We start from the raw sequence: 72,089 nt of genomic DNA, 5'->3' as shown, positions 1-72,089 counted from the left end.
TCATAATGGATTCCTATTTGGTTACATACCTAGGCTTTTGAAGCAGGTTACAGCGTTCCTGGAAAGGTTCACAGCTCAACAAGAAATTCTTTATCTGTTAGTCCTGACATTTCTGTCCTACGTTTGTATTTGCAATTCAGATTCTTGACTGTTGACAAAGAGCTTTTTGGCTTAAAGAAACATGACTTTGTCTTTAAAGAGGCATGCATAAAACTGAGCATTAAACAGTGACTTACTCAGGAGAGTCTCATGAGCAGGGGTCACTAGGCTGAGATTATTACAAGATGAAAGGTACAAAAGAACTTTTAGTGTTTACACAAATGCAGTTCCTTGTCTTTTAAGAGTAAATCTATAGGCTTAGTTGTGGCCAGGGAACAGAGGCCAGGACCCCAAACCCTAGCTGTGCTTTAACCAGCTCAAACTAGACTCTGATACCCTGCAAGCCAAGCACCATAAACCCCACCAGACACAGAACCCCCTTTAATAATGAGACATAATGGTAAGAAAGAAGTTGCTAAAGCTTACAGCAGTACACTTGCGTGCTACACATACTGCCTAGGGCATCTATATTGCAATACTAATATCTGCTAATGCTTGGACATTGCACACTTAAACCCAGATTATGTTGAAATCATTTTGGAGTGAGTAATAATGATGGCTACTATAATAGCTAGCAAGACAATCCCTGAAGTTGCAAATGAAAAATGCTGTGTTCATGTATCTTCTGCTCTGAGAAACAGGACTGCCAGCAGTCTGGCGATCAGAAGAACCCCTCCAGAATCCCTGACTAGAGCTCTGCTTCTGGCGGTATCTCACCACTGCCAGGTTCTCACCACTCTCTACACTGTTCCTAAAGCTCTGCACAGAAGCAATAAAGCTTTCAATCAGCCTTCGCACAGACCATACCATTATAAGCATTTTATGCCCTTATTACTGTATATACAGTGTGACATAAAGGGGTGGGTGATGTGACAATATCTTGGAGAAGTGTATTGTGACTTATACCACAGCGCTGTTGAATTCTCGATTCTGTTTGGCTGACAGACCTTTTATTTTTCAGTAATTATATTTCAGTAGATGACCAGTTAAAGTAGTTCCAGTCAGGTCTTGGCAGGTCAGCGCCCCTGGAGCCGAGAGGGTTAAGAGCCTTGCTCAAGGGCCCAACAGTGGCAGCTCGGCAGTGCTGGGGCTTGAACCCCCGACATTCCGAGCTGTAACCCAGAGCCTTAACCACCAAGCCACCACTGCCCCAGAATAGAATAGAGGTGTTATGGTTTGACATATTCTCCTCATTCAACAGACCATACCAAGACATGACATCAGTATGACATCAGTCTATTTACACCAAATATGGGTGAAATATGATGTGATGATAATATTAAACAGAACTTTTGTTTTTGTATTTGTTGTTTTTGACCTGACCTTAAAAATCACAGTATACTACAGCACTTTTGAAATCCTGATTCTGATTGGTCAGATGGTGTTGATTGATTTTCTATAACAGCACCTCCTGACACTAGTTCCAGCTGTAATGAAAATGACTGGTTTATTTTAATATAATATATAATAGATATAAACGACAGAATTTACACTGCAAGCGTGCAAATACAACATATAATGACGATAAACTTTAATTAAACTAAATCTTTTAAGCAACTCGCAACAATTTCCCCAACCCCTTGCACACCGTGTAGCATAAACATCCGTTTGTGCTCGTGCATCACTGTCGTGCTTCCGTGCCACACAAGCTCCACTTTTTAAAGTTTGCAGGTTACAGTCTTCTTCGTGGCATTTAATATAAAATGCTCTCATGCCTTAGAGGATTTGTGTCACACACTTATTTCTGCTGTCACTTGATGATTATGCCTCGGTCTGATGGGGACTGAGGTCATGTTGGGCATAAAAGGTAACATTGACATAAACAGTAAAGTGAAGAAAGTCATTGTCGTTGACTGGGTATCTGCTAAAGCTAGCGGCATCGCATTACGTGTGCTTGACGTTGTGTGCAATCGACTAGGAAGAGGCTTTTACTTCCGGTTAATAAAAAACCACTAGTGCTCCATTTGAGACGATATTACCCCTGTAAAATCATACACTAGACGGTAGAGCATATAGTGCGTAGTGTAAGTGTGTGGTACGTAATTTGGGACACAACTTTGTTCTGTACTCTCCGATGTGTGCTTTCGCAACAGGAGTAACGCAGTGAGTAAACGTACCTTGTGCTGTGCACAGACCAACTAATCAATAATGAGATTCACTGACAAAAATTTTATTACTTGTTGCAGCTCTAGTTTACATCAACCATGAGCACGGGGAAAAAATGTGATCTGTTATTTTGAGCGTGGAATGATTGTTTGAGCTCCTGGAATTTTCACACACAACAGTCTCTAGAGTTTACACAGAATGGTGCAATAAAGAAAAAAACATCCAGTGAGCTGCAGTTCTGTGGATGGAAACACGTTAATGATGCGAAAGAATTTGGCACCAATGACTTGAATCCATGGACCCAACCTGCCTCGTGTCAACTGTCCAGGCTGGTGGAGGTAGTATAATGGTGTGAGGAATGTTCTCTTGGCATACTTTGGGCCTGTTCATACCAATCAACCATCACTTGAATGCCACAGCATATGTGAGTATTATAGTTGAACATGTGCATCCCTTCATGGCCACAATTTACCATCTTCTAATGTCTACTTCCAGCATGATAATGCACCATGTCACAAAGCAAAAGTCATCTCAAATTGATGAACATGGCAATGAGTTCAGTGTTCTTCAGTGGCCTTCCCAGTTACCAGATCTGAATCCAACCTTTGGGATGTGGTAGAACTCTGCAGGAACTGTGTGATGTAATCATGTCAACATGGACCAGAATCTCAAAGGAATGTTTCCAACATCTTGTGGAATCCATGCCATGAAGAATTGAGGCTGTTTTGAGAGCAAAGGGAGGCCCTCCTAATAAACTACTCAGTTAGTTTATATTTAATAAATATTTGTAAATACAAGGTAATAGATAGAAATGTGCTTTAGTCTCTACTTTTAAGTGTGGGATAACCATACAATCATACCTCATGAGTAACTCTGGCACTGGAACAAGACAAAAGTAAAGGATTTGGTGGCCTAGTCTGACTTTATCAAGATATCTTTGTGTCTGAAAAGTGCTGAAGCTGACTGCCTTTATAAGAGGGAGAAATCCCCTGAATGGCAATTCTGTTAAAATAGCAGCTATCTGTAGAGTGACAAAGGAATGAGTGGGCTTCCTGAGAGTGGGTTTCTTTCAGCATAAACAACAAAGTAAGATGAGAGAGGAGATGTAATGAGTTTAAAGAATGAGACAATGATCTGGACAGGTGAGTGGGAAAGGTGGTGTGTAGGACACTTGCACAAACAACAGAAAGAAGGAGTCAACACAAAAACAACACGATAGTTGCACAGCAAGAGACAATGGTGGGGGGGGGGGGGTAAAACTGGTAAAGTTCAAGGGGTGGCAAGGGAAGCTGAGCTGGAATGTGGTGTGGGGGATGGAAATTGTGGCCTAGCTAAACTGTTTTAATAAACAATGAACAAATAAACTGCAAAGCATGCCACAGGGCAAATGGGAGTGGAGGAGGAACTCTAAACAGATTCAGACAACAGGAGGGGGAGGAACTAAGAGGCCTGTTTACATTCAGGGCTCACACAGCTTTTCTAAAGTGAAAAACACTTTTTAAGGACTTAAGACTTTTTTTTATTATCTTGGTGGGGACAAATGTATCTACAAGGATACAAGGATGGATTTGAAGGTGTGATAAATGTAGGGGTTTACTACATTAATGAAATTAAATAAATAAATAAGTTAGGTTTCATTGTGAAAATTACTACAAAATGTCAAATTTTATGTCTCATTTGATAGTGTATCAACTTTATGAATAGGGACTGTTTCAAAGAGGATCAAATGCATGCTTGTCCATATATGTAAAAAAAAAAAAACAAAAACAAAAACACACACACACAAGAAAAACCCGATTTCCATAGGGTGTACTTATTTTTTCACATGACTGTATATAACCTCGATCAAGTAATTTACTTCCTAAAATAAAATGTTGGAATAAATGCATTTTAACAGCAGCTAGGTACATATGCACTGTGAGGTAAATATGCAGGTGGCCAAAATATTCCTTGCTGAAAAAGCCTCAATAAAAGCCCTCAAAGAATTTGTAACGGCTTTATAAGGAAACTGTAATGGTAAATGGCACTTTTACAGCACCTTTTTTTAACCTTAGCGGTTCATTCACACACACACACACACACACAAGGCACTAGCCCAATGACACTTCAGCACGTGGAGGCATGTGGGCTGGCCGAACCGCCAAACCTAAGATTAGTGGACAACCCACTCTACCACGTGAGCCCCAATGGTCCTCTACTGGTAATTTGTTGCCTTCTATTGGTGGCATGTTATGTCTAGTGGATGCCATTAAAGACCTACATCCTCAATATGACCTACAACATATTTAATAATTATACTACTGCTATTGCAGTTTGACAATAAATATATTGAATTGTATGTACTTCATACGTCCTACTACGTATTGGAAACCATTTGGTAATGGTTTTAATGGTTATTTGTAGCAGATGGTTTGTAATGATATTTGTAGTGGAAACCATTAGAATTTCTGTGATGGTTTCTACTGTTTTTTCACATCTTTATCACATCTTCAAATCCATAAAATTCAAATCCAAAAAATTTGAATCAGGTGTTCAAGATCAGGTGTCAGTGATTAGAACCTGCTTAGGGAGTGCAGGGGGAACTTGTCTTATTTATACCCCTCTCATATCTAGTGTCTGGTGTTCCCTTTGATATTGATGTGTGTGGTGTCATCATGCTAAGATCTAAAGAGTTCTGTAAGGCTTTCAGAAAAAAGGCTGTGGATGCCTATGAGTCTGACAAGGGATTTAAAAAGATCTCCAAATTATTTGAAATACATGGCGCAGATTTCAAATGACTGCCAATTTGTTCAGGACTGGCCGTCCCAGCAATTTCAACCCCAGCGACTGGAGAGCTTGCATTCATTGATTCAAAAAATGAATTCTGCATCATATCAAGGAGTGCTTGAAGATAATGTGAGACTGTCTGTCCGAAAGTTGAAGTTGTACCAAAAGTGGACCTTTCAACAGGATAATGATCCAAAGGATGGCTCATAAAGAAGAAATGGAGGGTTATGGAATGGCCTAGTCAAAGCCTGGATTTGAATCCCATTGAAATGTTGTGGGGGATTTGAAACTGGCAGTACATGCAAGAAAACTCTCAAACATCTTGCAACTGACAGAATATTACATGGAGGAGTGGTCAAAAATTCCAGCAAGCCTGGTGGACAATTATGCAAAATGCCTATAAGAAGTTATTTCTGCTAAAGAGGGGAATACTAAGTTCTGAGGCCAAGCGTGTACTTATTCTTCTGTGGAAAAAAGTATCACATCTATTGATATTTCTGTTGAATAAATAATTGAAAAAGCTAATTTCCCTTGTGGTTTTGTTCAAGTATATCGACTTTATTAATAGGCACTGTTTCAAAGATGATCAAATGTTTGCTTGTCCAAATATGTCAAAAAAAGCCAACAGTTTCCATAGGGTGTACTTATTTTTTCAAATGATTGTAAGTACTATTTGGACAGGATTATATTTCTGGACATATAGTAGGTCTGTTAAGTAATATTTCTAGACAACGTCTGTAGTTATGATCGTTTCTCATAAGGATAAGTGGTCTGTGTATAAATCTGACATCTTCACGTTTTTCTCACACTAAAAATTCCATGCGTACTACATACACCACAATTTATTACAACCCGAATGTTTTGACCCATATGACCCATTTGACCCAAGCGCTTGGTGTAGGTCTTGTAGCCATAAGTTGTGCTTAATCATTAGCAGGTCACATGACCAAAAAGTAACTTACATATATGTAAGTTACTGTATATGTGGACATTCTCGCCTCTCTGATAAACCCTTTAAACTGTGTCTATATTTTATTGTTTCAGGTTTAGAACTCATTCTGGACTTGGCTGGGGATAACAGAAAATATCACTTCCTAGAATGTCTTTGCACTGAAGAAAAGGCACAAAACCTTTTCCTCACAGGATATAATAGACAAGACTATATGATGAGGAAAAATATTATTACACACAGGTACATTTACAGAGCTAAATGATCAAGACACCATAGCTCTGAACTGTAATCCATTATTAAAATCTTTTAGCTCTGCTCCCCATGTCATTGTGCAATAATTATGTCACCAGTTAGAAAGGAAACTACCATAATTACTTTACTTAAGTGGTTTTCTCAATGCAAAGGCTAGACAATTACACAGGAACCATTTACTCAGGTCTTCCTCCAGCTCTCTCTTAGTAAACAGAAAGTGATGAGAGTTTGAGGCCCGAGGCAACCAGTCTTTCATCCTTCATCAACAGGTAGTAGAACTGTGCGCTTCCATATTACTTCTAATGTATGTAAGATACTTAATTCTCAATTTCCATTCTGTTATGTCAACAAGAACACCCGGGTTTTATAAACATCATAAGCTTGGCGGCAGTAAGAAGTCTTGTAGAAACCTGTACAGTTGCTCATTGGACAATATTTGATTAAAAGAAATATAACATGGCAAATACAATACAAAGGTTAAGCATGAATAAATTCTGTGTCTAGTTTCAACACTCTGCTGTAGTGGTAATGTTGCGGCCTTCTGTGGGTTACGTACCATAAAGTAGGATTTTTTCCTGGATTAACTGGAACTGGGAGGTCACTGGGCCTCTCTTAGAGAAGACTCCACTGGGACAACTCTGGCATTTCCTGTACAAAATGTCCTACACAGCTACTGGAATACAGGCCCAAACTTTATCTAGACATATTAGGGTCTTGAATGTTCTTCACTCACACACATTCACATAAACATTCCTTAGTTCTAAGTCGATGCCTGTTTTTTCTCTGCTTGAAAAAAAGTATCAACCCTCTACAGTCGACATTTATCCAGTATAAGCATTTGGCTTTAGAGCCATTTTAACATAATACTGATTTCAGGAAATAACTGCAGTGTAGTTTAGTAATGACAGAAGATAAAAAAAAATTAAGCATAGTTTTCAGAGAAACAGGACATCCTTTATCAGCTGTGCAAACAAAATGCTTCTGGTGTCATGATGAAGGACATTTGCCTGGTAGTTTCTCTGGAAATTGTGCATACTACACTTGCACACATTTTCACTACATTCAATATCCATCCATTTTCTGTACCGCTTATCCTACACAGTGTCGCGGGAAGGCTGAAAGCCTATCTCAGGGGACTCTGGGCACAAAGCGGGGCAACCCATCAATGGGCACACACACTCACACTCCCACACACTATGGACAATTTGGAAAGGCTAATCACCATACAACACATGTCTTTGGACTGGGGGAGGAAACCAGAGTACCCAGAGGAAACCCCTAAAGCACGGGGAGAACATGCAAACTCCAAGGAGGTGGGAATCAAACCCCCAACAATGGAGGCGTGAGGCAAAAGTGCAAACCACTAAGCCACCGTGCCCCCCAGACATTCAATATGTATATGTTTAATGACCAATGAAATCATTTTGTGATCATACTGCTTGCCAAGTCATTTTATTATTCCTTAATTAGGCAAAAAAAGAAGCCCAAACCAAATAAAGTTAATCATGGTCCTGCAACAGTCTTACATTGGCTTGCATATCATATCAAACAATCACATCACAGGAAACTGCCAGCCAAGCGAGTGTGGTAAACAACTCAGCAGCAGTACACAGAGAGGGGATTGCAGCATCGATAGAAAACATGTTTGATTTTTGTTCTTCATTCATGTTCTTGGAATTATTTAAGACGTAATTTAAGAAAAGGAATGACTGAAAGGCCTCGAAATAGTGCAAGATGTCACAAGGTGCAAACTAGTTACATTAAATTATATTGCTACTGTAGCATATAAATGAACAGCCATGTACTAGCTAAGGTAAATCCTAATATTGTTGTGTAGTCCTGCCTAGTTATCATACACTGTCCTGCACATATATTGTCCTGTTTCATTGTATAATTTGCACTCATGTATTTACAATTAGTGTACTATGCTGCTGTATTATGTGTTGTCCTGAAGAAACGACATTATGTATGCAACATGGAATGGAAGACTAGCAATATGTCTCAAAGCAATATTATTTAAAACAAAATGATTATTATACTGAGATCAAATTATGTTGGATTTACTGTCCTATAATACAGGGTTAGCTTGAGACCAGTTAGTTGACTAATCATTCCCTAACTGCGGCATTTGGGTGGTGCTCATCACTCATCACTTCATATTCTCCTCTTCACGGTTTTTATTCACTCTTCAAATGTGTGTGTACTCTTGCTTTTACAAGGCATCTAGCAAGTGCTTGTAGTCATTTCCTAACTTTAATTATGTTTAAATCATTATTACGCAACTATGTCATGAGTGATACCGCTCAAGACCAATGGCACACCCATAAGGAAAATCCGCATGGGAAAAATATAATCCTTTGAATCAAAGTTTACTCATCCAAATGGTTCAAGCAAAGAACACAATAAGGAGTGCAGCCTCTTGAAAACATGTAATTAAAGTTTCATTAATTATTATACTTATAATAATGTGGAACAATGATTTACAGGCAGTTTATAATTACATTGGCACTCACTCAAGGAAAATTCAAGAGGGGCTAAAACCAGGCAAGTGCTTCCAAGTTTCAGCAAGCTTGATATCTCTGTAAATCATCTCAACACTTCTGCAGTTTGACAACAATCCTCGTGTTCAGGGATATCCAATTGAGCTAAGTGTTTCAAGATAAGGTTTTCAAGAACACCTGCAGATTTGGGAGGTTTAACTCTAAAGGAAATGGCGGTCCATATCTGGTCTTCACTGTATAAGTCTTCTTGGAGCTATACTCCATAATTCTTCTACTGAGCAATACTTGTGTAACACTTAAATTTTTAACCTATGCTTACAAACAGTAATTCATTTAATAGTTTTCTATAATATTCCTCACAGTGGTAAACTGAGGTCTGAAAAACAACAGGCTTGGAGCCAAATCAATTTCAGGGTACTTGAGTTGAGACACTCTGACGTCAGGTTGTGCAAGGTCAGTGGATGCTCGATGACCCAGCATTTGAATGCTCAAGGATGTTTGTTGATACTGTTATTCTTTATCCAGCTTAGCTCCAGTATGTGGTGCTTAAATTCAATTGGTTTTGAGCAGCAATTGACCTAGCAACAGAGCCACTCGCACCTCTTTCAACATGTTCTAGGTAGAAAGGACTGAAAAAAAAAAAAGTGTTGATTCTGTCAAAAAAGATTCACTCTGCTGAATCATTTACTTTTAAGAGTAGCCAATGCTTCTACAAGACATTGGTAAACATGGGCCACGGTGGCCAAACTGAGGCTGCGGTTCAAAGCAGTCGAGAGGAAATTTGAGCACAGCATGGTGCCTCCTGACAATGGGCTAAGAGGCGGATATCACTAGCATGATTGTTAACAACCCCACAAATACACACTGCTCTGTTTGGCGTGGGCGGGTGGAATTTATTAACCTATTATCACAGTGTAACCTACACTCGCATCCTGCTATTCAACACCTGCGACCAACAGCAAATTGGTCAAAAAAGCTCTAAAATGAGCAGGCTTGCTGGTTTAAATGAAAGAGGGAATAACTTCATAAGCATTAAGACTCTGATGACAATTTTCAAACACAAAAATGTTCTACTTCTTATTACCATGAAACATCAACTAAGAGAAATACAGTAATTCTCAATTAAGGACTATGATGCACTGTCCAGTTTTCTGAATGCTTTAAACCCTGGCATGACTGGACAGAAGAATCACAGTGTTAAGCCAGATGAACACAAGCCATCTGTGGAGGTCATTGTGGCCCAGCATACAACGCACGCCATTCTCTGAGGATCACGCCTCTGTTCATGCAGCTCTGCAGAACTGCACAAACATTTTTCCTCTGTACTGAAGTGTTTCCAGCTCCACAGAGAAGAGTGTAGGAGCACAACCATCACAGTAACCATCAGATGTGAGATTGTAGCAATGAACAGTGAAGGAAACTGTGGGAGTAGATTGAAATACTAGAAGACTGCAACAACACCCACTCATGTGTGCTGGTACTCCATGCAGTCATATTTCCACATCTAAGAGGAGGATGTTGAAGGACGCAAAAAAGAACCAATTTCAGAATCGCAGTTTTATGGATTCTTGGGGTTCACGACACCATCTAGATAACAACAAACTGTTAGAAAGTATCACATGAAAGAATCCCTTCCTGAGAGCAACACACATAACGCAGTGCCTGAACTTCACCAAGCCTCATTGGAGCTATAATCTTGTGTTGTGGTCAGATGAAACTAAAATAAAGTTTTGTCCATGAACACCATTGGCATGTTTGGTAAGAACTGGGAACTGCATACGTGGAAGAGCATGTGACAACTATCAATGCTTTGCGGTTCTTGTGAAGAACGAATTATGAATTCTGATAAGTATCAGGATATTTCAGCCCAAACGTAGTGTACTCCAAACACATCCAAATCAACATAAGTGTTTGTGGAACAATCAGTGTTTTGCATTAACTATCTCAGTCTCTGGATTCAAAACTATTTAGAACCTGTAGTACTGAATTTAAGAGGGAAAGCCACATGTGCAAAGCTAAGAATTTGAGGGAATTTAAAATGTTCTGCATGGAGGAGGGCCCAAAGAGAATCAGGCTGTGTACGAAATCGTGTACTGTTCCAGTACCTACTCCTTTAGATTCAGTACCTACTTCTCGGCCATTGATATAGTATGTACCGATCAGTATATGAGTCTAGCATGAATACAATCCAGACATACTACATCCGCCATGTTGGCATTGTCACGTGACCTACAGCTTCAAAAGAGCCGACCTGCTGCCTTCTGCCATTTCGACAGCTCTTCTGTGCCAGTCCCGTTGCCTTATGGGATAGCGCAGTGTTCATTGCTTCCATGCTGCAGAATCTTAGTGGAAGCAGTAGGTCACCTGGGTATTTCACACCTACTGTTTTATGAATACTAAGAGTTTGGACATACTTCTTATTTGGGGTACTGCTGTAGAGTAATGTAGTAGGGATATTCGGATGCAGCCTCATTTGATCAGCCTCGTTTTCATTTGTGCACAGGGAGGGTTCACCACATGCAGGGGTGCCAATAATAAATCAGAAATAAAAGCATTGCTTAAGGAAACCTTTTAGGTTTGAATAAATCTTGTGATGAAATGAAAATATACAGTACCCTCAATATGTTTAAACTCAAAATGTCACGTGATGCATGTGTAAATCATGTTATATATTCCTTTTTTTCATTGATATGAAGGGTGTCTAAATCTCCAGAATTGACTGCATTGTGATTTCACTGAGAAATAAGAATCGAGATTAAATGTTATTGTTGTGTATATGTATGTATATATGTATATATATGTGTGTGTGTATGTGTGTATATATATATATATATATATATATATATATATATATATATATATATATATATATATATATATATATATGTAGCTGCCATTTGAATATGAAGGTTTGAACAGCCTCATATCACACAACAATAACATTTAATCGGGACTCTCATTTCTCACAGTGCTAATAGTAGGTTCTTGGTGTTCTTGTTTGCTGACTTATCTGAGCTCATGAAAATAGCAGACTTTGATTTCAGTCTGACTCACATTTTGGTCACTTTAGCTACCGGATCAAATGTTGGATCACAGCCTAGTGCATGATTAATACGTAATCTTCCTGAGTTTCTTCTAATGATGCATTAGCTGAAAATGCCTTCATTGGTACTACAATTTAACCTATAGTGACATCTTTATAAAAGTATATTAAGGAGATTAGAAAAAAACAGTTGAAGAAAAGGATTGGATCTGCAGATGTGTGATGTTTGGTTAGTTGGGCAGGTTGAGGTATTGGAGTTAATTAGATGATGAGTTTAGTAAAAACAAATAATTTTTTTTAGGTAAGTAAACAATTAAATGATGTATAGCATAGTGGAAATGACAACAGATTCCTTGTTACAGTATGGCAAAAAGTCGTCTTTTAGTTATGAAGACAGTTTACTAGCATTGTTTCTCCCTAATTACACGGTTGTGACACGTAATAATTTCTAGTTCCCAGACTACCACACTGAAGTATTCCAAGCAGTTTGGTTAAATTATTGGGAGGGACAGATTGACATATGGTGGGCTATATTCTTGTTCTCCACTTTGATGACATCATTGGGATGACGGGGTGTGTTAGCCAGATGGGTCTAACAGTTGTGTGTTAAACCAACTTTGCCATGCTTACCAGAATAAAGGAACTGAACTGAAGCAATCTTGCAGAGTGACTCAGGATCTTGTGTTTCCCACAGTGCTTATGATGATTAGGGCTGGGCATTATAACAATATAACATCAATTATGTCAAAATATACTTTTTGGAGATATAGCAGATATCCATTATTTTGCTAGCTGATGTTAAAATGCTGTACTGACTCTTTACAATTGTAGACTGTTAAAAAATTTTGTACAGATTTTTTTTTTAATCTCTCTCTTCAGTTTAGCTTCCCCTGTTCACATAATCCCCCCCTCCCCCCCCAACATGACTATTGGCTGTTTGCTGGCAGTTATTTAGCAAACCTCTGTATCATGGTACATTATTGTGTATGATAGAACTGTTTTCAAGTATCATGATATTTTGCCAAATCGTCCACCTCAATGATGATGCAATCACAATACAGTCAATTCTGGAGACTTATATATATATAAGTATATATATAAGTATATATATAATATATATATATATGAAATGCAGTTAGCATCTGACCAAACATACAAATAGCATTATGTCTATATATATAAGGGTGTCTAAGTCTCCAGAATTATATTATATATATATATCATATAATTCTGGAGACTTAGACAACCATATATATATACATAATGCTATTTGCATGTTTGGTCAGATGCTAACTGCATTTCATTTATCTCTGTACTTGTACTCTGCACAATGACAATAAAGTTGAAACTAATCTAATCTAATCTAATCTACGTTAGTCACTCAAGCATTAACCCTCACTGCCTAAGACTTGACTGACAAAATTCACACCTGAAAGAAACAGCTATATAATAAACAGATATGGGCTGGTCTGGCTAGAAATACAGACAGATAGTTTCAGTTACACTTTCAATGCTGATTACTCCATCATCTTTAACAGACTCTAAAGTTTTTACATTGTATCATCACTGATTAACTTTTGGAAATAAACAACCTTGAAACAGACTCACATAGCAAACTGTTGAGCTGCGAAGAAAACATGGAGCTCTTGCCAAACTCCCAGTTACTTGCACACATCCATTCTTCACCAGATGCAGGAAAAGCCTTGTTATATCCAGCAGTATTGTGTTAAAGTAGGATGATTCCAGTCAATACATTCATATGATACTGAAGACAGCTGACAGCATTTCTAATCAAATAAGAACCTAGGCCATTTCTATGGTTGAGGCTGGAGGAAAACAACTGCAGAGTAAGAAATTTGATTGAGCATTGCAATAAGCAAATCTGAATGTCCAGCACCAGTAGAACTAAATTTAGCTCTGGCAGGATTTTTAAGAGTGGAATGAACTGAGACGTGTCAGTAAACCGAAAGGGAATGTTCCCATTCAGAGCCTTTATGTAACTACACTAGCCAAAGTGAGGGTATATATGCTAAGAGTCTAGCTTTAGTGCAGGATATTTAAAATGTACTGTACTATGTCCTGAATCAAAACATCCAACAAATGCCACACTTAAGAGTTTACCGGATAAGTAAGTGTTCTTCACTTGGGAAGTTGTAGGGTTCAAAATAAAAATCTTTCCCCTGACCAACAACCAAAGAATTATACATTTCCTAGGAATGTAGATCAGCTAGGTGTGCTATGTTACAAGCAGAAAAATGTTAAAGAAAAAGCATCGACAGTCCAACCTGAAAAATCTAATCGGTGTCAACTTTTTTATGAGGGGGAAAAGCAGCAATGTGTCAATTCACAGAGAGGAAATGTAATGGAAAAACTATGATGCTAGCTTTGAACTGTTGAGTTTGTACATAGCTCAGAATCTACTCAGAGCATACAGTATCGCCAGAGCGCTTTTTACATCCTGCTTATAGAGCGTTTAGTCTCGTTTCAGTGATCCTAGACCTCAAGGTGACTGTCAGAAGTGCTGTAAAAAAAAAAACAGACTGTGACTGTTCAAGTTTCCACCGGATAGCATGGAGCAGCTATACATGAATGGGCTTGATAGACTAAAGCAAATTCAAGCTCTCGTGTCTGTTTTCCAGCATGTTTCCACGGAGATTAACCTCGTGGAAAACAGAGTGGGAGTCTTTTGAGTCTTGGCTCATGGGACATCTGTAGGAACCGTGCCTGTTAGAATGCTGTTGTCATCATAAAATGCACACTGGCACTAGATCCATTCACTTTAGCTGTACTGCTGTATAGGTTGTTAATGTGGTGTTGGTAATTTAGTAAGAGAAATGCTAATAGGTTGTACATATGCACGTCCATTTGCCCTAGAATCAACATACAATACCATACTATTTACCAATCAAAGTTAATCTGTTAAAAAAAATAGTATTAAACAATGAATGTTGCTTTCGTGTCATTTCAATGTGAATCTAAAAACCAATCAGTTCCCAATCTCCTGTTCTTTCCCATCTAAAGAATGTTAATGAGGGGAATTCTATAAACAGGAGGAAAGTGCGTCTGTTTAATCTGCCAAGATTCAAATCTTGCAGTTAAAGAATATGAATATTAGCTGGAAAATGTTAGCTAACATGAGCTGACCTGACAGGTTAATTTCTTTCAGTGTTTTGTTCATTTTGTTTAGATGTGTATATATATATATATATATATATATACACACATCTATGTCTATGTCACATCTATGTCTATATATATATATATATATGAAACGGAAAATTGCCGCATGCTGTATGCATGTATAAAAAAAAAATAAAAAAAAAGAAGAAGGGGCCCTTGGGTGGAGTTTGTTTCCACGCAGCTGAAGCAGAAGCATAATTTGTACTCAAATACCTGCTAGTTTTGGTGTATGACAGTGTTGTAAATCAGAATCCTGTTTGTTCATGTGTTATTCAAATATGTGTACATTTCTATAAATGAAGAAAGTCCAGTGTTTCTTCCTTGGACTTCACCTGCATTTATAGATTTTTTATTTTTATTTGCATAGCACTTTTAACACTAGACGCTGTCACAAAGCAGCTTTACCGAAATCCAGATGTAGGTTTATATTTAGATCCCTAAATGAGCAAGGCAGAGTTAACACTGGCAAAATAAAAAAAATAAAAACCTCCTTGAGATGACATAAGGAAGAAATCTTGAGAGGAACCAGACTCAAAAGGGAGTTCATCCTCTTCTGGCTGACAACGGATAGTGTGACTATAAATTATTTTTCTTTCAGCATAAAAACAGCGCAAAGAATCATGGGAGGACAGTAGCCACTGGCTGCTCCCTTTGAAAATGACCATTTTGACGTACCCACAGACGTAAATACTTTTCTACACTTTTCACACCTAAATGGCCAGTCCCCGTCAAAGTCCTCTGTATAGGACTCATCGCTTCAGAATAGACCACGGTGAGGATTTCTGTGAGGAGCCAGATAGCACTAAAACCTTGGCATGACATGTGTCTCAACACTGCATGCAGCTTATTTTCTCATTTGGAAAACATAAATCTCCACACTATGGTCATGTAATAAGCCAATTCAGCTCAAGTTATCCTTCACACAACTTCCTGAGATTAACTGACACTTTCTGGGGGTGTCTTTAGCTAGGTAACACAGAACTAATTACAGCTTATTTTTTTAAAAACTGTAATTAAAAAACAAAAAACAAAAAGCAAGATGAAAACAGCATGTTCACATCTTTCTAATTAATGACTGTAAACTGTGCAAATCGTGTGCGCTTATTCTTCAACACTAACGCACTAGCTGATACGTGCCAACCTGACAGGATTTCAGAGAGAATTTTTAATATTTATTTCATATTTATAATGTTCATAACCACCACTTCCATCAAGTCCAGCTACTACTAATTTACATGAGTTAATTTGACAGGATTTCTCAAAAGGTATTAAGTTCTATTCCTAAATGGTCATAATCTTCAGCGTTACTGCTAGATACTAGATATGTAGGTCCATATATGAGCCTATAGACATGCTATAACTTCTGCATTTTGTTTGTTGATATTGTTGCTAGATCTGGAAACACTTTAGACCACTTTGATAACTTTATTTTGATACTTTATTTTCCAGTTCACATCACGACGTGAGAGAGCAGGGTCAGGTGACTCACCACCAGTGACACGAGTGTTGTACTTGCACTTGCCTATGATCCCAATGATCAATCACTAATCACCATTGTTTGCAATGACTAATGACTAGTCACCATTGTTTCACAATGACCAATCACTGATCACCATTGTTTCGCAATGACCAATCACTGATCACCATTGTTTGTCCCACCCAATGCACTTCTTTTTTCTTTGTTTTAAACAAAACAAAATCTTATTTGCTATATTTACTTAAGTAATAAAAGTGAGTTGTTCTATGTCTATTTCCTGACTAACACTGCTTCTTTTGTCTACATTCCTGACAGTATCTTATAAATAAGTAGATAGTTAGTTTGTGGTGCCTTGACCAAAAACACCTTCTTTCTATAAGAAATAACTTATACTTGATTATTTTCTATTCTAATAACACACTCTACTCTGTCTTCAGAAAATCCTTCTTCGTTATCCCGTTTTGATATGCAAATATTCACAACAATTCAGTGAATATGCTAATTAGCCTGTTTCTAACTGGTGACTCCTAGTGACTTTTTGAGCAGGCATGAGCTATTTCCCTTGAGAAGAGTTGGCACTACTGCAGACTGATTTTTAGTACCACAGATTCTACATGTTTCTCCTTCATAGACCCAATTAAGAAATGTCTGGACACTTCTAGATCTGGATCTGGATCTATGTCTGGATCTTCTATACGCAACAGTGACAAAAGCATTTCATTTTGACCTTAAATATAAAACACAATTTGAGTGCAAGCGTACGAATATCGGTCCAGTGTTCCAATTTCTTACTGAAATCTATGTGACGCTGTTGGCTTACACATGACTTACATGATAGCAACCTACAAAAGTCAATAACTGGACTGAAATTAATGACAGGAGACGTGAAAGATAAAAGAGGGCAATGTTCAAGATCTAACCTACAAAGCATAAACACAAGAGAGCACCCTGAAAATGAATATTAATGTCTTTTTACCCTTGAACATGCAAACAGGAAAACTTCAGGATGACCATACAAGACAAGGTGCTGTTCCAGTTTTGACACGCTTATAGGCGCGTGCACACGCGCACACACACACACACAACCACATGGACTTCTTCTCTCTTTTTAAACCACTCAAGTTAAGAAACAAGAATGTGATTTATATGGCAATAAGTAATTCCTGTAGCTCCAGCCTCTAGTGCAGTATTTCCCCAGCCCAGTCCTCAGGCACACACAGTCAGGCCAGGTTTTGTTTTGTCTTATCCCAGATCAGCTATCTAAAAGTGTGCAAGAATATCAAAGTGTGCTATATTTGCTGGAACAACAGATCAAATGCAACAAGATATGTGCTATGCAAACTACTCCATTTGTCTCATACTCCAAACACATTCAAGTAACATGACCATGAATAACTAGACACCGTATCCACACACCTCTAAACCTCTACTGCACATTTACATGTCTGGCCAAGCTGTTCTGATGCAAAATCCGTGCAAGAAAAAACCTTTTTTCTCTCTCTCTTCCTACTAACACGCGCACTCTTGCGCAGACGTCCTGCGCAGCGCAAAGGAAGACATGCTGAAGAAGAAAAACTAACTGCGCAGGATCTTGCAACCAAGTAACGCAATGTTGAAAAACTACATGCTCAACACGGTATTAGGTGTACATGGCACGGCGGGGTGCGGGTGTGGATTAAGGACTACAGAAGGATTACGGCGTACCAGTCTGTGGATGCGCGGCCGTTCAGGATGTCCTCTTTAGCGGTCAGCAGCGACAAGCTGAACGTGTCCAAGTTGATCGCTTGCATCCTGAAGCTGTGCGGCTCTTGTTTTTCTTGTTTGTGAATTTCAACAAAGCCTAACTATCCAGTCTAGCCTACAGATCCACAGGCATTCGTGGACTAACGTTAGTTCCTGGCGAAATGTTCAGGGAAGTGTCAGGGAGTCGAGCTGGACTGCATCAATTCTAATGCGTAAAGGGGGCGGGGACGTTTGGAAAGGCCAGTTGAAGCCCCGCCCACCAGCCCGCGGCACCTTTTGACATATGAAGCAACTCTGAGGTCGCGTCCCAAACCACGTAATAGCCTCAAACCAAGGGATTACAGAAACAGGCAACTTGCATAAGGTTGAAGTTTTTTTTTCTCTTCTCTTTTTTTTAATGGCAGTAAGAACACGATATACACGAGAAAGGTGAACAGAGAGAAAGAATAATAATAATAAAAAAAAGTTTTTAAAGTATATAAAGTCGTACACAGACACTAATGTTAGTCCCAATTGATCCCCAAGTCTTTGTACACTGAAGTTCTCATTGCTTTTAAGATTGTGCAGTAGACTTGAAATAACTTTTAAGGTCACATTTGAAGGGCAAACTGAGAGCTCTGCACTTTGGAAATGTGCATTTATGAATATGGTACTTTATGAAGAAAATGAAGAAAAAGGTAGCATTTAGGAAGAAAAAGGTAGCATTTCTTTTTTAAGGTACCCCCTAATATATAAGCTATAGCTAGCTAGTAAAAGGTAAACAGCAAGAACTTTTCAAAAAGTAGTTTCATTCACAAACTAGCAGACTACTACAGAGTATATCAACATAATGGATGTATATAACCTAGTAGGCATACTAACATTATGGTATAAATACCATATCATACTATTTAGTATAGTAGCATGTTGTTTTGGACATAGCCTGCATATATTTGTTATGCCTGCAACTTTTACATGGCAACCAGATTGACTCTTTCCATGCAAACCACACTTTTAAAGAGGCCATATCGTGAAAATGGTCTTTTTCCTCTAGTTTGGTGGGTATTAGACTATAAAAAGTTGCCCTGTTGCTGACAAAAACTGTGGTTTCTTCATTTCTGCAGTGACAGTTATCCTGTTTTTTGTTTGTTTGTTTGTTTTGTTTTGTTTTGTTTTTTGTTGTTTTTTAAAAGATGTTCAAACTTAGTTTTTCTTTGTCTTACAATAAATGCATTTGCATTTATCACTGTAGCTGGACCATGCATGCAGTTAATAAGCAATGCAAGTTAGCCACATCAATTAAAGAGTATGTGCGATTGTAGTCACTTATTGTTAGCTAGGAAACTCAACACTACCACAACATGAATGAAAATAGCCTTGAGAAGTGTATAATTCCTGCTAGGCTACTGATGATAAACTGTAGTATAAACTGACCAGTTTGAATATTTTACTCCTCATTTTCTTCATATTCAGCATTACATTCAGGTTAAACATTGGGCTGAGAAGCAGCAGCTGCATTTGATAGCTTACATGTGTCAATTAGTTAATATTTATGAGTATCAGGGATCTTATTAGTATTCTAAATATTAATAATTTTAGCAAAAAAAAAACAAAACAAAAAAACAGTATATGTGTAGAAGAGGCAAAAGGCACTACAGTTTATTGATAATATGCAGACATCCAAATACAAACCCAACAAATATGTCTAAATGATCATCATCATGTTAATGACGCCTGATCTACCCTGCTCATTCAATGAATCATAGAGTCTTCAAATACATTTTGAGACATGAGATTTACTTATAAATATTATGCAGTCACGTCAGACAAGAGCTGAAATTTCAGGTTCAAAGTACAAAAGAACAACAGGAGTCCATCAGTTCCTCCCAAATGCAAAGCAAGTGTGTAAATACTATGGTCTGCTGCTCTATTAGTGTATATAATAGTAAAATGTGAATGAAGTCACAAATTATTATTTAGTTATTCATTTTAAAGCATACTTTACTGGCTACAGTGACACTAAAAGAAGAAGTACGTAGTTAAGACAGTTAATAATGTATGTCTGGACCTGCACCTGGATCCTGGGAGTTTGAAGGGTTAAGGGGTAAAATATTTTTTTTTCAATGTAGTCGTTCACAAGAGGTCATTGATCAAATGTGACAAGTAGAGATGTGTAGGGAAATGTACGCTTAGCAAGTTTTGGTGACTTTGGAAAGTCACCAAAGTGATGTAATCCTGTTATTTCCCCCAGTGTTTTCTATTTTTTGTGAGGGCATAGTGGTAGGGTTTAATTAAAAAAATAATTTTAAAAAATCTGGTTTAGACAATGCCCACTTAACTTTTAAATTAGAATACAGGTATTACAATTTAATACTCTACTATGATTAGAGCACTAAACTGATACAGATAGTATCATTACATTACACACCTAATATACACAGTACAAATACAAAACTGCTTTACTTGCAAAATAGTCATTCAGTATGCAGAGATTAGCAAGTTATTGATAAAAATGACCTCATACATTTATGTAGACAGTACAATTGTCAGCACTACACCACTTAGTCAGCATTAAATAATCTTTATTTTCAGATGGCAGTATTACAAATTAGTATCTTGCTGCTTGTTTCTAGCACTGCATGAGAACCAGCACAATGATTCATGTTTTTCACCTCTAACATGACATCGTTGTGCAGTATTGTGCCTAGATTCCTGAAATACAAAGTTGCCCACCTAAAGAGCGTTGCAGTGGAACATGAAAAGTGTGGGCATACACTGGAGCTCTGTCTTCCATCCAAACTGCTGGCACATCGTATAAATGAGAGATGAGCTCACGATGTCAGAGCTCCAACACTATCCCCATAACTTCCTGTCATTAGCTTTGTGCAACGATTTCTGTAAACAGTTTGGTTCAGAAATGTTGTTATGCTTAGCTTCACTGCCTCCTTGGCATTTCCTCTTTAAAGAGTAGAAGTTTCGTTTGGGATAATTGGAATGTTTGTTTTCTTTGACGGCAACGTTTTACGCCGCTGCAAAGAATGTTTGATCACCATGTTACATTTTCCACTATGATTAGTGGAAAAGAGTGATTTAATTCTGAAGTGTTCACAGTATGCTAACTATATCCCATATTCCATTGATCCATCCATCCATTTTCTGTACTGCTTATCCTACACAGGGTCACTGGGAGCCTGGAGCCTATCCCAGAGAACTTAGGGCATAAGTTTCGGAACACTTTGCACTGTGACATCGACACTGTATAGATATATATATAGAATACCATTACAAACCATTACAAACCAATACCAAGCAATCAGGAACCAATATACTGTATACTGTGTGTAATTGCTTTTATTATCACAGATTTGTTTTCACATTAAAACATATATTTTTTAATCTCTTAGCAATTATCTCGAATAATATGTTAACTATCGACTGAGCTAGTGCTGAGCTAATACCACTATAATATCTTAAGACTTTCAAAGGGAAGATGTGATTACAAAAATCCACAAAATAAGAAATTCAGTTTGTCTTTAATGTTTTTAACTCTAAGCTATAAACATCCACTGACAACCATGTTTCTTTGTGTTCAGACCTGACAGATGGTCAAAGTTCAACGCCACAGAGATATGCACACCAGGCCAGAGGTCAGTGTCTGTTATTCGCCTCGCTTTGGCGATAATGTGTTTTTCTTTAGCTTCTCTGGTCCTCCTTATCCACTTGAAATGCCTGGCTTCTCAAACCTCCTAAACTTCTTCAGCCGAAACGCTTGTCGACTATGGTAGGAATGCTTAACTCGTCTCCGTGGAGCCCTGAGCATAACGTTAATGCCACTATTATCAAGTACAAATAACTGTGAATCTGCAGACCTTGTGGGATGATTTCCTTTCCAAGGGCATGGAACAGAGCTAAGATTATTTGATGTGATTGTATTATACTGCATTACTTTCCATCAGGTTTCTTTTCCATAAATAATGGTTCTATAGCACACTATGTGGATCCAAGTATTCTGTCTTGTTTTAGTCTCATATATCAGTGTATCAGTCATTTTAATAATATCCTTATATATATATATATATATATATATATATATATATATATATATATATATATATATATATATATATATATATATATATATATATATATACACAGCACAGGTTCCTTCACAGAGTATACAAGAAAGTTATGATTATCAGAACAGAGCACTGACTTAAAAACATATTCATAATTTATTACAGAAACAGTAATATTAATTTGGCCATGTGGTTCTCACACTTTTGGCATGCTTTTGTTTAATCACACCCATGTCACCGAGGCATGCTCATGCATGCAGTATTGCTTTCTCTTCCAACAACTTACTTCATCACACTAGAGGCCAGGAAGGGAATAGCAATAAAAGTGTTATTTTTCTTGATGGGTGGGAGAGCGAGACTGCTGATGCTCTGCAGAGTGTATCTCCTGTCTTGACAAGCTGTGTAATGACATAAAATAAAATAAAATTGACCACGAGATTTGACTGTGCTGTGATTTGAGAAAGGGTTAGGTTTACGTGACTGCACAAGGAGTTGGTTGAGTTTAATAGCTTGTTGAGTGTAGAGTATATGAGAAAGTGTCTTGGTTTTCTAATATTTATATGTCAAGTCAAGAGACTTTATTGTCATTTCAACCATATACAGCTGGTACAATACACAGTGAAACGAAACAACGTTCCTCCAGGACCATGGTGCTACATAAAACACCACACTAACCACATGAAACGACATAGTACTAAATAAGGTCTGCACATTTTTCCGTAAAGTGTACGTGCAAACGTGTGCTACAAACACAGGACAGTACAATACTACTAAAACAGGACAATAGGCACAGTATGTGACAATGTAGCACCGACCAGAACACAGTTTTAGTGTTGAAGTGTCCGATATAACAGGTAGTGCAAAAGATAGGAGCCAAAGAGTAACAATATGATTTAAAAATTGTGTAAATGTATGTCTAATTCAAGTACAATCTCAGTAATATTACAGTAGCCTTGTAGAGAAGGCAGTGCTCTCTTAGTACAACTAGGTTTGAATGTTTATTAATAAAAGAGGCTCAAAATACAAGTTTTTAAACTGTTGGGACATACTATATTACTAATATGCAGTGTTAAATTCACACCCGCTATACTGAATGCATGTTTGTAACAGACACAACTAATACTTTTGAACGTTTTGGATTTACATTTACAGTAACTCACCAAATATAACTTTCTCTCTCAACTAAAACACATTAATATTATTCTGTTTATTTAACAGACATGACAATTCTGGTCAGGAGGCTAAACCTTGGTCTAAAAGAGACTAAGAATACAAATGTTGTTTTGTAAAAGACTCAGTCTGATTGTATCAGCTATAAGCTAATGTTTAATATTAGCCATATTATTGAAACAGTGATGGCTCATCCTGTTATTAGATGTTCTGGCTAAAATCTAATATCTCTTATCAGTATTTCAACAATGAAACTCTTAGGGGTGAGTAATGCATAATATCACAAGGTTTCATTGATAGTATGATAAACCATTTGTATTTTTCTTATGACCATTAGTGGTGCTGTTGTGCTCAATTCCACTAAAGTCCAAAATAATCCACCTTTTGCTAAATGTGAAATGTTCATACTGTAAATAATCATGAAATATAACACATGAGCTCATTATTAGCTTTTGAGTAATGTGCACGCTAAATATAGCTAAAGATAGTTGAGCTCATTATTTGGTCAGTAAGTTGGAGGTGAGTTCCTGTCCCTCCTCTTGCTGTAAGGTATGCCATATTTGTCAGGAATTTGTAAGGCTTGCAGTAAAGCCAGTCAGTAATGTGTTTGGACTCGGGATGGCATATTTATGGGATAACAATTTGGGAGAATTATAGCTCTAGTTGGGAGAGCTTCATTCTTGTGTATAGCCCTGAACACATAAAAAAACCAAGAAGCTGTTAAATTCCTCAAGCGAGTGAGTCCTCCTACAGCCAGCTGAGTAATAACAGTCAGCTTCTGAGACTTTTAATATGAAACAGCGTGAAGGAATTATAGATTTACTGGCTGCTTTTTCAGTCAGAATCCTTGTTTACACAAATCAGCCTAAATAAAACAGGAAATCCTGGTTCTTCAATCCCCTCAAGACTATAATGCCTTGAGCCAGTGTGGCATACATTTTAGCAACCATTGCTGAAATTATTTTGGATGTTTAACTCAGCAAAGGTTCAGTCTTCCACAGACTGCTCTGAAGCTCCAAAATGGTTGCTTTAACTAGGTGAGAACCATGAGCTCAAAGTGTAGGAATGCAAAATCATGGTCAGGTTAACACTTATATTCCAGTGGAGGAATAATGGAAGATGTCCAAATTTGTGGTTTTGAGGTTTTAGAGAAAGAAATAGTAAAAATTTTTTGATGACACTAATGATGAGTAAGACAACGACGTGAAATTTTAGAATGCAATAAGTGTGCTGTAAAAACTTGAAACCTAGAGTGTGTCTCAAGCAGCTCTCTAGTTCAGTAGTCGGCACTGATCAGGGAGTCGGCCATTTTAAGGGCTGTCTCAATCGCAAAATCCTTCCAGTGCACTGTAATGTTCGCTCCCTAACAAATCCATCAATGCACCGCAAAAACCAGGGACCATCGATGCTCACTACGTTTCTTTACTGGAAATGACATCATGTTATCTGAAGCCTTTCAACTCGAATAAAATGGCAGACGAACTCTCAGCCAACTTCCATCTACAAATGTAGGCAGCTTGTTATTATTGTCATAGCTCTCGAATGATTACTTACATGAGCAATTTTTAATCTTATTTGACATTCTATTTATGGTTTTTGAGTCAAATGACTTTTAAGTGTTTAATGAATTTTAAAAAAATCCACTAGCTAGTCTATGATCCTACTTGACATACCATGATAGAAATGTGAGTGATTAAGCTAACAAATTTGTATGAGAAATAAAACATTTATTTTTACGGTTTTATGTTTGGTGATATTTTACAACGCGAGTACATAATCATGTTGAAATTGAGTTATCAGTGTCCCAATATGTAGTGAGCCAGGGTCCTTACCAGTGCCCGAACTCATGTACACAATATACTGATTAACAACCTAGGGAGCTAGGGATCTGATCAAGACACACCCCTATACAACATAATGAGTGAGTTAATCAGTTGATTTAAAGAAATGACATATTCACAGATGTTTGAACTCAGAGCGAAAAATGCCACTCAAATCTTTTCTTGCTAATGTTTCCCATATCAATACCGATCCAGTTTCCAACATGAATATAACCTTTATGTTAATCTTTATTGGGAAAACTGTCTTTCAATGAGTGTGCGTTCTTGGGTATAGACATAAAACCTACAAGGAGACCGTGTGCTATAAGGCTCAACCATAATGGTGTCATAATAATAATGGCAAGGTACAGATTGGTAGTAGAACCATTCATTATGACCAGTCATCACTATTACAGTGCTGATGGCACAGAGTTTATGGCTGTAATCAGCATCTGCACATGCACACACACATACACACACACACATACACACACACACACACACACAATGCCTATGTGGTCTCATGGCCACCCATCCATATGGACACATCAATGAGACCCAAATTTTACAACTACAGAGTCAATTCTAAACTATCTGTGGCAGCACTCCCCCACCTCAAACTCTTACTGGAAATTCTGCTGGATGTGTGTGTGTTGTTCCCACATCACACACTCTTGCCATGGCAACCACCATCAAATGTCTCACATTTATGTGAGTGACAAAACCCCGGCCTATGGCCCAGTCCAATAAAATCTCAGAACCAACTCACTAGAAAGTACCGTGTCATGAGAGAGGGGGTGGGGTCGGGTCCGGGTGGGGGTTGAGAGGAATACATCATGTGAATCCTTAATCAAGCCAAGTACCACTCACAGTGTGCTGACTCAGCTCTCTGAGTGCCTGTGTTGGGTGGAAAAGGACGTGGAAGAGGTAGACAGGAAGATCAGCCTGCCAAACTTCTCAGGAGAGTCATAAACTGCAAAGACCATTATGGAACAAGATGAAAAATAGGATTCATGGTGAATGATTGAAAAAAATGGTTGAAAATTAATTTCCAGAGTAAACTTATTATTTTCTTTTATTTTTGGGGTGGTAGAAACCCCAGTTGAAGGACTTTTTATTGCTTAACAATGCTACAGAATGAATCGAATTACATCAACAGGAGAAATGAGCATTCAGTGTATACAGACTCCAATAAAGTATCTGTAAAAAGTGGGGAGAACTGAGCAGCTAGATAGACAAGTCTACCCACTAAAGACTCCTGGATAGGATTTTTGGTAAAAGCTAGAAGAGAGGGAGGAGGTGGGTATAGAAAATTTGTCTGTAGTAGGGAAAGGGACAGATGGGAATTTATAGGAAGTTAACTAAGAAGAAGGTGCAGCTTCAGGCAAAACTCCATAGAGTCATATTGAGAGAGACATGCTAAAATGCCTAATGTCAAAAAAGCTTCAAGTCTCCATGAAGTGCCTTGTAACACATGTAGCATTATTCAATATTGAGCAGCTCCACCCCCTTTGTGAATAGCGTTTAGCTTACCTCACTTCGATGTTGAACATTAACTGAAGCTCTTGAGCTGTATCTGCATTACATTATGCTTTGCACTGCTGCCACATGACATGAGAAATGTGGGGTGAAGTCAAATTTTTAAAACAGTTGATTTAATGCAGTGCTGTCAAGGCTGCAACTGCAGAAAGGTGATGTCATTAGGAACATGAAGCTGTAGATGTGCTACTGCTGATCCTGTTGAGGATGCAGTGGTTTTCAGTGGTTTCTGCATACCCCCTTTAATTACAAGATAGCTCATCATTGCTAGAAAGCAACTCTATAATAAGGTTGTCATCTGCAAACCTAATGATGGTGTTGGAGTTATGGGTGTGTATGCTGTCGTAGGTGACGGGCAGGTAGTGTAGAGAGCTCAGTATACAGACTTGTGGCACTCCAGTGCTAAGAAATCAAACTGAAGAAGGAATGTCCTACATCCTTTTCATTGATTTATTTATTTTGGCCCAGGAAAATGTCATTTGTGTTTGGTCTGACCATAATGCATTTTTTTTTTTAAAAAGCTATGATAATGGCATGATAATGAGTGACTGTGAGTAAACAAATGATATGATGACAGGCTACTACACATGTCCAATCAGATCTCATACTTTATACATGACTTCTGGTTGCTCTTATTTATTGGGTTATTGTCCCTAGAGCCCAAGTGTGAAGCATTTTTGACTTCTCATACAAATAGATCAAGGCGCTGCAGTCAAAAGACTCCACGAATGTCTGAAGTAGCTTGTCTGTCATTTGAATCTGAGGCTCGGATTACAAACAAAACAGGATTTTTCTTAGGAAGAGTGCTTCTGTTAAGCTCCAGACAACGTCTAAATTACACATTGCCTGTCTAGACAGAAATGACACAAAGTTACAGAAAAATATAATAAATAAATTATAAATTTGCCATCTGGGTGTGGTCTGCTGCTCACTTGGTTTGGGATACACAGTAAGAATGAATGTACTGTATATTATTGCTCCCCAAGGCACAAACAGTGTAAATTATGACCTTCTTATATGGTTCGGTCTGGGTTAAGATGGAATGGGAGACAGATCCTTAGAAAAATAAGAAAAACATTTTATTTGCATTTACATTGCAATAGTACCTGCCTAATGGTTCATTGCATTACTGAGTTGATCTCTGACGCCCTCTTTTGGCCATTCTTTGCAATTGTCTACTAAAACACTACAAACTCTCACACCAATGCATTCATTTATCTTCAGTAACTGCTTTATCCTGTTCAGGGTTGTGGTGGATATTGTGCCTATCCTGGGAACACTGAGCATGAGGCAGGAATACCCTGGTTGGGACATTGCAGGCCACCATGCACACACATTCACACCTAGGGGCGATTTAGAGTCACCAATCTATCTACTTACATTTTTATTGAATGCACCACCTTGCTGCCTTTTCATAATACTAATTGTTATATGAATATAAGCTGCTTGATAAAAGCTTACAAGCAGTTGTTCCCTCCTGTTGAGAAAAATACATTTAATTCTATACTAAAGTACGCGCTTTGCTAAATGCTTCATTTAAAACTATGTTACTGAGTATCACTCAATAAAAAATTCTCATGTTACCATTTCAGTGAAAAAAAAGACAAAACGCAAACATTCAATAATCCACTTAAAGTTTATTAAAAGCCCAGTTAAACATTAGAATACTGAAACGGCATTTCGCCTACTTATTTGTTCCATTTGTACAAATCACAGTGGTTCAAAAAAGTATTACAAAGGTTTCATTAAAACATTTTTGCAGCATCTGCTGAACATTCTTATTGTTGCCTTTCTTTCTTCCATTTTTTTTAATTATAAAAAAGCCCTTATAGTGTGTTGTGTGTGCTCTTTTTTGTTTCATTACATTAACAGCAATTTTCAAAAGAAGTAAGAAGTTAACAAGATTAACACAACGTGCTTAATGGTATAATAGTTATATAATAATATAAAGAGAATAAAACAAAAGGAAGAATGGTCATCAGCTTTTACTCAGTTGCTGACCGCTCTCAAACACCCAAGGTGGCCTTGAGACGGAGATCCGCACTGTACATAAAACCGACGATACCATTAGTGTTAGAATTGGCATGTTAGTTTAAAGAAGGCCACTTCCACTGAAAGTGAGAGCTGTATAATCGAAGTTATGATAGTATTAACCCCTTTGCATATTGTTATTCCCCACAGTAGTTTGTATAAGATGCATGAAAAAAAACCCAAAAAAACATTAAGCATCTAAACCACAAAGACATAACGCTAAATGTCTTATGAATTCACTGCATGGAAAATACAAGAGTGGGTTTAACCCAAAGATCAAATCCTGCAATTAATCAAAGAAGTACATATACAAAAGTGTGAGGTACAGAAAATGAAGAAATAATATTTGGAAGAAAGAATAGTGAACAATTTTGAGAGTGGATGCTGAATCAGAAAGGAAATAGCAGCACTGGAAGAAGCATGTACAGCCTCGGACTTCCCAATAACGCAAAAGTCTTTCCATCACGCCATAAAATGCGTACTGCATAATAAGCTGCGTTCAATAGTTCTTATTTGCTTCTGTAGAGGGCACGAGTGTCCGACTACAATGAATACTGTAGGCTGTACGTGCTCTCCCATAGCCGTACCAGCATGATCACATCAAACCCAAAACATTTATTTCCACTTGGTTCAGCAAAACAATGAGAGCTGGAAATATTTCATACAGGAAAAGCAATGAAAAGGATGCAGCATAAAGCCAGGTTAGAGAACAGTAAGCTGTGCTACATAACGTTCACAGGCACTGACAGTAAGAGGAGGAATGCGGTGGTCAGCTGCCTGGCTAAGTGCCTGTGTGTGTTTATGCGTATGCACACATGGTTTTCTTTACAATTATTCAACATCTAAAGGCAGTAGTAAGAGGCCCTCTTCAGAAAGGCAACACGATTTTTTTTTCTTAAAAAAAAATAAAATAAAAAAAAAATTCAAAAGGCACAGGTATAGAACAACACCGAGCCCTATGGAGCATTACTATTGCAAACTCTGGGGGAGGGGGTGTGCAGGTTTTTTTTTTTTGAGCAAGGACATGATAATCCCAGTTAAAAACTGTATATAAAATGGTTATTAGACTTTCTCCTAAATGTAACATGTATTTGTATACGAGCTCATATAGGAGAACAGACTAATAACAAAGTGCACACCTGATTCTTAATACAAATGTACACATGACTGCATGCAATCATGTCTAGGAGACCATTCTTCATGCACATTTCCTGTAAACGTGCATCACTTCAAGTCAATCACTATAAAAATCAGGAAAATAAGTTTGTTTTTCACAATTTAGGCTAAAGTGCATAGGCGGTTACACTGTTAATAAGGGCTTATCAATTGTTAGTGCTGTTGAAAAAGTCTCAAAAAAATGTTACCCGAGCCATAATAAGGTTTCTAATAATACTCATACAAAAGCCACAAAACCGTCCCTCAGAACTACAGAACTACATCATACACCCCGTCTATTTTTAAAACCTAAACTTAGCAAAGGCAATAACAATAAAGCACACAGGTTATATACAGAGACATCATTGCCTTCACCAACAAACATTGAACACAAACTGCATGGAGCTAAAAAAGTCCACTTTGTTTATGGAAGAAAAATTACCATGCTACAAAATGTAATGTCTTTTTAAATGCTGGAGTTTAGGAACAGTCAGTCATGCACGACAGATCTAGACAGCAAAAATGTTTAAGGGACAAAAGGAGTGTCCAAAAAAAAATCACCAAGGCAACACGTTCCACCTTCAAGTACAGAAAGACACTGTATAAGAGGTAAACACTATTGATTTGTCTGCGAGAACTGTTTTATAGACGTTTTAACATTAGGTTACTATTGAAGTGCTTAGTACGGAGACAGTAACATAGCAGAGCAATTGCAAACTGGTGTATTCACCGGCATGTTACATTGCTAGACAGAGGTTGATTTTAGATCACCAACTGCTATTTTTAATGATCTAAAATGTCAGATTTTCTAAGATTTAGCTCAAAGGGCCCCACCTTGTGTCAAAGGCTTTTGCTATTTCCTTCCTTCCAAAGATCAGCTTCATTCACACATGGGCCCCATGAGATTCTCACGCATGTCTATTTCAGTAGCTGTTGATTATTCGAACATGTCTCTAGTGAGAAAAAAGAAGAAGAAATCTTTCCACATCATATGTCTCCAGCTAGCTACCAGCGGCACCTGGGTGCAGTCTCACGGAGGTGAAAAATCTGAAAGCCAGAAATAGTGGAAGGTGCTACAAAAAAAGTCGAACAGTTTTCTGTTTTAACATTTACAAAAATAGCACTTGTGAAACTGAGCTTTCAGAAATAAGCGCCTACTTTAGCACAACCCAAGCAAACAAATACCTAACTAACATTGATGTCTTTGATAATGTAACAGGATCACCAGATACAGAACAGCACAATGCGTTTGAGAAATACTTCATACTTGATGTAGGGACAAAAGTGGAAAGGTTACAATTACCGAGCTGTGCTGTTGCCACATAAATACCACATCAGTAGAATATACCAATACCACAAAACCCATTTTCCATTTTGCTACAAGCCTTTCTACTGAAAGTCATAAAGCTTTTTGAAGAAAAAAGGAATCAATCTTTTATCCAACAACTTTGCTTTCCTAAATAGTCAAGATTTTGTTGCTGTTGTTGTGTAGGATTGTCACACAGAAAGTAATTAATTACATGAGCAAGAGAAAGAAGTAACCACTGTGAGAAAAGAATACTATCACTGGGATATTTAGTAATTCCAAGCACCATTTTAACTGTATGAACTGGAAAGTGAAGGTACAACTCTGTGGCCTTATATTCAGCAAATAAACAAAAAAAACCCCACATTGACTGAATCCCAAACTTATTTCTGTCTGCAGAGGTAGAACACAGCAGGTTAGACTGAGGGAAGCTAATTTAGATCTTAGCAAAGAAGCAGGAAGGAAAAATATGGCAACCTTATTTTTGGTTATGTTGCAATTGAGTAGATTTTAAAACTCCTGGACAAAAATACTGAAATGTTACTCTTATATGAAGGGTGGAAACTTTATAAAAAAAAAAAAAAAAAAGAAAAAAAAAAGGCAAGAATTGCAGATTAATTTCCTTGATCTAATGCATTATACAAACCGAAGAAACAACACTGCCTCTAGTGGCTTGGAGAAGTAAATGCAAGTAAAAATAAACATCTTGGTAGCGATCAGAACAAAACCCTACTCATTCAACAGAATTTAGATAATGGTCATACTCCCTTAGCAGTGTTAGAAATAGACCTAAATTAAGACCTTCCTTTTACGTTTTTTCCCCCCCGACACCAGAATCGTCTCTTTGGTGCATTACTAGAACCTTCTTAGGTTAATGAACAGAGCATCGCACCATGTTTATTTAGTGTCCTGTTTCTGCCCACATTCAGCTTTAAGTGCCAGCAGTAATAATTCGTGGCCCTCATGTGTCAACGTTGCGAAGAAAAGGTTCTAAACAGTTTCACATACACAGTAAAATTGGGATCCATCAACGGTGAGTATGCAGATCATATGCACAAGTGTGCATTGTAAAGTCCAATTGTTCATAGCCACCATACATGTGCATTTCACTGCTCGGTTAAATACAGACACACCCACAATTAACCATATATAGTATGTAAGCGAACAAACAAGTAAATCAAAATCTGAGCTATGGAAAGAAACTTCTTTCTAGATTTTAATCAATAAAGTGGAGAATAATTAAGGTGTGTTGTTTAATTTTTCTGTTTGTGGTGTTTGGGAGACACCTGTAGGCATAAATCGTGGTTGAAAGAACTTGTACATGAACAGGCAGAACAGGTATTGCATTTGTTTGCCTCATTTCCCTCTCCAATTTAGGCCGAAATTGATGGTCACAAATGTATCGGTATTAGTTTTGTGCTCAAATGCAAAATATACTCAGAAGCCTAAGTGAACGTTTGTCTTGATAAATCCCACACTCTGCATTGAAAAGTTCGTAAACACAATTTCTGCACAGATTTGTTAGTAAGCAATGCTGATAAATGAGGGCCCTTGAGTGGAGTTACCCCAATAGTGCCTCAGTGGAAAACTGGAAAACCAAACATAAAGATCAAAAAGGGGGCTACAGAAGATCCAAAGCAACTTCTTTGTTCTTGAGAATAGGCAAAGGTTATACATTACTGAGGCAAAAAGCATGTACCACAGTTCAGCTGGATGTACCTTTGCGGATTACAGAATAACAAATCCCTGACGCTGTTTTAGGTGCTAGGTGCAAGGTATGTGTAGCTCATATATGTTGGATATATACCCCAGAAATAGGATTCAGAGGAAGAGCTCATCACAACAGCACCATGCTCTATGCATGCTCGGGCGCCAGCGCCTAGGCTTGGTACTGAGGGGGTGAGTGAGGATGCGTGGGTTTGTAGTCGTAGCACAAGAATAACAGTCTTAAAAAGGTGAAGGCAGATCACTGCCATGAAGACATTCCCTATGTGGTGTCCCTACGTGGCCTCCAAACTTGCTGGATTAACACAGTGAAACACACAACACAGAGTGAGAAATTCTCCCCTTCAGTTGATGAGCTAAAAACTCTTATGGGCCACAGCTTTTTGCCTCAGGCTTGGCATTAAACCTGGCTTGACGAGGGAAGGCAGAAGCACGGGGGCGAAGTGGCCCCAGACAAACGTCCATCAGCCAGGATGCATACATTGGACACAGACACAGGTCTTCCCAGGATCAGCTGAGAGTCCTGAGGCTGAGACAGTGTGAGGGGTTTGGGGTGTGAGCGGTGGTGGTTGCCGGATAAGGAAGCACCCTCAGGAGATGTGGGGTGCAGAGGAGGATGGGTGTCTCCAGAAGCACCAGCCACGCTTTGTGTGTTGCTTGCGCAGGATTTCTTCCTCACGCTCACGCTCCTTCTTTGAGCGGTTGTAGCGGTCTTCCTCCTTGAGGAACCACACGGGGGGCCAGCGCTGCTTCTCAAAGTGCTTCTGATTTTCTGGAGGAGACAAGGGAATGAAATGATTGAAATGTTGAGAGATATGGACAAATATGATCGATGAAAAGGTCAGAGATGAGGTCAACTGTGATATAGGGATAGGTATTAGGTCTATACCTGGAGACATGGTCTTCATGTCTTTGGGGAACTTGCGACACACACTGTTGTAGTTGGTGCAAATGTGATGGAGGCACCAGGCAGAGAGCTGTTTGGCATTGTGGAACTGTAGAAAGGGAGATGAAGTGGATGTTGGCACAAGGCTTCACACAGTGATTTCCAACAATGAGGCTCATTTGAAAGGCAACGACTGATCATCCTTTGAACTTGAATTAGAATAGGCTATGAATAAATGTTAATTTGGGGGATTAATGTGTTCCCTTTGTTACCTGGCTACTTCAGTATTCAAAAAAGTATGCTTAACAGAATAATAGGCCCATCTACTCTGAAATTGGTCTGTTTTTCCACAGACTTAAATGAAGATTACCTGAGCCATTTCTAGGTAAGCCAGCACCTGTCCATCAATGTCCGCTCCTTTTACTGCCCACTGCAAGAGCTCTTCAACTGCATGTTGCTCTGTGGAACACAACATACCACAATGCCAATGTTAATATTCTATGTGGCTTGGGATGGTAAACTTTTGCCTATTAAGGCACTATTCCGATTGGATTCATTTACATGAATAGGCTGGGTAATGTAATTATTACCAAAGTCTCCCTGGGATAGTTTTTTTACGGACTGTGTGTGTATGCGACTGGAAAAATGAAACCCTAATATACCTTCTAAAAACGACAGGTTAACATAACCCCAGGTAATACACACACACACACACACACATATATATATACATATATATACATATATACATACACACACACACACACACACACACACATATACATATATATATATATATATATAAAAATATGCCATCTGAACTGACATGTTGGTAAAAATTCTTTAATATGCCGTGAGGAAAGAGGTTTTGTGCTTTTTCTTCAAGACACTACAAGAAGTGGTCTTTTTTATCACCTCCTACCGAAACCAAAATTAAACCAAGTATTGGTAGAGATGACATTTCAAAAGGACCTAAGAGAGAAGAGATGCTTCCGGGGCTTTACCGAAGTCAATGAGGTCCTAGCCCAGGTATAGCCTACATACTAGTGCAATACCTGTGCAGCCACAAGAACTTAGAGTAAAGGTCAAAACAATCGCTTTGCATTGAAATGAGGTGTATGTATTTATGTATGCATAGATTTTTTTTTAAGCATGACAATCACGCATATGGAAGGCACTCCCATCTCTGATTTATACATATGCTAATGGATCATAATTAGGAGATATTTCCTCTGGGAACATTGCTTAACAGAAATTTGTATAGAAATCTTATCCTGTCCAAACAGTATTTGAAATATCAGGCTGAGTTTGGCACTCGACTAACTGCTAGATGTGTGCAATCTGTAGGAATTTGTTATATTCTTGAATGGTGAACTGTAATCATTTTCGGAATGCAGAAATACGCCTACCTGTAAGAGCCACAAGGCGGGGCAAGCAGAGACGGTTGGCTAGTATTATGAGGTCAATCGGCTCCAACTCGGGGCAAGGTGTGAGCAAGCCACAGTACAGATACTCCAGCACAGCTCTCATACAGGAGGTACTGGTGTTGGGTATGGACACCTGAATAAAGAAATAAACAGGGAGAAAGAAAAAGAACTAAATAAAACAAATACATTATCAACAGCTGCCCATATTGTGAAAATATGAAAAGAATCTGTGGAAATCTGTGGATGTTTATTCACAGCACAACTCCAGCATATATAAACTCAAGGGGCCGACTGATCCACTAGTGAAGCAATCTGCTTTTCATCTCTCCCAGTTGACCCCTGCTTGGTCCTGGCACACACCCATAAATCAGGGCTTCAATCTGACTACACAACATGAATTGGGAGGGCAAGTGGTCAAGAGAAAATGAGGGTGGACATATGTGACAGATTAGGGCATACAGGGGAAGAGAGGGCCAGTGGCCTCTGTGAGGGGTCTTTCATCTTTCAACAGCACTGCATGAAACTGTTACCATTGCTGATTCAAAGCTCTGGGCAAATAATTCTGCAGGCTCGACGCCAAAAAGACGGCCCACAGACACAACACTTTTGTCAGACAGTAGTGAAAGGACTCTAAAACGTGTCCCCATTTTCCAACACCACCTTCAAATCTCATTCACTCCCCCAGCCACCGGTACACACAACTAAAAGTAATCATCTACTCAAATTTGTTCTCCATTTTCTGCCCAGAAGCTCAAGAATTAAAAACGGAGGAAGACTTTTCAATGTGCTCTTTATTTGGACTTGGCAGGATCTACAAACAATGGCATGCATATTTAACTCTAGCAAATCAAGAGGCAGCTTTTAGTAGATATCAAGAATGTTCCAGATCCCAACCATGGCAGTCTTTTCTTCATGCTGTCACTTTCCCCCATGCTGGCATTGGCACCTCTGTGAACTGACACAAGATGTAGAGAGTTTAATTGCCTCTGGATGTGCCTCGTCTTAAGGACCAGAAGTCTCACATCAGTCTGCAGAACAGAATCCTTCACTTCTCCTGGCACCATGAAGACTTTCATACTATAAATGACACTAGGATTATCATGCCTCTGGAACTGGTCTGAATCCAAGCCCTTAGCACTGAAAGTATGACTGGACATGATCCAGTGATGATAATTAACTCCTATTCTGATGAAACAGTTTAGAAAGAATGCACAGTCATGCACAGTGGAGACAGAAAACATGCCAGATGACTGAAAGTCAAAAGATGGCAAGGTAGGGGGAAAATTAGACAACACCAGAATAGCCCAGGGGTCCTTCTGAAGCCTCAGGGGTGCCCCACATCAGCCTGACTAAGAACCAATTAGCAGAATGTCAGCCTCACTGTGAGCTCTAATTACAACTAAAGGGCAAAGAGTTAAGATGTGCAGTAGTAAAGCAGGAGGTAGCATCCAGTCAAAGATTCACCACGGTGATCTGGATGCTTTTAATAAAATTGAGCAGCACTTTAGTCCTTTATTCCTTCCAGCTCACTTGCCTCCTCATTTATACACTGCTCAAACAGGTCAGGTTCCCAAGCTTCAACGTTCATGGTAATGTAGCCATCAACGCCATAGCCGTCTCATCGTCATCTGTTTTCAATACATCTACGATGGATTTCTCACTGATAGGACATTGTTTTCAGGAGCCAACAGTGAAGTGTGACTGTTATTGCTTACATCTGAAATTTTTTGCAACTCTTTAACTGCACTAGCAATGTCCCTCTGTGATGTCAGAGCAGCCGGCATTCACAGGAATATGAACGAAAACACAGCATCAACCAACAAATTAGCAACAGAATCTCTGAACAATTTTGTATTTACAGTACTTTAAAGTAAATGGTCAAATATTTATTTGCCTTGACTTTTTACAAATATTAAACAAGTATTACAAATCTTGTTTCAACATTTTTCATTGAAATGACAATTAAGTATTTAACAAGAAAAAAAAAAAAAAAAAAAAAAAAAAAGCCAGAGAGAAAAATATAAAAGTTGGGAAAGACTGTTACAACCCCCAGTCTACATCATGCACCCAATGCTTCCTGTTCACCATCTTTTCTTTCGCTTCATCTGACAGGTTTTCACAGTTGAGATTTCAAGCTTCCTCTCGCTCTCGCACTAATCAACTCTGCTGTCATGAGTGCTGTTACCGCGAAGCTTTTTGATGCCTGACTGTCGGCCACACTTTCACAGAGCAAGCAGTCATGCACAGTGCAACCGATGGAACGAGACATGCATGCTCAAGGGTTCAAACAGATAACTTTGCTTCTTGAAGTTTAGGGTTGGCTGCAAGTGCTAAAATATCAGCACACTTCATTATACACTAAATCCTAAATATTATTCTGCAATAATGCCTGCCTTCAGAGAACAAACATCTCTAGTTTTTGCAGCCTCCGGTCCTGTTTCCATGAATGCAGTGGTAGGTCAGAGGTAAAGACGTTAGACTATTGATCAGAAAAGTCATGATCAGCTTTGGACTAATCTCAGCACTACCAAGCATCCACTGCCTTTAACCCTCAACTAAATGAGATAAATGTAAGTCGCTCTGGATAAGGGTGTCTGCCAAATGGTATAAATGCAAATGATTGCAAAAAAAAGAGACATGAGTGTGATATAAAAAGTGTAAAATTAGAGAAGTGGCACAGATGTGTCCGAGTGTTGTGGGGTTATAGCGCAGTTCAGAGTAAAGGCACTTGTATTCCAATACAGCTGCACTCTTGCAGAAAGCGTCTCACAGAACTACTAAATGTTTTTCAGTTCTATTTAGGGACTAATATTATGAGTACTATTCAGCGGTGACTACGGGTGAACTAAAGGACGCTCCTAAACTGCCGTGGCTCTTAAGACCTCCGAGTGGCATTGTGTCTGCTTATACAGAACACTGTGCTCTGCTTGACACAAGGCCCAGATCTATTGCAGCTCATTCTATAAATAGTGTGGAGTTCACTACAGTCAGTTGTCATGCTGACTTGGGCCACAGAGAGCCTCAGACGAGGCTGTGCTCACTGTTTACGTCTGGTTTTGTGTCACTGTTGTTTGCTAGGGTACAGCTTACCCCACAGTGGTGCAAAAGGCCTGTCTGAAAGGCCAAGCTCAAAAAGCGTCTACAGGCGATGTCAGAAAGAGGCCTGCAGAACACTGTCAACTTTGCAGGCTTAATGTTTGAAGGAGAGTTCATTTATAGGCATAGGAATGATATTTTCATCGCCGCATGCTGCCTCGGATGCCTTCCATTGCTATTTTATCCCCCACAAGATGACTTATTTTTTTGCAATGGCAACATTGAAAACAAAGCATACTGCAAACTGGGATAAAGAATCAACTTAACTAATAAGCTAAAGACACCCAAATCATCATTGGAGCTACTAAGAAGATAGAAAGCATTGCATTACTACACAGATAGATTCATAATTTTGTTTTGACGTTACCTGAGCCTCTAAAATTCTGCTCTACATCTCACTGACTGTCATTAGTGAAAGGTTTACATGAAAGGAGGAACCAGTCATATTTCTTGACAAAACATCCAGGCAATAGGTAGCAAAAGAAAAAAAAAAGTAAGTTGTTTTGAATCCTGTCATTTTCTTAGTGCCCTACTTCCAAAATGTTTGTTCAGGATATTTGGGTCACAGATATTTGGATCAAGGTATCTGCTTTTATAATGAATACTATAGAGGTACAGTTTTTTGCATCTGAAATCTTGTACTGAAATGGCGGCAATGAAATTATCATCAAGAATATGACCATGATCATGACATGCCTTTTTGAGAGCAGGATTATAGTTGCTAATGTGTTTACAGTGTTTAAGATGATACCTGTAAATTAAGTAGGCCATTCATTTTTAGGCATGAAAACTAAATGCTGCTTCACAAAGATGAAATGCTTCCCGAAAAGGGATAGTCTTGCAATGACAGGAGCTAATATTTGTATTAAATATTTAATCTTATTTAAATGCATCCACTGACTGAATTCGTGCCATAGGGCCCATTTTGTTCTCCACCACCTTGCATTGCTCTTTATAAGTCCTCTCAGTAAATGCTGTTAGAATACAGAAGTGGCCAGCATCTAATTTCTTGCATCAGTCCCTGGACTGCCTGTAAGTTTAGCTCCCTGTAATGTCTGTAACACTATACAAAGTCTTCTTATTCTGTTGCTGTTCAATGTGCCAGGACACCTCGAGTTCCTTCACCGGCTCTCTCGGGTCAGGACAGTCTTGGAGCCCAGCCCGTGAGGAGTTTATCTTTCCAGAATTTGAGCTGGCAGCTAGTTGTCCATGAAAAAATAAATGGTGTGAACAGGGGAATTGTAACCTGGAACTTATAAGATTTAGTTCTATATGAAAGCTAATTAAACAAGTTATTCAAGGTCAGTACACTAAATATGATGACTATGATGATTAATAATGAACTAAAGCTAATGCACTATAGCTCACTACAGATTTATATATTTGTTTTTATATTTTGGTATTTTTTATTTTTTGTGGCTTAGCTCATGCCTATTATAATATCTTAACTGTAAACAGTTTTGCTGGGATGTGAAGTGTACTTTCAGGTCAGGAAACACCAGAGCATACAAACTTCCTGCCACTGCAACCTCAACTATGCACCTAACAAAGATATAAATATACAGTATGAGGGACACTGACAGAAGCCTGAGTTTGAGGTCCACTTCATACTATGCCTAGCTTATTCATCACAGTCTTCATGAGAAAATACTTGACACACCAATTTTACCGAAATAAAATCTGCTTGCCAGCTGTCCAATCTTTATCAATAAGATTTTGTTTTTCCTCCAGAATATATTCACTTAATATCCTGTACACCCATCCATTTTCTATACCATCTTGTCCTACTGGGTCGCAGGGAACCTGGAGCCTATCCCAGGGAGCATGGGGTACAAGGCAGAGTACACCCTGGACAGGGTGCCAATCCATTGCATGGCACAATCACACACCAATTCATACACACACCCATTCGGACACTTTGGAAATGCAAATCAGCCTACCATGCATGCATTAATATCCCTCTATCCAGTGTCACCCAGAAGGGGATGGCTTTAAATGGTTGGTTCCTCTCAAGGTTTCATCCTTATTCCATCTCAAGGAGTTTGTTCTTTCCACTGTGCATGATTCAGACTTGCTCCTGCAGTTGCTTCTTTAAATGCTTCTTTATACACCTTTCCATTTCCTTTGGACACAGTTCAGAATCCTCAACTTCACCAAAACACTGACACCTGACTGAAGCACTCAATCATCCCAAGATCGAGACCGAGTGATGCCTACTGTTAAAACCTTCCCGAATGGAAACAGGGTCAGAGTGTGCTTCCAAAAACCACCTGGCCACATGCTACAGATAAGATTTCATCCAAGTCCATGCAACAAGATTTAAAAGCATCTCTGGAGCATCTGTTGAATCGGTTTGCTATTAGACACTTTCAAAATCTATAGCACAACAGTAACAGTCTAGAAAAAGAGAAGAAAAATAAAAAATATACCACAAAAATGAGATGATGCAGTCGATGTGTTAATAATTGCGAAATCTCTCTTGGCAGTGTTTTGGGAACTTCAAAGTAGGCAAGGCCAGACAAGACCCAGACTCCTCTAGTTTCTTTCCCTCCAAGAGCTTCAGACACATAGACGCACAGACTATCTCAGCAAGCAGACATCTCAGCAAGCATTTCAGTGTGTGTGTGTGTGTGTGTGTGTGTGTGTGTGTGTGTGTGTGTGTGTGTGTGCATGCTCATATTGTCCTATGACCACCTCTGTTTCAGTCTTTTGGGGTCAATTTGCCCAAATGAGCCCGTTGAGGGGGTGCCACGACCAGCAGGATGCATAACTCTTCTATACAAACATGATGGTTTCTTGCTGCTGGCATTGAAATGTGGGTCAGGTTGCCATGGCAGTAGCCTAATTTCGACTACCTGTGCCAGTTACTGTTAAGGATCTTGGAAAGCCCTTGAGAATTGTGATTTAGTGGCTTTAAGTCACAGTCACTGTTGAGGAAAGTAAGTGATGGCTTCTCAATGTGACCTTTAACAAATGTACATCTATTTCATTGAAGAAAAATGTGTATATTTTAATGGTTCTGATCGAGTTACACACCAATACAGACCAACTCTATAGCCAGACATGAAAATCTCAGCTTACCTCCTCTATGTAGCTCTCCATGAAAGACCCACGGAACATGGCCGCCATCCAGTCGCAGCTGGAGATGAGCAGAGGCTTGTGCGCAGGTAGGTAGCCATCGTCCAATCGGAACACCACATCTAAAACCATTCGGAAAAGAGCACACATCTTGGCGTGTGTCACAGAGTCGGGGCTACAGAGGGGGAAGACAAACAAACACAGAGAGACAGACGGAGAGACAAATAGACAGACAAACAAATAATAAATAGACAGATACACAGGGCTAATAAGAAGACCGAAAATAGTGAGGAGGGGCCTGGCAGATGGGGCTAGATATGAAAATAAATATCCTTGAGTTGCACAGTTGGAGATGTCATTTTAATCCCTGAAAATCTGTGCAGTGTATTTTTCCGTAGATAAACACATGTATATTAAGCAGTTTTGCAAAGAGACACAGGCAAATGTCATGTCATGCAAATGTCACTGCTCCATGTCATTATTTCAAGTTAAAAGTATAGAACTGCTGTACAAAAAAAAATTAAATAAAAAAAAAAGTCATCTGTTAACCAAGTATTCAAATATGATTAATTAATTGATATTATCAGCGATATTAAGAATAAACAATTTATTTGGTAGAGTTGCCAAATCATGCCAAATAATGTATTACTCAGTCACTGAATTAAGTGTGCATCCAGGTCCTTGAACAAAATATTATTTAGGTCTGAAAACTATTTTTCCATTAAATACATCTTTCCATTAATCAATATTAAGATCTTTAATATCTAGTGAGGAGATTGCATGGCGATTAGTCATTTTTTAACAAGTCGCAAATTCACACCTAAATTAAACATTACAGCTAACATTTGTGCCCCTGCTTTTTTGGTGCCCCTCCAAATATAATTGGCACCAGTTACCGCTGATAACGTTCACACAGCAAGCGCGAAAAGAAGGAAAGCATCTAAAACAGAAAGTTAGGAGAGATTAATGATGGCACTGGTTGAACAGAGAAGCAAATAGAGGTATATAGAGGAAGTGAGTGATATAGAGGAAGATGGGTCATCATCATTAATGACATTAAACAAAGACAAAACATAGAATACAAGACATGACCGACTACAAATAATACACAAATAACACTCAGCACATACGTAACATCAGACATATTCACAGATCACACAATGGATCAGATGACAAATATGAAAATAATATTCTACTTTGCAACATAAATATCAAATAAAAATATAAAGGATACAAATACGTCACCAGAAGACATTGGAAGCAATTCTATTCAAATTCAACTAGCATATGAATCAAAATAGAACTGCAAGTTTGACAAGTGAACTTATTAGTCGGATTTATACATGAAATGATCCTACAAGTGGTTCGTGACTGCAGACTAACAGAAGCTGTTACATGACAAAAATAACAACAGACTTACCTTCACTGGCAAGAACATCTACAGTAACAGGCAAACTAATTTAAGACGAAAATAATATTTGTGACAAAATATGAGGTAGCCAAACATCCGGTGCCTACCAGCAAATGTGCCTTTGCTCAGGCACTCTTTGATTCGGTTGGCCCGGCGCACATGGAAGGCTTTGGTGATTTCCTGGTTCATGAAGCTCTCACGGTTCAGCACGTTGGCCACCATCATGCGCAGATCAAAGACTTCCAGAAGCTCAGCAATGGTGGCCACCTGCATCAGGTCACTCCGGCCTTCATCTAGGTGACCCGTGTACAGGTACTGCAGCACGGCCTGAGCAACGTGAGAGACAAACATCAGCAATTCTAGAAATACACATGCAACCCTATTTCCTCATGCAAACACCACTGTATTTAACCCATAAATTATTTAAACAACATTTCTAAATTCTATATTGCTTAAAATGGTATATGAATTTTCTACATATCATGTATATTAAAAATAAATGGATTGTCTTTGTGTAGGACAACCGTGAGGATAAGGATAAAATATAAGGATAAAACATTATATCTGAAATGTAAAAAAAAATCTGTGTGTTTATAAACAAAAATTATGTTTTAAAACTGTTATAAGTTTAGACAATATAAGTTTAGAGTAAAATATAGCAATTGTCTTGACATCTTGAATTTTCTTCACTATCTTCGATTTAAAAATAGTTTAAAAAAGCTAAGACTTTTGTTGGGAGTCTGGCATAATTATTTATTATTTCTTTTGGAATTCTGTATAGAAAAAAAATCAGTTTATAAAGATATACTAGAAAGACACTGAGAACGGTAAATAGTTTTTACAGCACCAGAAATCAGGATAAGAATACATGTTAAATTACAGTAATGGCCTCAAGATTAATTACATCTTGGCTGTTTTCACGAAAACAGCCTTGTCCTTAGGAGTGGACACTAGAACGGAAAATGCCCAGAATTCAAAATTTTAATAAAATATTACTACATCTCAGAGCACACATCATGTAGACGGTATCGTCTTTTTGGTACTTACCCTGAAAGGTGCCTCCTGAATGAGTTCATCCATGGACACAACTGTCATGAGTCTTGGTCGACTAGTTACCGGGTCATCCACCCTTTCCAGGTACACGCTGAGGAAACCCCGGCCCCATCCTGAAAGTGGGCGGCCGGTCCCCAGGGACCCCACAGGGTACTGGCCCCTGACTGGAAGGGCATTATCACTTTGGGAAGTCCTCAATGAGCCCTGCTCCAGCAAAAGCAGTCTCCTTTCACCCTTGGTTCCCCCATCACCATCTTTATCAATGTCAAGGCTCTTGGCACGTCCTGCCTGCTCTTTGGCTCCTCTTCGACTTTGCTCCTCCTCTTCACCACCCTCCAGAGTCTCATCTCCATCCTTGTCCTCCTCTGTAGATCCTAGGTCCATGGTAAACAGGTCGTAGAACTTGGAACAGGAAGTGGCTAGGTAGAGTTTATGAGCAAAAACACGAGTGGCACCACGTTGGAGAAGGAACAGGACATCTGCGCATAAGGGCTGGCAGAAGAGAGAGTTGGGGCCTTCTCCATCCATGGGAGGTGGATCGGGGATACCTACTACAGGCCGCGGAGGCCTGGGAGGCAAAAAGGGGGCCTGAAGAAGAGGCCGCTGGACCTTCTTTAAATGGGACTTCCAGAATTGGAGGTGGCGACGAGAAATCAGTGCTGCACGGATGGCATTGTCGAAGACGTCCTTGACGCCAAACTGGGCGACAATGCTGGTCTCGTAGTAGGGTACCCCTAGTTCTTTAGCCACCTCATGGCCTCGTTCTGGTGGAAGGATGTCAGTGGGTTTTATGGGTCTGAGGGGGAAAAAGTGATAAACAAATTAAATTCAAACTCAAGCAAAACAAAGGTTGAGTGGATATTTCAAGGATAAAGGATTTGCGTCATACTTGGCCAGGGGCCTACGTGCTCGGTTCACCGCGTCTAAGTCAGCATAACGGAGGTCCAGCTGACAGCCCACCAGGATGATGGGGGTGCGGGGACAGAAGTGCTTAATCTCAGGGTACCACATGGTACGGACATGGCGGAGGGAGTTCGGGTTAGCCAGGGAGAAGCAGAGCACCACCACATCAGACCTAAAAATAATAGTGCATTATTAAGATTTTGTATAAACACACATCGTTTTTTTTCCTCAGATATGAAATATACAGACAGAGATTGCCTTGATACATATTTAAATCACTGTGTTTGGGATCATTTTGTTGTGACTCACTCAATGTATGAACAAAGACAAGGTGGATAATTATCATGAATATTAATGACAGTTTGGCAGGCAAAAATAAACATGGAGTGTTTGTGCAAATAATGATTTCACACTAGGCTTTGATTATCCCTTTTTTTTTTTTTTTTTTAACAGGGGCTTCCCTATTCTTCCCTGAGACATAAATTAATGAGGTGTTCACAAACAGTTGTGTGCATGGTGCCAGGCATTAAGGAATGCAATCCACAAGTACATAATCTTGTCATTTTGATTATTATTTAATTCTGACTCAGCATGACTAAACAATAGAGCATGCCCTCAACTATATTAAAATGAAATTGTCCCATTCAAAATGATGTGATTAAATCACTGCATGGCATTTACACTCACTTGCCGATAGGAATCCCAGTTAACACTCAGTCAAAGTTCATTATGAAGCTAAGGATGTTTAAAAAAAAAAAAAAAAAAAAATCCATATTAACATGCACATGCAAAAGCTCTCAGGTGTTGCATGATCGCACAAGTCAGGATTCATACCCAAGATCACTGACTCACTTACCCAGCTATGTTATGTACATAGATTCAGGGAGTTTATTACTGGAACTGCTGCTCTACAGGCTGTAACTTGTCAAAAGTTTAGGTTAGCTTTAGAAATACTGTTTTAAAGTGGTGTGCTTAACGTTGTGGGTTGTTATGCAAAACCTGTGAGGGACGCCACTTTCCACATTAAGTTGCCCTTTCCAAGGAAGTACCCTGGCCCTTAGCCAGTTAAGCAGCAGCACCGGGCATTATCAGTCTCCTTGTATATTTGATGGTTAAACAGAATTGTTTACCCAATATAACACCCACGAGTGGAGTCCTTCTAGGAATTTCTCTCTCGTTGATTTGAATCTAAAATGCAGAGCAGTGAGAAATATTGGCCCGTGGCCAAGGCGGGTTTATGTTGGGTAACGGTTGATGAATTGGTGCTGTGTTTCCACAACAGAACAGAGACGTTTACAGCATATCCTACACACAATATCCTGCCCAGGCAGAACGGCTGAGGTGGCCATGGCACTTGTCAGAAACAGAATAGTATGCTTGCACTTTGGACAGGTCAGACCAACACATGCATCTACACATGCACTGGAAAAAACAATGAGATGTGCACATTGTGTTCTTGCAGACTAAAACAAATCACACAAGATCTCACAGTGCTGATGAGTGCAATAATTAACCGAACGCTCCAGCTATGCGAATCTTTATCTACAACATCTGTTTCCATGGCAAATAACCAACATGTTTCCTTGTAATGAGAAAATATATAATGAGAGATAAAAGACAATGGTTTTTGGTTCATACCCTAAATCCTACCGCCCTACCTTCTCCTCTTGGCTTAACTTCCCTCTGAGCTCCTACGCTAAAAGCCCCTGAGCCAAAATATCAATACAGTCCTTTAATAAGAGCCTCCACACTGCCCAATTATGGTGCATTACCAGGCCAACCAGTAGGATTATGTCAGTACCTAAATCTTTGCAAGCCCACATGTACCACTTGGTTAAGGAAGATGAGGTAAGACTGTGGATGGAATTTGTGAGAGGTCAAGTGGGAATGTTGTGTTGTGTGGAAAGTAAATAGGCTTATGTGTAAAATAATGGGGTGTGGTTGTACTGACCTGCCATAAGCAAACCGTCTGTCTTTGTGATGGTCTCCGAATGTGTCCCACAGCCTCAGAGACACGCTGACTTCATCCACCACATCTCTAGATCTTTCCAGCACCTTGGGGTGAGAGACAATTTTGTCCTTGTGTATTCATGTTCAAATGTATTTTGGTTAGTTAGCCCAAGCACATATTAATGCAGAGTAAGTGCGACATATGATTTGGCAATAAGTACTTAGTTTATGGTTCTTTAGATTTTGTGCTATGGCCTTAAGAAGAACACTGACTGGATTTGTCTTCTATCTGGTACAATGATAATCATAACAGTGACCTGTGAACTGCTAAATTTATAGTGGTTAAACTGATTTAACTGAACATGTACTTCAACACATTAATAATAAGAGTTAAATGAAAGAAAAAGAATAATAAAACAGGAAAAAAAACAATTAGAAGAAGAAAAAAAGAAAGAGAAGAAAAAATACAAAGAAAAAAAAAAGGAAAAAGAAAAATTAGACAAAGAAAAATGAAGAAATAAGTGTCTGCTACATAGTTGAGGATTCTGTAAGAAATGCCATTATTTCTGTCAATGTAATTTTTACAGGTGAAAGCCACCCACTTCATGTAGCACCCTTAGAGAGATATCTATATCTATATCCTTATCATAATTGTATACATTCCAATATGTTGTACAGATGCCACAGGTCTACCCACCTCCTGGCACACACGGTACTGGTCGATGGCCCACACGGTTGGCACGTGGGTGGCGAGCAGCTGGTACTGCGTGAGGGTGGCATTGCAGGCACGAGCACAAATAAGTCGGGTTTTGCCCACCGCGTTATCACCCACCACCACACACTTTATAGTCTCCACATTAGGCCTTTCATAGTCTGTGTCTATATCCATGGAGAGGGCCCTGAGAGAGAGAGAGAGCAAGTGACAGGAAAAGGAAAATAGATATGCATGAAGAGTAATCAGAGGGGAAGCACTAGTTATAAACACAAATGTATCTAAACTGACACATATAATGTCCTCATTTGTCTGATAATATGAATCATATCTAAATGATGGCACTATAAAGTACAATTATAAAAATGTATTTCATGAAAAAGCCATTTCATGTCTCCAAGAGAAAAATGAAAGAGTTCAGAGAAGCGATTGCTTGCTTATACACCCCTCCCAGGAAGCAACACAGACATCCTTCGCTTCAGTTTTCCCTTTTTTTCTGAGCGAGAGAGCAGCCTTCCTGAGGATCTGTGAGAGCCAATGCTACTCACAGAGACCAAAGCCCAGTGGCAGAGTTTATTTTGGAAAAGTGCGCAAGAGTCCCATCTGCTAATGTGGACTACATGAAACCCTGAGCTTTGGTGCGCACGCTCACACTCTCACACACACCTACTTAACTCCCCAGGCATTAATCCACACTAAGACATGGAAGAGGAAAAAAAAAAAAAAAAAGCATTACCTACTTAAAGGATGCTGTTAGATTTGGCGACTGAGCAACATAGCAGTACATGCTGTAATCTAATATCCATGACAACAACAAAAAAAAGGCTTTTGTAGATTTGGACATGATTAAGCAATGAGAGCTAGTCAGCATTGTTTCTTCTTCCAAAGAAAATGATGGAACGGGTGACGAAAGTGTGGAATGAAGGAGCCGTTAGGTTAGTATGAGTAGGCTAAACACACCTGCACAAGACAGTTGCAGGTCTTGTGCTCAAAGGTAAAGTGAAAACATAGTGACTCATGGCGTTACAAAAAGACTCTCAAATTCAATTTGCGTATTGTAAAATCCTGCTCCAGTTCCTTTCAGACTTACAAAATGTCATTATCTAGAGAGCCATTCATTCACTGACATTTCTCCACACTAAATTCCTCAGCTCCACACACCTTAAAAGCGTCCCTCATGCAAGAACGAACAAAGCGGTCGCCTTGCAACACTTTCCATTCAGCAAAGGATACCGCTATCTGGATTACAAGCAGTAGAGCATTCGGCAATCCAGCTCTGGCCTTCCTAAAAAAAGCATCTATGAAAGATTGATCAAGCTGCTGCTTATTATGCCATTGACAAAGACGTCATTGCTGGGACCTGCTATGCCAAGCTGGGGGTTGGGGGGGGGGGGGGGGGGGTCTAAAAACAGCTCCTATTCAACAGGGACATATGAGCCATCTTTTCAACAAGCGCGTCCCTCTCGTCTCATCTCTCAAGGATGAGAAGGCAAGACTGGCATCATTCACCAGAAGGCTGAAAGAAGGAGAATGAAGGCAAGAAACACACGCCTGTCTTCAATAAGCTGTAATAAGTTTTCCAGCATACACATTACAATGCGTCTACATTGTCTACGACTTGACTTGTGTACGATGGCATCAATCCATGAATCACTCTTCATCATCCTTCCAGGATTCAATCAGTGTTGATAATAGTGATGGTCCAATGGCATTAAATTTCATGTCATAATATTTGAAAATATTTTCTCTGCGTGATGCAAGCTGTGAAGAAAATGGATGTTTTTTTATTTAACATCCATAAAAATTACATAACATGGAAACAAGCAACCACTAATACCAAAATAGATTTTAACATCTTATAGGCCTGAAGTTCTCAATCTTTTTATAGTCAGGGACCTTTTAACCATTAAAAAAACTCAATCAATCAATCACCCTCACTACGGATTTTATTTTACAAACTATTAAAAGGCACATCAGGCATATTATTTAAATGTATACAATACAATGAATTATTTTAATGTTACCTTTCCTTTTATAGAACCCATTTCTATTAAAATTGTCATTAGATTCAAGTTGATATTATTTAAAAAGGCATAACAGCTTTGATAATGGTGCGTTGTGATTTCCATTCCATTGTAATAAAATTAGAAACTCGTGAACCCCCTGGCTAGAAGTAGAACTACTTTAAGAATGTTTTCCTAGCCAAAGAAATCTTCAAGAATCCTTTTTTCTAAGAGTGTAGGAAGAAGCAACCTACCTTGACGTTTCTATTTTGAAAGTACAGCCGTTACATGTTGCTCAAAGTAAACAAAAACCCTGCTTGCTTTATGCGCACAGGATAAGAGCCAACTGACAAGGATCAATGGTTAACTTGACTTTATGCTAGTCATACTTGCGATGACCCAATATCATTAAAAAAAAAATCGTGCTAAGGGTCAAAGATAATGTTTAGAACCTGTAGAATGATGTGAAGAAAGCTTAATATATAGGTATAGTTTCTCCATGTCCGTACATTTAGTCAATGAAAAGAAAAAGTGCGTCACTACAACACCACAGCTCTGACAAAGTACAGAAAAGAGTAACATCATGTGTGATATATAATGATTCCACATTGTTATTTCCTTTCAATGAAAGTGTATGGGGATTTTCGGATTTAGTGCTTATAATGTAAAATGCACATGGTAGCTGGGTTTAGAACAGAAAAGCGCTTGATACCTACGATCTCTGTAGGCCAGTAATCAGCTTAGTGACAGAGCAGTGTATGATGTAACCTAACAGCAAATACTATTTTCAGGGTTATATAAAAAATAAAAAATAAAAAGAGAGAGAGAGAGAGAGAGAGAGAGAGAGAGGATATTATCCTACACGTTTTTGTGTCCATGTCTTTCTCAGGATAGCAATCGTGTCAGGGATTGAGCTGGATGACAGTAAAAAATATATTATATGTCGACGTTAAACTATGAATATTCAAAATATTGTTTCAATTTTCCAATGCTTTACCAAAACACAAAAGCTTTTGGATCTAGGGCTCTTATGCCACTGTGCAATCAAACAAGAATGTATTGATCTATATGCACACACCATGCTGCAAGCAGATGAACTGAGAACTAAAAATTCCAGAAACCAGATACCTTAAGAACAGCATTTGGTTTCACTTCCATCAGCTGACCGACAAGCTGTCTCACACTACAGAACACACACACACACACACACACACACACACACACACACACACACACACACACCTACACAGGGGTAGCCACAACAGGTATCAGTGTGTCTCGTGAGCAGGGACAGTAGAGTGAGTCAAAATCCTCAGTCATAGAGAGTCAGGGGTGCATTTTGCTTTTTTAGCCTTAGGCAGAGTATGGAGATAGACAGACTTTGAAGCTGTCTAATGGGAAGCTAGGGGAGAGAGAGGGACAGAGAGACAGAAAATGAGGGACAGCCAATGTGGGTAAGAGAAAGAAGGAAAGAAAGAAAGAAAGAGAGAGAGAGGGAGAGAGAGAGAGAGAGAGAGAGAGAGAGAGAGAGAGAGAGAGAGAGAGAGAGAGAGAGATGGACGCCTACTCCATTCACAAACATTTCACAACCCACACAATAGGCCTTCTGCTCAATTCAACTGAGCCAAGCTCTGTTTCTTTAGACTATATGCACAAAGTTGCTACTTTATTAGGTACACCTCCTGGGTGTCTACACTCAATAAACATTATCAGATACACCTGCCATAAAGATTACTTTGTAGATACATAATTAGTGACTGTGCTAAGCACGATGCATCATCTCGCCTCGCCTCGGTCCATGAAAGAGACCACAACAGAGCCACTGCTGAATAGACATTACTTGCATGATGGAGCATATAACATATGTGCTGGTTAAACACTGTCTACACCAGGCACTTCATTAGACACACCCACCTCGTGGGTACAACCTGTAGGCGTACTGTTACAGACCAACTTTGTCCACACACTGTTTTACCTGTTCTCTAGTCCTTTATCAGAGGCGGGTTCCTGACCACAGGACCTGCTTACCTTCTATACACGTGACGTTTGACACTGCATGTGCACTAAACAACATCTGCACATCTGTATGTGATGCAATACAGATGCCAATCCAGGCTCATTTCTCTGAGAATGCTGAGGCCCAAGTTGAACATGCTGACTCCAACTGGCAAGTTGTTTATGCTGCAGTGTTTGGGTCAGATTCAATTCTGAATTGGCATAAGCGCAAAGGATGTCTGAACCGAAACCCTGCTTCTTTAAGAAGGTCAATGCTATCAACAGAAACCAGCTCGGTGCTAGTATGTGCCATTGACTTCCTCTGTATTCTCCAGAAATGGCACTAAAATTTAAGAACAATTACACAGTATAAGCGAAGATAACTTTGGAGGACAGCAGAGCTATAGCTCTGGCTGTAGTCACAAACTGTTATGCAGATATATGCACACAGTGTATATGTGGTCCACCATGTGTACAAGGCAAGGAGGAGAAAATGAAAGATGGCTGTATGAAAATGGTATTTGTTGCAAAATTTCTCACAATTCTTTGGCAAAAAAATGACTTAACTCTCAATTGCATATCTCTATATTTGGCTAGATTGTGTAATACACTGTAACACACTTGGGATAAAAGAATCATCCAAATGTATTAATGTGTAACTCCTATAGTTACAAGTCACAAAACAATACACTCTCCAACTGGTTCTGCTTTTGCATTGATGCAAAAGTTGATATAAAAGCAGAACAACAGACCAAAGGGGATTGCCCTTCATGGCAGGATGTGTGTGTGTGTGTGTGTGTTCTGTAACAAGTCCAGTTGCAGAGACTGCCAGCACATAACTAGGAACCACAGGTAACACGGCACCTAAAACACAGCTGTCTGTAAGTGGCTTTTGGGAGTAGACTATACACTACAAAACCACACACCATGTTGTGAACATTCTCTTTTGTGCTGTTTTGTGTGTAGGTTAGTCTGTTCGCAAATTTGTCCAAACACCACATTGAGTTTTAGAAGGGGATATGTAAAGACAGCCACTGCCACGGGCAAGGCGGGTGCTGGAATGGTTACATAATACAATGACCTGCTAGTAACACAGTTTACGTGAGACGGCATACTGCAGAGCACTTGGTTGTTTACACACATAATCGCTGGAGTATGACCATATCAGATGCACGTGATAATGCAAATGCATTTCGGGTTCAATTTAGGCTCGGTGACAAAAGCGAAAACAAGGAACATTCTTTCGCCTCAATATAGATAGTAGTACCTATAACCTAGAATAACCTGAGAGAAATAAAATGAATAAGTGACGTGTTGAATAAGTGAATGTGTTGATAAATGATGAACTTATCTCTTTGACAAGGACAAAGAGAAAGCAAGTGTTTCACTCTTCTTTAAGTCTTCTATCAAACTCCAGATCTCATACTACAGCCATTAAGACTATAATGAAGTCCATTCCATTATGGCTGTATGCTCTATCTAAATGACTTAAACCAACCCTCTGATGATGCAAACAAGCCTGCAAAGACAACTCAGCCATGCACACAAATGCATGCATGCATGAAAAGGCTGTTCAGGATGTTGGTGCGCAACATAGCAACCTGCCAAGTAACTGCTCTGTGATGTTTAACCAGGCAAAACACTCCCAAGGATAGAGGCCCTGTGGACCTTAGCTGTCAGATGCTCACGAAACATATCCAGTCCTTTGCCCTGAAAGGTAAACTCAGCCAAGGACAGAGTAAGGCTCATTAAGTCTGGCCAGGACTCCTTCCTTAAGTTCCAACATTGCTGCCAAAGTGAATATAGAGTTTGAGTCTCTCGTCTTATCTGGAATCAGGGTGTGTGTTTTATTGTAGTGCCTCGTTTTACACTATCCTCTCTTTATTTGTGCAACAAATGCAGAATATGCAAATATTTAACCAGTTATGCATGATGTTTGTTTTTTCTGAGAGTAGTTTCAATCCTAAAGCCTCGGCAGTTGAAATGGTATGTGTAAGTCATAAAACCATTTACTGTGAACAGCATAGAAATGCAAGTTTTCTTTATCTACAGAAACTTCCATCCATCTGTTTTTCATACCACTTATCCTACACAGGGGAGTCTGGAGCCTATCCCTGGGAGCTCAGGTGCCAACCCATTGCAAGGAAGGCACAATCGTGCACATGTTCACACACGCTACGGACAATTTGGAAATACCACAAAGCCTACAATGCGTGTCTGTGGACTGGGGAAGGAAACCAGAGCACCTGGAGAAAACCTGAGGCATGATTTGAACCAATAGCCCCGGAGTTGCGAAGGAAGCGTGCTAACCATTAAGCCCCCAGCTGCAGAAACCTGAAAGTGAAGAATGCAGCAAACAAAATAGCTAATAAAGTGAGAACACAGGTCATATGGTCAGGTTATGGTGTTGATGTTAGAAAAACAAGAACATGAGTAGGGTCACGGGGGAAATGTGAGAATTTAATGCTTGATAACAGTGCTGTCAATGTAGACAACATTCACAAGCTTTCATCAACTAGGCTATTGAACGAGTCTGAATGGTATTTGTTGTGCTTTATTGGGTCTGAACATTATATCAGTCGGCTGGAGGAACTAATCCAGGATTGTGGCCTCTATGCTAAAAATAAATAAAAGCCAACACAGTTTAGTATTCGGGAGGAAGATTGGTTCGGAGTATTTCGTGCGATTACATCAGGTGAAGAGATGCTGAGAAGCTTCTGCGAGGCCATTGACAAGCAGTCCATTCATATTTCCAAGCATTTCTGTTCATTGAGAATGGATTTCATTATGAAATGCAAATCAAGTGCGTGCTGTTGTAATCGGAATTCTGGTTGATTTGGAGATGAAATGTTAACTAAGCTTCTCTCTGTGTGCGTGCGTGTGTGTGTGTGTGTGTGGGCAGGGGGTAAATGGGTTCCAGAAGTAAGCCGCAAAAATCCTGTGCAAAGGGTGAGAGAGAGAGAGAGAGAGAGAGAGAGCGAGAGAGAGCCAGACAGACAGACAGAGCGCGCGCGAGAGAGACAGACACAGAAAGACAGAGAGAGAGCGCGCGCAAGAGACAGACAGACAGACAGAGAGACAGAGAGAAAGATGCAGCAGAGCGGAGCCAAGCCCATGCGTCTTACCGCGCCCGGACAAAGGAGAACAAAGCCATGTGTTACAGCGCTGAGAAGCAGCGCAAACCGCAGACAGGCTGCAGTGACAGCTTACAATTTCACCCAAATAGATTCATCATTGCATTGCAATTCCAGCTGTTTTCAAGTCGTGCATGTGATTCACTTCTCCTACAAACCCTGACCCATTTCCCTACCTTCCAACGCTTCCAGAATTGACCCACATGCCAGTCCGGGCGCAGGAGGTCTAAAGAAAAAACGCGAAATGAGATGAAGTTGTGAAGAGAGCTCATTCGCTCGAGCCTGTCACAAAGGAAGCATCTTCGCTCGCGCCTTCACTGAGCCCGTTAGAAGTTTCCCGGATGCTCAAAACTCGCCGGTGACTCTGCGGACTTGTTCCGCTTTCTCTCACAACCGTATTTAAACCTGTCGTCTATTCTATGTAGGGGGTCGCGCTTAAATGTTATTGTTTCTACAGTTGATTCCGGTCACAACACACGCCCCTCTGGCTTTGCGTCATGCCGACACAACTCAACCCCGAATCAATGACGTAGGACAAATGGGAGCCAATGAGGTGCGCAGCCCCGCCCCAAAACGGAGTGTCTCGAGCTCTATTAACCCGTGCCGTCCCGCAGTCAGGCGCGCGCATTCACACATACACTAGACGCACGAGGAGATTGCAAAACACTGGTCACTCGCATGATCCCAACAATCGAAACTTCTACATAACATTTTCAGAACATTCAGCTGCTTTTAATGTCAGTTTGCTCTGTATTACAATCGCCCGACTCTCAACCTCAAGGATGTACAGGGGCAGATTTAGTGATTTGGGGGCTGTAGGCAAAATATGGGGATGGGGACCTTTTTTCAGTGTTTTAACATGGATTTTTACAACCCTAGTTCCAAAAAAGTTGGGACACTGTGTAAAATGTAAATAAACATGAATAAAAACAGAATAAAAAAAAGTCTCAAATAAGTTGGGACAGGGCAACAAAAGCCTGGAAAAGTACAACTAAAAAGAAACAGCTGGAGGAACATTATGCAACTAATTAGGTTAATTGGCAACAGGTCAGTAACATGATTGGGTATAAAAAGAGTATCTTAGAGAGGCAGAGTCTCTCAGAAGTAAAGATGGGATGGAATCTGGATAGAAGCATATGTTGCTCTAAAACCTGTATATACTTTTTAGCACTCATGGTGCCTTTCCAAATGTGCAATCTGCTAATTCCATAGGCACTAATGCACTTCCATACCATCAGAGATGCAGGCTTTTGAACTGAGTGCTGATAAAAGCCGGATGGTCCCTCTCCTCTTTAGTCCTCTTTAGTTTAGATACCTAAAAAAGTTACATAGGCAATTTTAGCCTTTTACAGGGCATGCCCCCGGATCCCCTAGAAATTTTTAAGTACTTCTGTAAAATTCTTGGGTCACCTGTGCCCCAGTAGTGATCAAACTCTAAACGCCTCTGGTTGGAAGAAACTAGATTTATATGTGAAACTTTTAGACAGTTAGTTGCAGGTTGCATTACAATGTTCATGCAACTTGACAGTCACACAAAATTATCTCACATTAATCAAAGACAAATACAATACATGTGCAGCAAATAATTTACTTTATCTGGTAAACTTTGTGACAAAGACAAAGAGAAAAACTAGAGCAGAATATTTCAAATTTACGATTAGGTAAGAAACAAGGAGCAATTGCCAGGAGAGTGTTTCCTTTTGGCTGCAATTTCCGTTCATTTCTGTGCCACAAAGCAGAATTATGTTAAATGCAGGATTACCGCAGTGTTATATCAAAGTGTTGTGTAATACTCCTTCTCTGCACATTTTGGGGTTTTCCTTGCTCCCAATTTACCTCCCAAGTTAACCCAGCAGCTCATTATCAAGCCTGAACTGTATTGACGTGAGTTCAAGGAGGGAAAACAGAGGGCAGGTGTATGCCAAGATAAAGATGTGAAAATTTGTTTCTTGATTTATTTGTTAATTTAAAGGATCGAAGATCCCACCTCTGGCCATGGTCTTCGCATTAATCGATTAGATAATATTCAGTGAATTAAAATGAAGAGTGACTATATACTTTATAGTGGCATGCAGAGTTAAATTCCACCAGGAATGTGGCTAACTTCAACATAGCTATATTTTAGGACACCACCAAGTTTAACGAGCTTTTGCAGATGTGTGCCATTGAGCACAGATCAAGAACACTGACCTCTACTGGTCGACTGGAATATTTCCAAACTGAAATGAACACCGCTTTGATGTGTTATTCTAAACCAGGGGTCAAGAACCTATGGCTCTCGAGCCATACATGGTTCTTTCAATGATTGCCTATGGCTCAACAACAGGAAAAAAATACATAATTCATCGATGTCTGTTTGTCATGTATACACCAACATGTGGCACAACAAGCTCAGAGTTCACTGGACAATGTGGAGCAGAGAGGTAATTTCTTGGTCTAATTCATAATTCATAACAATAACGAGTATTGTTCTTTCTAGTCTGACAAATTTGCATATTTGGAAGTCACATTAATGGTAAGTAGTGTTAAGTTTATTCTTACTTACCTACTGCATCTTGTATTGATTTACCATTTGATGACACTATCATAATTGGTTAAATGACGTCCAAGTGCCACCTACAGGCCTATTAGGTGAAGTGCAGGCTGTTTGGTCAAGAACACGAAAAATATGAAATGGCCTTTATAGTATTAGCACTTTTTATAACTATGCAATAATAGTAAATATAATAACTATAATAATAATAAGACATATAAACATCAAAAAATGTAAAAATGAAAAAATCTAAACTTTTCTCTGGCTCTTTTAAGAAAAAATCATAACATTTTTGGCTTTCATGGCTATGCCAGGGTCCCAAAAAGGTTCCCGAGCTCTGCTCTAAACATTACATCAACTCTCATTTGTATATCAGAGTAACCCCTTTAAATAAATACAGCTTTTTAGAAAATGCCCATGCTGAATAGGCCCACTGTGAGGCTGTGAATGAGCATGAGCTCATCGCTCAGAGAGTGGCAGTGGTGTCAGTCGCAAGCCTGAGCAAGTTGTACGCCTTTTGTTCCCACACTTTGGTCAATGCAGGCCTTTCCACCATCCGTCTGGAGCCCAGCTGGACACTAGCAGGCAGAGCGGTGCCCAGAGTAGCAGCAGACCCTGAGAAAGTGATGCCCTCTTGGCCCCTCTGGTATGTCCAGAAAGGACAGCAAGTGGGAGAATTGGACTGGATGGTCAGAACAGAGAGTGCATTGGGCTTATGAAAATGGACATGAGAATCTAGGGCTGCCTATAAAAAGGAGTTCAGTCATGTTGTATTTGGTGTAATGTATGTCACACTGTTTAAACTAGGCCATACACACTATGGCAGGCAATGAGACAGAGACACCAATTAGTCAGCCAACTTCCACTGAATGGATGACTGGTAAGCCTAACTATTACAGAATGTCTGCTGGATTGGCTTGTGTTAATATGTGGTGGACAAACGTAATCATAAACAGACATCTGAAACCATCCATCCATCCACCTTCTACCACTTACTCCTTCTTCAGGGTTGCAGGGAACCTGGAGCCTATCCCAGGGAACATTGGGCACAGGGCGGGGTACACCCTGGACAGGGTGCCAGTCCATTGCACAATCACATACACACTCACACACCCATTCATGCACTACAGACACTTTAGACATGCCAATCAGCCTACCATGCATGTCTTTGGACTGGGGGAGGAAACCAGAGCACCCAGAGGAAACCCCCGCAGCACAGGGAGAACATGCAAACTCCACACACACGGCCCCGTCGGGAATCAAACCCAGGATCCTGGAGGTGTGAGGTGAACGTGCTAACTACTAAGCCATCGTGCACCCCTGACAGCTGAAACATCTGGAAAATATCATATAGTCCTACTCACATATGCTATATGGGTCAAAGATGCAAAGACACCTTTCAATATTATTTGCACTCTAATTCTGTGCTGTTACAGAAAAATAATTATGGGGTGGAATGATATGACATGAAGTGGAGGACTGTTACCACCCCAAAGTGATTATTTCCTAATAATAGCATGTCCGGACATGTTTAATTCTTTGCATGCCACGGTCAACTACTATAAACATTCTTTTTAAACATTTGTTGTTATATTTCATGTTGTGGAACGTCCATGAAACAGTTACTGTTATCACTTAAACAGTCGGTCCCACAACATTCTTGCTCTTTATGCACTATGCAAAAAATCAAACATAAATGTAGCATGTCATGTTACCGAGAAACCGGAAAGCACAAAGTCGTCTGTTCTGAAGAAACGTACTGAATAGTGCTGATGACACTGAAGAGTCCTTCCACGTTCCATAAATATCTTCTTAAAGAAAAGATATCAATGATTATACTCTTTTCCTAGTTACTACAGAAATGATAACATTAGAACAAATGTGCTGGTTTGAGTGTGATTTTAATTACAGACAGCACTACTGTCAGAGCTGTTACCTTTAGAACCAAACAGATTCAACTGTGCTGCGTTAGAATTAATATAAAGGCAGAATGATGGTTTTCTGTGAAATAAACAGCCGTTGGACACATCCCATCTGTGATACACCCACCCTCTGATATTTATTACAGACACAAATCCCCCCACTCCTTCATCCTATTATACACGCACACAGAAACAGAAACAGACACACACACACACACACACACACCCTTAACCAGTTCTCCATTCCAGACTCCCCAGGCACTGAAGGGGCAGGCAGGCTGACAGTAGGGTTGTGAGCTAAATTGGGCAGAGGAGACAGCAGACATTTAGGGCACCACAGCTGTACTGAGCCACTCGCTTGTCCCCAATTCACAAACAGCAGACTAGCCCTGAACTGTCACATGCTTCACACCTACTCGTCCTCATACACTCTACACTAGGCGTTCAGTCACGCTGTCTCGAAGCTCAGCCTCGATACATCAGTCATCGTACACACCCTTACTGAGGTAGCACACTTCCATGTGCTGATTGCGTTCCTCTAAACATGAGATATACAGACGTCGTTCCCACAACTAAAGAAATACAGAGAAGAGGAAGTGGTTTTGTGGTATCAGGAGCATGGTGTAGTATATGGGCAAATTGTGAATATGTCACTGTGTGTACAGAACATCCAAATGAGATAAGAGCAAATAAATATTGGAGATAAAGGAAGGAAAAGGGAGAAGAGCAAAAGCGTTTGCAGGAAATTGCCACAGGACAGGGTGTGCACAAGAAGGAATGGAAAGAGGACAGAGGTGGAGGAAGAAAATATTTGGAGCACAAAGAAGCTGTAGAGAGAAAGAGTGACAGTAGAGGGTGTGGAAGAACAAGGCTGAGACAGCAGAGGAGACGGAGGCTGCAAAACCAAGGTGGCCCACACAGGAAAAGTGAAGGAGGAACAAAGGAACTTGAGAAAAACAGGGGAGAGGCTGAAGACAGAAAGCAATAAAAATAGAGAGGCAAAGGCATGAGATGAGCAGAACTCTACTTGTTTACCCCGTTTTATCTCATTGTGGAAGGAACAGGTCATACCATCTTATCAATGCAGAATTTCAAGCTCTCCAAGCATGTTGCCACTGCACATTGTGTGTTGTTGTGCGTGATCTACTTACTGCTCTAATTCATGTATGATAATCAGACTGAAACGTCACAGGACAGGTTTTTATTTTATTTTTTTTTAAACAAGAACTGTATGACTATTATGCTATCACTTGATAAATATTCACTACTGCTCCTATACTGTTATCACAAATAAAGTGCATTGTTCCATGTTCATTTTGGTTATGTAGTATGTGAAAGATTTATAGCTCTCATAGTTCAGAATGTTCTATATTTTTCTATATTGTTATATCCCATATTGTTTATCCTCAGAGCTGTTACGTCACTTAGCCAACGTGGGAAGCCATGTGCAGTTTGGATCGTTATTTTCCCTGAGCACTTCTCTGAGCCATGTGTGGCTGGAATGGGTATTGGTGGCGAAGTGGGGCAGATGTTTGCTGAAAAGTGCTGTTGGCTTAGGTGACACGGTGCAGGTGCCTGAGAACACTGTCAGCACATGCAGAAACACAAACACACACCCAGATAACTCTAGCATACAAAAAATCTGGCTCGCTCTATAATGCATGCACTTGAATTCACACGCACACAGTTCCAGCCAGCTCACATAGTCAACCGCCATCTCTGGACTGCAGATCCCTGTTCTTAAGTGCAGGAGATCATGAGAGTGGAGAATGCAGTCCTGGTGTTAACCCTAAAGCATTGGCTTCCCTGAGACCCAGTACTAATATACATTATAGGGTGGACGCTTTTCCACTTCCAGCCTCCAATAATCCCTCTCTGATTTATTGCTTCTGAGGCTAAGCAAAGAATTAATGTAGGTTGGAGGTGGAACAGGATCAGTAGATGCTCTTCATTCTTCAGTAGCTTAAAGCTTTTTTATTTTTTTATTTTTTATGTACATGGAGATGGAATGAACTTAACGGAGCTCCAGGAAAGCCTGTAGATTCAGGGGTCATCAGGGTTTACCGGATATCTGAATAATAATCTTCTGCTAGCTATTATCATTTCCACTAGTGTTCCTATTTAGACATTGGGCAGAACAAAAGACTTTAAATAAGATATTAGACGTAACTGAAAATCTCTGATCTAATCTGCTCAAACAATCATTTTGTTGACCATTTTAACCATCATGAGCAAGACACTCAATCAAATCCGATGACGTTAGAATTCCTATCTGTGTTTGCTTTACCGCAATCTGTTTTTTTTTTTTATAGCGGCTCAGCTTTTCTAGTTTATGTCTTTACCTATGAGGGGAATGGAAGGGAACAGAGGCACATGCACATTAGCTAATATTCTCAGCTGGACATTGCACAGAGGTTAAACATTAGGTTCTTTAAACAACCTGCTCAAGTGAAGAGGCTAATCTCATTAAGTCTTCACCCAGCTGCTCCAGCGCCAAGGCTTAATCACAGGACTGCGCTATGGTTGAGTAGCTAGACATCTGATTTACTGTGCCAACCTCTTTCAGGCTTAGGGCTAATTTGTCTGCGGATGAGCTGAGTTCAGATACAGAACATGTGCACATATAAACATACTGGTATTATCTGTCGTAATGAAGAGGCGGGTATCAAATGTACTTTCTTGCAAAAACACACAGCATCATATTGCATGATCATTTTCCCCCAATTTCAAATGCCTTTTTTAACCAACATTGTGCAGTAGACACCATGAGCATTCACAGAACATTGAATATACATTCAAATGTACCTGGTTTAAGCTGGTCCATCCAAAGAACCATGATCAGGACAACTAAAGCAGAGAAAATTAATCCTGAATCAGCAAGTGAACACTGCATTTTACAGCCATTAATCATTGTCCTGAGGTGTAGGACAGGCTGCTGTTACAAGGCATTTGCACTTGTGTGCTAGTTGCAGGAATCCTGGAATCTTCTTGAGATTTCAACTTCTACACGTTGATGTGTAAACACTTCAGGCTGGATGAGCCAACTGAATTAGCAAAGAGAGCAAATGGAGCAAAGGAAGAGTTTGAGTAGATTTAAAAAAAAAAAAAAAAAAAACACTCAAAACTCACGTACTTTCCAATTATTTTATGAAAGCTGAAAATGAAGATTAAATACTTTTTTTTTGTTAAATTTGAGTTAAATTAACAGATGGTTTCTCTTTACTTCATTATTAGCAGTATGTGAATAGTTAGGGAATATAATCCTTTAAACGGTATGTACCTCCTAATGAACACTAATTAAGACACATGAAACGAAACTTGCATTCTTACACTATTGTAAAGAAAAATTCTTAAGAGACAGGGAGTGGAGAAGGAATAAAGAAGGGGTGGATTGGACAAACAGGTTGATCAAATACACGTGCCTGCCAGGGTAAACACCTCAGGAGCTCATGCTGTGGGCACAACAGGCCAAGCTGGGATCAGGCTGTCCATCTCTGGGGGAGCGGAGGAATGCCGCAGGGCTGTAGACAAGGCTCGCTTTAATTCTGCCCTGCATGGAGCTTGGAACCAGAGATAGAAACCAGAGAGAGAGAGAGAGCGAGAGAGACAGAGAGAGAGATCGAGAGAGTGCACACATCACACTCTCACAAAGACATACTGTATGTCAAGTCCATTACTGAGATGCTCTTATAGGCCATAGAGCTTTCATCGTAGGCTGAGGGATAGAGCAGGGAAAAGAGAAAAAGCTAGCTAAAGAGAAGGAGGCTGCTGTTTCTTTTCTGCACCCATCACTCTCTCTTTCTCTCTCCCTCTCTATCTGTTATTGACAGTATTGCTCTCTCTGTCTGTCTCTCACTTTTTCTCTCTTTCTGAGTGCATGTGTGTGCTTCTGACACTGTCTCTCCTGGGACATGGGCTTTCAGTGCAAACAGGAAGGGGCTTTGTTGTGACAACTGTGCAGTGGTGGACTGTTGATTGGGTGATGATGTCACACTTAAGGAATGCACACGCACAATGTTTAAAATGTAGAGAATAAACATGTCATGAAGCCCAGACAAACATGGATAATGCTGTGCATGCTTGCTACAACAAGTGCAGAGACAGTAGGTCATGGGGTAAACACACACAAACACACACAAACACATCATGCCTGGTGCCCTGTAGAACATTTCTGAACAGCAATGGAAAAATCCATACCGTTGTTAGCACCATGCCCATCACCAATAGGCTCCAAGCAGCCATCAGTGATGGAAAAAAGTACACTGACACCAGGGATTAAGTGTGCTCTTTGAACAACAGACTTACAGATAACAACAGATAAATTACTGTAAAACTATACTGTGATAATTATAATGGACAGATAGCTTTATAGTTATGAAATTATCCCTATCATATATTTGATACATTTTCAGGTTTTTCAGGCACACTGTATAACTGAGTCAGCTAAAGTGATCATGTCTATGTTTAACATGGGGAGAAAAACAGGGGGAACAAATAATAATTAATAATTAATGCATGGAGTGGAGAACAAAAAAAAACATCCAGTGGTTCTGCAGATGCCTTGTTGACGAGAGGTCAGAGGTGAGAAAGCTATGGTAATTTAAATAACCACTCTTTATAACCATGGTGAGTAGAAAAGCATCTCAGAACACACTACACGCCAAACCTTGTGGTTGGGCTAAAACGGCTGAAGATGACATCAGGGTTTGAATCCTGTCAACCAAGAACAACCAAGATCTGAGGTTACAGTGGGCACAGGCTCACCGAAACTGGACAAAACATCCAACCTTCAACTGTCCTGACTTAACATTATCTGAATGATGTTATTGCATTCCACTGCTACTGAGTGCTGTTTGCTTAAATGACCTTCCCTATACTTAATGCAAAATGGAATTTAGATTCCTTTGTGCGTATGGGGAAATATTCTGCGCCTTGCTTTTATAGCACATTTCTGAAAAGGGCTGTGGTGGTGGCCTCCCAGTTTTAATTGTTTGGAAGTATTATACAAATGCCTCTCCGGCAACTCCCAGCTTGAAACAGCCAGTCAAGCAACATTTGATCAAGCAAAACATGACCTGTGGTTCAGGGCTCACCTGATGTGCAACATAATCATATTTGTGAATTTTTTTTGTAGACAAATGAGGTCTGTATTATGCATTTCCAGAAAAGAATTGTCTATTCAGTTCCGTTTTAATTCCATTACAGTGGTCTAACACTGGTTGAATGACGACTCCAGGGGTGGCCTGCATTGCAGACAGCGGACAGCAAGAAAACAAATGTGTTTTTGTACCACACACATGCGGTTGGCAAACTGAGTTTAATGGCTGAGCAAGATGCTAACATAGTTACTGTTGCTTACTCAGGCTACTTAACTGATAGAACAAAACTTCTGTGCTTCGAGGATAGAAAGGGCCGAGAAATCTATTTATTCTTGTTCTTAATTGTAACACTCTGTCTATGCTTGTTTCCCTTTTCTGTCCCTCTCACTCATATGAACACAGAGGTGTTAATGGGGCTGCTTAATTCTGCTTTAATGAGTCCCACACCTTCCCAAGACAGCTTTATGAAACCGTATTCAAAGTTAGCCAGAAAATGATGCAGCCTCTCACCTTCCAATCTTAAGATGTAACAGCGACACATTGTTTCAAGCAATTAAGCAAAGCTTTACTAAAATCGCAACGGACATGCAAATAGCCGAGAATGAGTTTGTGGCGCTTCATTTGAAGTAGATGTTGTCTTCACTCCAAGTGTTGATTTTGGATCTGATCCCCCTCACTCCCACTGACTTTACATAAGCTCCGTAAGCCCAAAACTGGATACTTGATCTCTGTATACTCCCTGAAAGTGTCTTGCAAGCTGCCCTTCCATGCTGTGTTTCTGGGTCAGTATCATCTATCAGTATGTAAATCTATAACAAACGCTTAACTAGAAGAAGAGAGTAGAACATCTGGATATGGACACTGATACCCAGAAGTTCTCAGGAAGAGTCGTACAGCCTATTTTGCTGCAAAGTCCTTTCATTGTCTTGTCCATGTACCATTAAGGAACGATTCGCCAGTTCCAAACATTTGGATTAAAGTTGGAACACAAGTTCTCTGGCTAGTTGCATTATATTATATTAATTATACGGTATAATGCTCTGTGATATTAATCACATCATAAATCTATTTAAAGAGTAGATTATTTTAGTGGTGTATCCCTAAAGGTGATACACCAGTGTACACAGACAACATGGACATGCATCCAGGCTGAAGAATAAAGGTGAAAATATACAGCCGCAGACAGCAGAAGGGAAAAAGGAAATGTGTGTAAGGTCAGTGCTCTCTACTGTTCTGGACAACTGAGACAGGAAGTATGTGAATGTAACATATGTATGATGTAACCTACATGCAATACCCCATATTGTGCACAATGTTTTATGTATTATGCAAGTATTAGAAAATTCATAGAATGGGAATCAAATGACATAGTGAGAGTGAGAGACTTTTTTAATGTAAGCAGAAGTACGCAAGCCTGCTTCTGTAAAGCTACTGAACTGATTAACTGGTTCAGGTGTGTGAGATCTATGATTGAACAGTGCAGCCCTCGATGAAAAGATCCAAATACAACAGGACTGTAGTTTATAAATAAACTACGATGCAGTGCCCTTGTGTTCTTGGAAACATTGCTGCATTTTTGGACTATTATGGTGGACAAAACGGTGGACACAATTTCATGTTTGAAACATTGCAAAGTAGCATGTCATTTAATTCATTAAAGGACAAAGTTCAAAAAGAAATGCTGGGTTTTCCATGTACATCAATATTAAAAAAGTAGTCCAAAAATAGTAACACCTCAACGTAGCTCTCACTATCAGTTCTAACACCTATGTCTCTTGTGTGGGCTCCTCTCTGTTTTTGTTTCTTTTTGTTCATGCACTTCTTTTAAACATCATTTCTTAAAAAGTGTCTTTGGGGTCTTTTCATTGTTCACTTTCTCTATCTTTTGTGTTGAATTCCAGCAAACACCCACAACCCAACCCTTTGTGCCTCCTCTACAGGATCAGCACTCCTCTTTTCTTCCCTCCATTCCTCTCTCCATCACTCTTATGTCACTCTGTCACCCATGGTGCCCTGGCCCCAGTTCTTTGCACATGGACTTGTCTTTTTTTTTTCCTTCCAAAAACAACTTCGGGTGCAGCCAAGAGAGCAGAGAAGAAAAAGAACAGTGGACAATGGCTTTCTCTTGTAACTGCCTTGCTCGGGTGCAGTTGAATATCATGTGTTTTAGAGGGGGGGTGACGTTTATTTTTCCTGGTGAATATGCAAGGAGCTTGCCGAGGCAGAAAGGCAGTTTACAGTATGCATGCTTTGAGGCTGTTTTGAACATATTTCTATACTGAGTTGCATGTTTGTATGAGTATGTAAGCCAAATGGGAATTGCCTTGATTTAAATGGCATGTTGCCCTGTTAGACAGGCTGGAATGCAGAGATCGGTTACCCCACCCCCTACTTCCCCAAGTACACCAGGGTATGGAGTTTAAGGGGATAGAGAGATTGCTCAAGATGCAGAGGCCCAGAGTCTTATAAGGTTCCCAGCTGTGCTGAGCTGGCCAGCTCCTCTGTGCTCAAGAAGCCTGGAATGTTTGGAGTGCTAGCTCTGTGGAAAGCTCAAGTCACCAACAACAATCTCACTGAAAAAAGGAGACACAAAGGGGGTGGTGGGAAGCACATGAGGAAAGTACTGCCTCACCCAGGCAAAGAAGCTTTCTCATTTATAGAAGATGCCTTGATAAGTTTGCTCCTGAACCGACAGGACAGATTTCTAGTCAGGAACACTCAGTGCTACTGATTTACATTTTAGACAGTGGATCAAATGCATATACAGATAACTGTTTTTTTTATTATTATTTATTTTTTTTTTTTATAGCAGCAGTACATCAATAAAAACCAAAACATCTTGCTTCAAAAGTAATTTCTTTTATAAATCAGCTTTGCCTCTGAGGAATACTAAAAGGCGTTTTACTACGATACTCAGAATTATATCATTGGGGGGAAAAGTGAGCCAAAATCAAGAGGATACTGCACCCAGAATACTGTTTACGCAGCTGTGTTAAGTTACCCAAAAAGAATAACAGCCTATAGCTGAACTTTGAAGAGCGCACAAATCTGCCCAACCCTGCTGAAACAGCGAAACCCTGAGTGTTCATTTAACTTATTACCGCTTTGTGCATCCAGCTGGACCTTTAAACACTCTGTGTTCATGCAGCTTTGTGTACCTGCTATTCTGCTGTGTATTTCTAATGTTTTTGCAATAAAACAAGTATATATATATATATATATATATATATATATATATATATATATATATATATATATATACTAATAGTAGTCCAATAAACTTACTTAAATTGCTCCTATAGTAACAATCCAAACTGAATCCAAGTCCCAGGTTGGATGGATGCTATGAAGTGGGTCGGACTTCTACAATCAACCAGTGCAAAAACCCAACAAGCTCTAGACAACGAGGAGCTGGATTTTTCTTCATTACTCTCAGATGACACACCCACAGTTGTTGGTACACTTTACCACACAATTACACAGCATATGCTATAGGGCACGCCTTTTCAGAGTCTGGCTGCGCAGTGTACTCCCAGCTGAGCTGCACTAATGCACCCTCCAATTACACTGTTAAACATTATTTAAAAACATAGCTTGTCAATGTCCTTAAGGTTAAAATGGACAAATGAGCTATAGAAACTAGACGTTTAAACCAAGTCTTAAATCTGTGCGTCACTCACACACACACACAGACACACACACACACTCTCAAGCACGTCCGCACGCGCACAGCCACTCTAACCACATAGAAAGCACGCGCATAAATTAAATCACAAACACAATAACAACCCAAAGTAGTTTTAAGTCGATTTAAATCTATGCAATCTGCCAAACTTCTCCGTGAAGCAATCGGATCCACGTGTGGACTCGAACAGTCTCTCTGATGACCAAAATAGCCTAGAAATCAGTCAGAGTGAAACTTGGCAGAAGTTAATCTACATTGGGACTCTTTCTCTTTCAAACCTAGAGTAAAACTTACCAAAGACTTACCTTCAGTGCAAAGCTCTCAGTAGAAGGAATAGCTCTAAGTCTTCTCTCTCGAACTCGACACACTTCTGTTTCTTTCTGTATTTCAGAGCCCGACTCTGTTGTCTTCTTTCTCCATCAAGCCAAGAGATGAGTTTCGTTAAGACTCGGTGTTTAAGGGTCAGAAGCCAAGTCCGCGTTAGAATTTCAGCAACAAGCTGCAAATCCTAACGACCGATCAAACATTACCGGCTGCAGCTGGGAATCTGGGATTGTCACTCTCCCGAAGCAGAAGACGCCAGGAGGAATGCAAAGAGCGGATGCACAAAAGGGGCGTTTTGTTGTGTTGCTTTGCGTTGTGTTGTGTTGTTTTCGCTGGTGCTGATGCGAGCTGCCTCGGCCTCTCAGGGGTTGTTGTTTTTGCGCTTTAAAAGAGATTTGTAGAGTTTACACCACCAAACTTTGTTGCAAGTATAGCCAACTGTATTGCGATAAGAATTTAAGTTCTCAGTGAGAGAAAACACTTTTGATCTTACCTACTAAAAAGGAAAAAAAAAAAAAAACAACAACAGTTCTTTACACACTACTTAGTCTATTCATAGTATGCTGTTTTAATGCAAGTTACTAATGACACTATTTTCACAACTTTTCACACATGTTGCGTTATTCATTACCTCACTACAGGCCTGTATAGTGAGACAGTATGCAGCTCGGACAGCAGCCTTTACACTCACCCTGTCGCGTGCAGATCCGCGTCTGTGATGTTGCGGTCGCGCGCGGGAGTCTCGAACCTCTCGCGCTCTTGTCATCGCTCCGCCGGAACACGTCAGCGGATATCAAGCCAGTGCCGTGACGTCAGCCGCGCTCGCGACCCTCTGCCGCACCCATTCATTCATAAAGAGACGAGCAGCGGCGCTTCTTCAGCTCGTGCCGGAGCACACGGGGACTGTCGCGAGCTCGTGCCGCAGTTAGTGTGAGAAAAAAATAAATAAATAAATAAAAACTGTTCCAGAGAGAGAGAGAGAGAGAGAGAGAGAGAGAGAGAGCTCCGCATTTAATATGGGGAGAATGATGGAAAAGGCAAATATAAGGAGGCTGTTATATTAGGCTATATTTCTTATATAGGCCTATTCCAAAAATGTAAATGCATTAATTTAATTGTTAATAACAACACGTCTATAGCCAATAAAAGGCGTGAGTGGACATATTAATCATCAAGACAGGGGTTGTCAAGCTTTCGGTAGACATAGACACCTTGCATCACAACAGTTTACAGACTTCTTTAGTTTTGAAGTATATATTTATTATCAAATTATAGTCCAATCCAACTATTCAAACATTCAAATATTCCTAAATTTTCCACTCACAAAACCCAAACCTTTAATTTACTCTATGTAAATGTAGATTTAAAACATATTGTGTTATATTAACGGTACGTATTAGTTAGTAGTTAGTAATAGGTTTATTAAAACTACAGTTAGATAAAAGTTAACATAATTTTTTAAAGCATTGAGCTTTAGATTAAACCCATATGATTCAAGTGACTAGTCAATTATGGCCATAATTACAATCTACATTAGATCTAGAGCCCCAGTGGTTCTGTGCAGATTTATGCCATAGACTTACTGACTGTATCAGTGACTGATATGAATGGTTGCGGTAGACAAAATACATGTATACCCTACATATTTTACACACATACTGTATACTAATAGTATTATACAGTAAATATTGTTCCTGTGACTGACACAACACTATAACCACCTAATAATTTAAGCCCTATATATTACAATTGCTAATGCCACAGTGGCTCTATTAGCTTATCTGTCATGTTGCTATCTAACACTACTGACCTTGTTGTGCTAGCACATATCCCCGGAAAGTCTTTTGAGTTGTTTTTCTGTTAGAAAACTGGAGCTATGTATGAACAACAACTCTCAAGTTCTTTATCTATAAAGCAAAATGTGAAGTGGGTAGAGACCACTTTGTTTTCACATTGCACAAATCAAGTAGCCTACAAAATGAACTACAAAGGCTATCACATGCCTCCCACAAGACAAGTGAAGCCAGCCAAAAGCATTTTTTCGAACTACTGCTCATGCCGCATCACAGGGCAGAATAACACGCTCAGAGGAAAGCACTAGCTACCCTCTTATGCATACATGAGCTCAAAGATACTCATGTTTGGCTGGTGTCACTGTGATTGAAAGTGGAAAAAGAGTATGCTATCGCTCCCACCCAGAGAGCACTGCCCATTTTATTCTCTTGGACTCAGGCAATGAATGGCTGTGACATAAACAACATTCAAACACAATCACGGGACGATTGGGCAAGCATGTTTCTGTTGTTCCACTTGGGAGCCTTACATGAGAGCACACTCATAAACAGTACATGGAGTTTTGATTTAAAATAATGACAGTATCACTAAAGCAAGAGTAGAGCTTGCTTCATCACACTTGCTTCATCAGTTCACACTTGTTTGATCAAGTTCAGTGCTGTCAATATTTTCCAGCTCAAATAGACACTACAATGTCACAAATTCAGTCATTCAAAAAAAAAAAAATCCACAAGGTGTTACTAAAGAGCCTTGAGATGAGTTACCTGCAACCCTGAACTGATCAGGTGATATACCTGAATCAAACCATATTTTATTCTATTTCTTCCTTCCAAGAGTGGTGGCTAAACCTTTAGACATCTACAACTCTTTATATACTGTACAACCACAGGTAGCTATTGCATGGAGTAGATAGGTTCTGCATTGGTTAGGTATGCAACAGGTGTGTCTCCATAGATGGCTTTGCCGGACCTGTCAGTGGAGTTCCACTAGATTGCACTGCATCTTTAGTGCCATCACAAATATTGCCTTTGACCTGGGGAAGTGCCAGGGGATATGCACCATATACATGATTCCTTGGCTGAGATAAATTCAATTCAATTAAATTCATCTTTATTTGTATAGCGCTTTTAACAATGGACATTGTCACAAAGCAGCTTTACAGAAATATATAAATCCCAGATATAAATATGATAAGCAGGCCAGAGTCGAGAGTGGCAAGGAAAAACTCCCTGAGATGACATGAGGAAGAAACCTTGAGAAGAAGTAGATTGAAAAAAGAACCCATCCTCATCCATGTGATACTGCATAGTGCTTAGTTATAAATTATTTCTCTTCCATAACTGTATACAGTATAGTCAAAATGAGCAAATGTGCAAACAGGAACTTATGAGCTTATGAGCAACTAACTTATGAGTATGAGCATCAGAGTTCTGAATGGGGCCATCGTTAGCAGCACAGAGTGACTATCAGGTGACAAGAACTTCAAACAGAAGTAGGGCATCAGGCAGGTCTGGTGAGTAGAAGGAGTCAGGATTACTGGTAACTCAGGAGTAGCATGAGTAGCTCAATATGGGGTGGTGAGAGGTTGGGGGATTAGGTTTTAAGAGAGTGAGAGAACACAGATTGCTAGATATGCTTTTATTATGTTATGGTTAAAGAAATTGTACATTGTATGCAGTAACTTCGGCAAGTCTAACTATGACATCATAACTAAAAGGGAGAGCCAGAAAGTAACACGGACATGACGACCCCCTGAGATATACAGTATCTCACAAAAGTGAATACACCCCTCACATTTTTGTAAATATTTGATTATTTTAGAGTGATGTGTTAGAGTGATGACACCAAATTTAACACACCTGCTCCCCATTCACACCTGAGACCTTGTAACATTAACAAGTCACATGACACCGGGGATGGAAAATGGCTAATTGGGCCCAATTTGGACATTTTCACTTAGGGGGGTACTCACTTTTGTTGCCAGTGGTTTAGACATTAATGGCTGTGTGTTGAGTTATTTTGAGGGGACAGCAAATTTACACTGTTACACAAGCTGTACACTCGCTACTTTACATTGTAGCAAAGTGTCATTTCTTCAGTGTTGTCACATGAAAAGATATCATCAAATATTTACAAAAATGTGAGGAGTGTACTCACTTTTGTG

The 72,089-nt window shown here is 39.5% G+C and overlaps 2 protein-coding genes across 7 annotated transcripts in view; both read right to left on the bottom strand.

Annotated features, from left to right (window-relative positions):
- The window catches only part of si:dkey-40c11.2 (drebrin-like protein A), a 46,400-nt gene extending 28,079 nt beyond the window's left edge, over nucleotides 1–18,321 (bottom strand). For both annotated transcript variants that reach the window (XM_017451978.3, XM_017451979.3), the window contains exon 1: nucleotides 18,081–18,321. In XM_017451978.3, the coding sequence (XP_017307467.1) occupies nucleotides 18,081–18,166 (86 nt within the window). In that variant the 5' untranslated portion in view covers nucleotides 18,167–18,321. The remainder of the gene's footprint in view (nucleotides 1–18,080) is intronic.
- Nucleotides 18,322–28,320: 9,999 nt separating this feature from the next.
- rhobtb4 (Rho related BTB domain containing 4) lies at nucleotides 28,321–69,009 on the bottom strand. Of its 5 annotated transcripts, none has more exons than XM_017452111.3 (12): nucleotides 68,823–69,009; nucleotides 68,113–68,513; nucleotides 47,422–47,623; nucleotides 46,726–46,829; nucleotides 44,761–44,946; nucleotides 43,866–44,667; nucleotides 42,926–43,145; nucleotides 41,411–41,529; nucleotides 35,216–35,366; nucleotides 34,177–34,265; nucleotides 33,810–33,915; nucleotides 28,321–33,692 (listed from the first exon to the last, which is right to left on the bottom strand). In XM_017452111.3, the coding sequence occupies exons 3-12, from the start codon at nucleotides 47,611–47,613 to the stop codon at nucleotides 33,511–33,513; spliced, it is 2,151 nt and encodes a 716-aa protein (XP_017307600.1). In that variant the 5' UTR covers nucleotides 47,614–47,623; nucleotides 68,113–68,513; nucleotides 68,823–69,009; the 3' UTR covers nucleotides 28,321–33,510. The 5 variants fall into 5 exon arrangements, with proteins under 5 accessions (XP_017307600.1, XP_047005601.1, XP_017307601.1 ...); XM_047149645.2 differs by lacking the exon at nucleotides 68,823–69,009 and adding an exon at nucleotides 68,763–68,813; XM_017452112.3 differs by lacking the exons at nucleotides 68,113–68,513; nucleotides 68,823–69,009 and adding an exon at nucleotides 67,408–67,647.
- Between the last annotated feature and the right edge of the window lie 3,080 nt (nucleotides 69,010–72,089).

Source organism: Ictalurus punctatus, chromosome 22 (genome assembly GCF_001660625.3).
Source record: "Ictalurus punctatus breed USDA103 chromosome 22, Coco_2.0, whole genome shotgun sequence".
In the NCBI taxonomy this organism is placed as follows: domain Eukaryota; kingdom Metazoa; phylum Chordata; class Actinopteri; order Siluriformes; family Ictaluridae; genus Ictalurus; species Ictalurus punctatus.
Note: the sequence above shows the minus strand (reverse complement) of the source record. Positions and strands in the feature narration are given on the sequence as shown.

Bases quoted from the DNA above. Each gene is read 5' to 3' on its own strand.
- rhobtb4 (XM_017452110.3), bottom strand. From the start codon at position 54,773: ATGTGGGTCAATTCTGGAAGCGTTGGAAG. The intron at 44,947-46,725 runs GTCAGTACAACC...TATTATTTTTAG, and splicing joins AGACGGTTTGCTTATGGCAG to GTCTGATGTGGTGGTGCTCT. The intron at 33,693-33,809 runs GTATAGACCTAA...TGTCTCCTCCAG, and splicing joins CATGAAGACCATGTCTCCAG to AAAATCAGAAGCACTTTGAG.